Source organism: Monodon monoceros, unplaced genomic scaffold, assembly GCF_005190385.1.
Source record: "Monodon monoceros isolate NGI ecotype Baffin Bay Population unplaced genomic scaffold, NGI_Narwhal_1 Super_Scaffold_20, whole genome shotgun sequence".
In the NCBI taxonomy this organism is placed as follows: domain Eukaryota; kingdom Metazoa; phylum Chordata; class Mammalia; order Artiodactyla; family Monodontidae; genus Monodon; species Monodon monoceros.
The window spans coordinates 74780637-74852725 of NW_021703777.1; the positions used below are offsets into that span (position 1 = coordinate 74780637).

Consider the following 72089-nt stretch of genomic DNA (forward strand, 5'->3'; position numbering starts at 1 on the left):
TTCATTGCTTGGCAAGTATCCAGGTCATTTTGTATAAAGTCACAAGTACTCGTTCTAAGCCCTTGCCAGCTTGTGCCAATTTTCATCCATCCAAGGCAAAATGAATATGAATAACAATGTATAATTTCATAAGACTAAACTGGGCTATCCTGTATTCTGAGATCACATTCTTCCTGCTTTGTAGCTATTAACAAAAGAAAGTCTTTCTTTTATGAAATGATGGTGAGTATCAATGTGTAGAAGCTTCTGTTCACTTGTTTTAGTTTTGTTTTTTAGTGTCTTTACCTGGCAAAAGAACATGATGGCATGTTTTGTCAGTTCCCAGTTTGGGGGGAAATTTTACTGGCTTGTAAAATCCAAAGTCTTGGGAGCACTGGTTTTCTACCTTACTCCTAGCTTCATTCAACTTCACCTACATTCTCTTCCTTTAGTCCTATTTTCTTATTTATTTATTGTTAAATTTTTTGTTGCCTTGCACGCGTTTAAGCCCCCTTCAATCATTTCTGGGATCTAGCAGACGTGAATGAATGTATGAGTGAACGAATGAACGAAAGGCCAGGCAAAGGACATATCAACTTGCTTGGTACAGCCTCCAGCTGTACAGCCTCCAGCTCCACGCTGTACCAGATGCTCTCATTCAACATCCCCTGCCATGGTATCTGCAAGTGTGCAGTGTGTAGTGCTATGTAATTGACATCTCACGTTACTTAACCTTCTTGGAGGCCCTCAAAGGTAAGTGTTATTTTCCCCCTTTCCCTCATTACATACATGAAGAGATTTAGGCTTAGAGCATTTGAATTCTCCTAAGGCAGAAAACTTGTGGGGGAGAAATTGGAATTTTAACCTAGATATTCTGCCTCCAAGCCTAATTCTTTTCCTCTATAACATATTCCTGGCTTTTAAAATAACCATTTTTGAGGGTGGTAGTGTAGAGAGTTGTTGTTGTTTTAAGAAGACATAAAGAGAATCTGGTTATTTCCCTGGCTTGCAGAATAACCTTCCTGTTGCAAGGTGTTCTATGGGAGCTTCTGCTGGGCTCCTCTGACCTCCCCCGCTTTAGCTTGGGGGAATGTCCAGTGAACTGAAACCAGGTTCCCCTTATCAGTGCATACTGAAGAAATGCGCTGCAGGGTAGTTTCCTTTTGATCACTTTTTCTATTGCCTAGTACTTCCTATTGTGCAACAACATTATAGTGGGAGCTTGCTTCACTACTTTAGTAGTTTCCTTTAATAGTAAATCCAAGCTAGAGACATTCGGCCCTCTTCTCATTTTCCTGTTGCTAAGTATAAAATGTAAGATGAAGTTCTCCTACTATTCAAAGGAAAGGAAATTGAGTCCTTAAATTTGAAGCTTAGAGAAAAAATTAAGATGGAGTTAGAATTTACCAAGATTCCCAGATTGGCAGGGATGTACCACAAAAGGCTTAGAAGAGTCAACCAGCAGAGAGATTTGTTGATTAGTGATTCTTTGTATGGACTTGGATGAGACACTGAAGTGATGTAAAGAAATGTGAGACATCGTCCCTGTCTTCAAGACTTTAAGCTTTTCTAACTCAGGGTCAACAAACTTTTCTTAAAGGCCTATTTAGTAAGGCTTTTAGCCTTTGCAGGCCATTCCGTCTCTGTTCCAACTTTCAGCTTTGTCATTATAGTGCAAAAGTAGCCATAACAAGTAAGCAAATGAATATTGTTGTGTCCTAGTGAATATGGATACTACCATTGGAATTTCATGAATTTTTGCATATCAGGAACTATTATTCTTAAAAAAAATGTTTTTCAATCATTTAAAAATGTAAGAATTACTACATCAAACTAAAAATTTCCTGCACAACAAAGGAAGCCATCAACAAATCGAAAAGGCAACCTATGGAATGGGGCAAACATTTGCAAACCACGTATCAGATAAGGGGTCAATATGTGCTTCATTGTCAACATATTAAATAACAAAATCTGGCCACGGGTCTAATAGGGTCTAATAACTACCATGATTTATGGTGATGAGGATATATGGCAGTCTGAGATACCTGTGTCAGCTGAAATGTGACACGAACATAGATGATTTCTATTGATGACAAAGTTGCAGGGCCTGATGATACTTCTGTGGTTTGTTGCCTGTATTCATAATTGAAGGAATTTCTAAATTTTGGTTAGAACTGCTAGAAGTAACTTAAAAAGTGTTTTTATTTTCCATTCGAGTTCACTGACTCTTTGCATTCTATGCACAGAATCGTTGGAGAAACTTTGATCTCAGGTTAGGAGCTCCTGGGAAGTCAAGGAGAATGTGGGGAAATTGGGCAGTTAGAAGGTCCTCGTCTTTGAGAGCAACAATTTTAATAGAGCTGAGAAGACAGCGGAATTGAAGGGCATTGATTCGGCAATGTTGGTTTGCAAAATGGCTCCCAAACGCAAGGGCAAGAAGAGACTGAAGAAAGAGGCAGGATGGGCTTGTTAAATGGCTGTTGCCTTAAGTCACTCATTTTTGGAGTGTTTTCTTATGCAGCAAAAGCTAACTAATACAGGTGGGTAATATACTTTCCAAATCTATGTTTCCTGGCAATTTTCCCATATTCCATGAGTTCTCCAAGATTAACACACTGTGTGTCAGGATAACATCTACAACTATTCTTAGTACCCAGAGAGATTCTTTCGAGTTGTATTTTCTAAGTGTCAGGTTACCCATCCTGGGCTTCAAAAATCCAGTTACATGTGGCATGCTACAAGATCACACTTGGATATCAACGTCACCTACCAATTATCACAAGTCATTTCTTCCTATAACCAGTGACAAGACTCCACAAATCTGTGTTAAAAATTTCCCTTTGACGTTCCATAACCACAGAAGCTCCTTAGGTTTGAATGCTCTTTTGAAGAAAGACCCCATTCCTGTCACACTGACCAGCCTCAGGTGGCCATGGATCACTGCCTAGGCTTTGTAAACTTAGGCAAATTACTTACCTGATTTCTGTTGGTTCTCAGTGTCTCCAACCATGAGATGGGGATAAAAGTAACCGTAATTACCTTACAATGTTGTCAATAGAATTAATGAGTTAGTAAAGGTAAAATCTGGCATGTAGTAGAGATGCCGTTATTGCTATATTTCAGTGTTGCAATTTGTCTCCTTTTCCTTCTTCTCTGGATCTTAACAGCTTTCTCCCCTATTCCATCTCTTTGAAGGGAGAACAGGAAACTAACCTAATAGGTTATTTCAAATAACTCCCATCTTTTTGGAAACTAAGACTCCAGGAATTCAGCATTTATGCTGCTTCAGAAGCAGTGTAATGATTGCTGAAAAGAAAAATTCTGAGACATTTTTCTCTTTTAAATGGTCAAGGCTTTTCCAGCAAGGACAGGAAAGCTTCTTCAAAGCCAGTAACATTTTTCAAGTTAAAATTTAACAACTTGGAAGTCTTTCAAAATTCCTTCAAGCCCTGTTCTTCCAAAATGAGATTTTTCTGGGAACTAGTGGGGTGTGCAGGAAAGCAGTCAGTGCTGGGACAGTTCTGGAAGCATGTAGACTGTGCAGGTGTGAAGGAGGCTTACAATTCATATGCACATTAGTGCTAGGTAAAACAGAACAAAATGTTTTAAAATTGACAGTTGAACTCCAAAGAAAAGAAAATTTCCTAAGTGTTAAAAAAATTTTTTCCTCGGTAAATTGAGAAGAGCAGAGAGCAGCTGCTGGAACCCCCATGGCCTCAGGAAGGTATGAGACCAAGTGTGGGTCTCAAGGACTGGGGTTTAACATCTCTCTCTCTCTCTCTCTCTCTCTCTCTCTCTCTCTCTCACACACACACACACACACACACACACACACACCATGCGTGGGCACCTGGAAATATGGCCCCAGGCTGACAGGAGGCAGGGAGTTGGAACTGACTCACTTGTCTTTGTTTTTTTATTTTTTCTCCCCTACAATTTCTATTGGATTCTTTTTTCAAGTCTCTTGTTCTTATTTATGGTGTCCTATCTTAATTCCTTAGTGTCCAAGACACCTGAAAAGGACTGTGCCTCTGTGAGAAGGGAACTAGAAACAAATGTACTTGCTGGTCCAGGATCTGGGAAGCTTGTAGTTTGTTTGAGACACTGGATGGGGATAGGGGATGGGCTGGGGGTCAGAGGTGGGGAGAGTGAGTTCGTGATCAGAAATCAGAACTCCAAACCTGTGTCACATGAGTGTATGAAGTGTGGATTTATGCTTACAAGTTGGTGTAGGATTCAAAGCTAATAAAAGTAACATAAAAATTCATCACCAGAACTTCCCTAGTGGTCCAGTGGCTAAGACTCCACACTCCCAATGCAGGAGAGCCAGGTTAGATCCCTGGTCAGGGAGCTAGATCCCATATGCTGCAGCTAAGAATTTGTATGCTGCAACTAAAGATCCCACATGCTGCAGTGAAGATTGAAGATCCTGCCTGCATGCTACAACTAAGACCCGACACAGGCAAAACAAAAAACAAAACAAGAAAACTCATTACCAACTTTGTTAGAAGAGTTACAAATATCTTCTCCCAGATTGTGGGTTGTCTTTTAATTCTATTTATAATGGCTTTTATTATACAAATGTGGTCAACTCTTTTGCTTTATGGTTTGGGCTTTTGGTGTCTCTTTTAAGAAATCGTTCTCTACCATGATATCATAGAGAAAGCCTCCTACAATTAATTTCTTCTAAAATTCTTAAGTCTGCAACAGAAAGGTTTTTTTTTTCTTTTTTTTTTTTTTAACATAAAGTTTTTAAAAGTTGTTTTTTTTTTTGTGGTATGCAGGCCTCTCACTGTTGTGGCCTCTCCCGTTGTGGAGCACAGGCTCCGGAAATGCAGGCTCAGCGGCCATGGCTCATGGGCCCAGCCGCTCTGTGGCATGCGGGATCTTCCCGGACCGGGGCACAAACCCGTGTCCCCTGCATTGGCAGGTGGACTCTCAACCACTTGCGCCACCAGGGAAGCCCAGTATTTTTTAAATTGAAGTATAGTTGATTTACAATGCTGTGAATTTCTTCTAAAAATTCCAAAGTGCTGTTCACATTTAGATCTTGAATCCAACTGCAGTTTACTTTTCCGTATGGTTTTGGATATGGTTTGAGGTAGGGATCTAATTTTAGTTTTTCCATCTAGACAGCTAATTGTTCCAGAATTTTTTACTCAGTAGTTCCTTACAGACGTATGATGCCATGTTGGCCATATACCAATCTCTTCTATATACATTTGCTTATTTGTTATTTCCTTCCACTGGTTTATTTGTTCATCTCTCTGCCAAATTTATTTACAGTATCTTTATAATGAATCCTAATAAATCCTAATAAGAGCATAATTTCCCTCTTCTTATTGTTATAAACTGTGAAGAGTCTGAGAATTTATCTATTTGCAAGCTAAGAAGTTAGCCTGTCACTGATTCATGGATACAAGTAGAAGACATGAGAGGCTGGTGAGTCAGAGGCAAAGGACTTTATTGCTCACAGCACAGCTGGCGGCATAAGCTTTACGTTCACCTCAGTTGCCCTTGTCGCCAAGTTCCACGTGTGACATGGAAGAGCTGAGATGAAGGCTGCACATGTCACCATGAGGAACCTGAGCTTAGGAAATCCCAAACTTTAAAGACAGATGCTAGCAAACCTGCCTGTCCTTTTCCCCAGAGGGAGACACTTCTTAAATATCCTGGACATCAAACAAATCTTCCCCCTGCCCTGGAGGGAGACGCCATCTCTGTCTTCCAAAGCTGTTTGCTGTATAAACATCTTTGAAAAGATAGTCCAGAAAAAAATGTCAGTGTGTCTGCTCAGGAGACGTGCAGAAATGCAAGAGACCAATAGCGAGTTGTCTCCCAACATTACTTCTTCGGTATTATTTTGTTTACTGTGGCTCTTTGTAATAGGGAAGAAAAAGATCTGACTTCATATAAGGTCTGTTTCTTTTACTTTAACCTTTGTACTCTACTGCTTTTGCAACAGGTTAAGAATGTTGTCTATAGCCTGAAATATACAGAATAGCCCATTCTCAAGGCTCTGACCTTTAAAAGTATAACACTTTTCCATTCATATAGAGATAAGAAGTTGCAGAACAGAGAATAACTTTTGTCTTGTTGGAGGTTTACAGGAACATCCTGACCTGACCTATCCATGTGGACAGCTGCAAGAACAAAGGATCCCAACACTGAAAAGCTGTGCAACAATCAACCACAGCCTTTTAGTAAAAGAAGCCTGAATTCTAACTTGGGTAAGATGGTTCTTTGGGACACTTAGTCCACCATTTCCTTGGTCTGCTGTCTTTCCGAATAAAGTAGCCATTCCTTGCCCCAACAACTCATCTCTTGTTGCCTGTTGTGTGGTGAGCAGTACCAGCTTGTACTCGGTAATACCTTTACTCTTCCATATGAATTTTAAAATTAATTTGTATAGTTGTTTTGGGTAGCACTATGTTACTAGATATAAATTTATACAAATCTTTTTGAAATGCATTCTTTACAACCATGTATAAATAGTATAATTAATAACTGTAATTATAGGCATGCAAAGCAATGAACAGTTTAAAGAAAGATTACAAAACAAACAAAAAATAGTTTAAAAAACCCAATGACAGCAACAGAACAGTGAAACCCCTGGGACCTTGCAGAAGTAAATATAAAACTGCCTTGCAATAACATTTTTACAACATAGGGCACAAGGAACTCTCTCAAATTAAAAGAAACAAAAACAGAGGAAAAAAATAAAAAAAAACCTCTGCTGAAAATAAAACAAGCAAATTCACAAACACTAGGAAACAATCCATTGTGTGGGACAGTCAATACATACAACAAACCGAAGAAACAGCATCTTAAGAACTTTATAGAGCAAGGTGAGAGACTAAAGCAAGCATATTAAAAATTATTCATAAACAAAAACGGGAACCAAGAAGATGGAATGGGACATTAATAATAAAGAGAAGGAAGATTTGAAAAAGGATCAAATAGAACTTTTAGACTTTTTTTTAAAAGCCACAACATTGAAATTCCAAAGAAGGATTGAATAGCAGATTAGGAAAAGCTAATGAGACATCAGTGAACTGGAAGACAGTTCCAGATGAGAAGGCAACGCAGAGATAAAGGAGTAGAAAACAATGAATATAGTAACCTAATATAATAATGAAATGGAAAAATATCAAAGAGCAAGAAAAAAAGTCTTAAAAGCATTCAAGTATTGAGCAAAAGATACAACTGTACTTACAAGAAGCTCAGGAACGGGAAAAATGAATCCATGGTATTAGCTGTTAAATAGTGGTTATCTCTGGGGGTTGAGGGAAGGGTTCCAACTGAAAAGGGCATGAGGGTATCCTTTGATACCCTTTGAGATAACGGACATGTTTTATATCTTTACATCCATGGTTTCGTGGATATTTAAAATCTAAAAAGTCACTGAGCTGTACATTTAAGATTTTGTGCACTTTATTGTATGTATTTTACACCTTAATAAAAACATGACTTAAAAAAGCAATCAGAAAGAAGAAGAAGAAAAAAAAAAGCTATCTACAAAGGGATGACAGCTAGAGTAATAGCACACTTTCGGTCAGAAACAAAAAAGACCAGAATATAATTCAACAGTGACTTCAAAGTGCCAGGGGAAATAAACATCAAATTAGAGCCCTTTACCTGGTAGAACCATTACCAATGATTGAGGGTGACTAATGAGATTTTCATGCCAAGACTAAAACAACCTCTAAAATACGCACTTCAGCGAGAAGGGTTCGGATGGTTGAATCAAAATAGCAAAGCGCTGGGTGAATCTACATAAGCATTAACTTTCACAAATAATGATTTTGATGAGATGATGGATGTTCACTAAACTTGTAATCATTTCATGATGTATGTAAATCAAACCACCATGCTGTACACCTTAAACCTATACAGTACTGTATGTCAATTATATTTCAATAAAATGGGAAAAATTATTTAAAATAATTCTTAAGGGTTTTATTTTAATTTTTTGGCTGTGCTGTGTGGCATGCAGGATCTTAGTTCCCCGACCAGGGATTGAACCCATGCCCCCTGCAGTGGAAGCACAGAGTCTTAACCACTGGACCGCCAGGGAATGAAGGGTTTTAAAAATTAGGTAGATTATCTTGCAGACACACGCTCATGTGAAATGATCTGTGACAAGGTTATTCACTGCTGCATTGTTTGAAACAGTATTAATTAGAAACAACCTCAATATCCATTAATAGGGGAACTAATTAAATAGATTGCATTACATCCGTACATTGGACTGTACATTCAGCCATTGAATTATATTTCTGACTGTGATATAGAGTAAATGTATTTCTATATGAGTCAGCTTTCTCTTCATTAACAACTACAACACGTCAGTGGGTTATAACAATGAACATGAATTTCTCATACGCTCCATCTAAGGAGAAGAAGACAGTGAATAATTGCAAACATTAAAACACTCTTTCACAATTGGTAAGTGAAAAAAGCAGAGTGCAGAACAGTGTGTGCAGTGTCCTACCATTTGGATAAAATAAATCAAAACAAATGAATCCATTACATAATTGTTTTATATACAAGTTCTCTGGAAGAATGCACTTGAAATTGGCAAAGATGACGCATACGAACTGAGTGGCAGTGAATAGTGGTAGACTAGAGAGACATTTCACTCTTTATATACCTTTGGTACATTTTGAAATTTCCACCATTTGAATGTACTGTCTAAGCAAAAATTAAGTTTTCTGTATTGTTTGGGTGGAGGCTAGAGATATTAACTTTAGACCTGATTAAAAAATACACCTGCAGGACTTCCCTGGTGGTGCAGTGGTTGAAAATCCACCTGCCAATGCAGGAGACACGGGTTCGATCCCTGGTTTGGGAAGATCCCACACACTGCAGAGGAACTAAGCCCGTGTGCCACAACTACTGAGGCTGCGTTCCACAACTACTGAAGCCCGTGCACCTAGAGCTGGTGTTCCACAGCAAGAGAAGCCACCGCAATAATGAGAAGCCCGCGCACCGCAACGAAGAGTATCCCCTGCTTGTCACAAGTAGAGAAAGCCCACCCACAGCAACGAAGACCCAATGTAGCCAAAAATAAATGAATAAATTAAAGAAAAAAGAAAATACACATGCTAAGATTACTATAAATATAACCACACACACAAAAAAAGAAATTTAATGTACAACTAAAATAGCACAGGAAGAGGGGTAAAAAAATTATCTTGAGCACTTTAAAAAAACATACTTAAGAACCATTTGTGTTTCCTTTTCTGTGAACTATCTTTCCATATCATTTGTTCTATTTCTATTGTGTTGTTGATCTTTTTTTGTTATTGATATCTAGGGGCTCTTTATTAGGAAGATAAGCCCTTTGTGTTACAAGTTGCAAATATTTTTGCCCAGTTTGTGACAGAAGATTTTACTAAATGTAGGCAAATTTTCAATCCTTTCTTTGTAACTTGAGTCGTAGTTAGAAAGATTACATTCCAAGGTTACAAAATAATTAATCTATATTTTCTTCAATAGTTCCCATAGGTCCTATGTGAGTCTCATTTCCCCAAACTTTTATCTCCTTATAGGCGGGAACAATAATGGATATATCTGCATGTCATCCATGGGGCCTAATCCCCCATGTGCATTTTCTCCAACAGGTAATACTTTTCTGCTGATGACGTTAAATTTCTCTCTAATCACCGATTAGTGTCCTCTATGGTCTAAGACAATTGAAATGTCGTTAGCGATTATTTTGCAACAAGTGATTGGATTTCAACCACATTACAAATAAGGAAATTGAGGTTTAGAGATTTTAAGAAACTTGTCCAGCATCACATAGTTAAAAAGTAATGAAGTTGGAATTGAAACTCAGATAGCTTGGCTATAGAGCCTATAACTGTAACCCAAATGGGTTGTAGTGGGTACAACCTAGAAATGATATAGATTTTTTTTTTCTTTTTTAAAATCACTGGTACCATGTGGGAAATGAAGGCAGCAAAATGATACTGGTTTTCTAACACAGAGCTGCAAACACTGAATGGGTGATATGAAAACATAGTTTATAAATCTAATTTGTTCATTTATCCAAGGATAGTAATACTCAAACGACAATTTATGAAGTGTTGTCATCTACATAATCTCATGATGTTCTTTCAACAAGGAGATATTTTAGTTGTTAAAATATTATCTTATACTAGCATGAGAGGGAAAATTATATATACATATATACACACACACAGTGTTGTTTATAGCTATGTTATATTAGCAAAGAATTGGAAACGACTTAAATGTCCTTCTAACTAGGGGATGAAAAACAGATGTAGAACCAAGTATATAATGTGCAACCATTTGTGAGCAAATATAGACTATTTCAACTTCTTCATCGTTTTGAGTTTTCTAAATTCAGAAAATGGCCTACTCAATGTTTCTTTCATCATTGCGATAGTCAAGATTCTCCCAAATAAAACATATACCTTGGCCACAAACTCGGGGTCTGTTTCATCCACAAGGTCAGTCCATTCAGCTGTGACTACATGTTCTCTATTAGTTTAGGTTTCCACTCATCAGCCAGCTTCTGGCTCGTGCTGCTAACCGGTGATTCTCAAAGCAGCAGAACCCTCAAATCTTCTTTTTGTTATTGATGATCGAGATGATATTGATGACAGAGAATAAATGACAGAGAACAACATTGACTGAACTCTGGGTGACTTCCCAGGCTTCTTTCAGAATCTTTTTCTTTGTCTCACTTTGTGAAATTGGTTTTTGTTGCTTGCCACAGAAATGCATACTCCAGGGCAAATGTCATGGCATCACACAATTCAAGTTTCTTGTCCAGCCAAATGTATACTCTCTGAACAAACAGAGGATGTAGATCTCAAATGAGCCCATCTTTCTCAAGCAGCAGCACAAACTCAACCTTATTTAAATCTCTTGAGATCTTATCAGCAAAGATCTTGGTGGGGGAATTCCCTGGCGGTCCAGAGGTTAGGACTCTGCACTTTCCTGCCGAGGCCCCAGGTTTGATCCCTGGTCGGGGAACTAAGATCTCACAAGTCACATGGCATGGCCAAAAAAATTAAAAAATAATTATATTCTTTAACACAAAACAAACAAAGATCTTGGTTCCCATTCTGGGGTTGCACATGCCTTCTAAAGGAAGATGGTCTTATTTCCTCTGCCTTGTGGTTACATCCACCACGCAGCTGGTTCACTCAAGCAAATCCTTCAACAGCTCTCTCCGTGGATTCTTGTACTTTGCTCATATTTCTCCCTTTGTTTGTTCATCTTCATAACTCAACACAAAAATGCAATTTTGTTCCAGAACAGGCACATAATTAAAAGGAATCACTGACTTTGTCCCTTCGACATATATACACTACCAAATGTAAAATAGATAGCAAGTGGGAAGCAGCCACATAGCACAGGGAGATCAGCTCGGTGCTTTGCGACCACCTAGAGGGGTGGGATAAGGAGGGTGGGAGGGAGATGCAAGAGGGAGGGGATATGGGGATATATGTATACGTATAGCTGATTCACTTTGTTATAAAGCAGAAACTAGCACAACATTGTAAAGCAATTATACTCCAATAAAGATGTTAAAAAAAAAAAAAGGAATCACTGAGAACCTAAAGGTGTGACAAATCACTTTCTTTGAACTACTGGAGCCCAAGAGCGCTCTCTGAGAGCAAGAAGTACGCTTTCATCAAGGCTGACACATGAGCTATGTGTTCTGTCTGAAATAGCTCATCAGGTCCTCTTGCCTCCCTTCTGGGGGAGGCCTGCGCAACAATGGATACATCCATTCATGTCTCTTTTTAATGGAACCCCATTGCCTTTACCTGATTCCCCTTTTATTGTACAGGGCAAAGCAGGAGTGGGCAAACTGACTGGTGATAACCAGCACATGGCACTTGGAAAACAACTAGACGCTCTGGGAGTGCCGCCCCTCCCCCACTCCTATCAAGTATCGCCAAAAAATCAAACCCGAATGAGATCATGCTTCTCCATCTTCCATGTCACTTTACAGGAAACGTAAGGCACAGAAAAACATGTTAAATACATCATGAGGAGGCAATCAACAAGATTCAAAATGTGGGAAACGCTACAGGGCAAATGATTTGGTCGTTTGGAATAAATTAAAAAAGGAAGAAGAAAAGAGAAGAGATGAAGACTTTATAGATTAAAAGAGATTTTAAGAGACCTATCAACCAAATGCAGTAAGTGGATACTATTTGAATCCTGATTCAAGCAAAGGCTAAACAACATGTAGGAGACAAATGGGGAGATTTGCACACTGACTAGATAATTGATGATGTTAAGGAATTGTAAACATTTAAAAATGTGTGACAATAGTAGTGTGGTTGTGTGTGTGTGTGTGAGAGGGAGAGAGACAGAGAGAGAGAGAGAGAGAGAGAGAGAGAGAGAAAGAGAATATGTCCTTATCTTTTACAGATACATACTGAAATATTTACAGATACAATGACAGGTCTGGGATTTGCTTCAGAATTGTCCTGTAGAAGGATGGGGATTGTGGAAGATTTCGATGTAACGGGATTGGACATGAATGGGGGATTTGCTATATCTGGGTGATGGGTACTTCGAGGCCCATTGTACAATTCTTTGTATAAGTTTGAAATTTTCCATAAGTTTAAAAAGGAAAAGGTGCAAGTCAAATATCGAAATCACTGAAGGTTCTGAGCAGGTGTTTTCAAGCGGTGGTGTAGAATGAATTGGAGGAAAGGCAGCTGGGGAACTAACTGAATAAAAAAACTGATTTGGGGCTGGGTTACGCTGAACGCAATTTGAGGACATCTGAGTAGGAAAGTCCAAGGAGTCAGGTGGTAATATAGGGTCGGAACTTGGGAGAGAAGTCTGTAGTCCTACACTTAGGACAATTACAGCCTTGAGCATAAAGACACTTTCAGAGGGTAGAGAATCGATGATTCCACCTTGGGGAATGAAACGACTTAGGGTTCAGAAGGAAAATATAAGGAAGCCTGCTGAACCAGCAAAGGAGATAATTAGCTCAAGCCTCCACCTAAAATTTATTTATTTTTAACATCTTTATTGGGGTATAATTGCTTTACAATGGTGTGTTAGTTTCTGCTTTATAACAAAGTGAATCAGTTATACATATGTTCCCGTATCTCTTCCCTATTGCGTCTCCCACCCTCCCACCCTCCCTATCCCACCCCTCTAGGTGGTCACAAAGCACCGAGCCAATATCCCTGTGCCATGCGGCTGCTTCCCACTAGCTATCTACCTTACGTTTGTTAGTGTGTATATGTCCATGACTCTCTCTCGCCCTGTCACAGCTCACCCTTCCCCCTCCCCATATCCTCAAGTCCGTTCTCCAGTAGGTCTGTGTCTTTATTCCTGTCTTACCCCTAGGTTCTTCATGACATTTTTTCTTAAATTCCATATATATGTGTTAGCATACGGTATTTGTCTTTTTCTTTCTGACTTACTTCACTCTGTATGACAGACTCTAGGTCCATCCACCTCATTACAAATAGCTCAATTTCGTTTCTTTTTATGGCTGAGTAATATTCCATTGTATATATGTGCCACATCTTCTTTATCCATTCATCCGATGATGGGCATAAAATTTACTTTGATTTAGGAACCTTTATCAGATGTGGAGCTACATTTCACTGTTGCCACCTAGAGATTTGTAAAAAAAAATAGTTAAGGTGAAATAGTTCAGAACAATGTATTTTAAGAACACAATTAGGCCTCATCATCTCTGTAAACTGCAACCCTAACTTCCCTTTGGAAGTTGCACAATGCTATTTTGAAATGGTTTCAAATGCTTATTTGACCTGGAGCTGGCTCTTTGGTCTGTGTGCCCAGCTCCATTCTGGACTAGGTTTGCACCAAACACCAAAGTGGCTTTCACTGGACGCGAACGGGAAGTGGCCACTAGCTGTTCCAAAAATTTTAAATTCAGGGACCTACACAAGGAAGCCAAGGCAACAGAAACCAGATTCCCCAAGAGTGCTCTCCACCCTGCTCACCCTGCGCTTATGTCCGAGGACCTCATCTCTCCAGGCAGCTGTCTTTCTCCTCCAGTGAGTCGAAGTTACCGCACTGTGCTTACATGGAGAAGTCTATCAAAGTGGCGTTATTTTTAACTTTGCTTCCCGTCTGCCCAAGAGTGTGACATCTTGCTTTCAATAGTTGGGTTACTCTACACAAAGTATGTCGGTAGCAAGAACAGGACAGAGGGATGATGCAGGAAAATGGCATTCAAACAGCCTCCCAGAGTCAAACTGTTTTGAACAAAAATGGTAGGAGTTTGAACTTGGTGTTCTTGAAAAAGACAAGTCCAAAAGGGGACATTACAGAGTGGTTTGCCCATATTTCAAATGCTTTACTATTGCAATGCAGCAATCTTATGTGTACATGTGATTTCCTCTGCTAGGCGAAGTTTGAGATCACAAATCCTGTTTATTATCCGTATCCAGAAAAGTGCCTGACTCATAGCAAAATTCAAGCGTGACTCAGTCAGTGGACATATGAACGAATGCACAAATAAGTCTCAGGATGTAGTCTTTTAGGAAGTAGAAATTATAAATATGATTTAGATGCCATTCTTTCAAAAATCCCTTACAAGGAGGGCATATTCACGTTTTCCGTCACTTAAAGCATTTATTTTTCAAACCATGTTTCCAGGGACTTCCCTGGTGGTGCAGTGGTTAAGAATCCGCCTGCCAATGCAGGGGACATGGCTTTGAACCCTGGTCCGAGAAGATCCCACATGCCAAGGAGCAAATGCGCCCGTATGCCACAACTACTGAGCCGGCGCTCTAGAGCCCGCAAGCCACAACTACTGAGCCCACGTGCCACAACGACTGAAGCCCGCGTGCCTAGAGCCCATGCTCCACAACAAGAGAAGCCACCGCAATGAGAAGCCCGCAACGAAGAGTAGCCCCCGCTCGCCACAGCTAAGAGAAAGCCCGCGTGCAGCAATGAAGACCCAACGCGGCCAAAAATAAACAAATTAATTAAAAAAATTTAAAACCATGTTTCTAATGTCAAGAAATAACAATACCGTCCCTTAATAGCATGATGATTGAGTTAAACCGATGAGCTAAGTTAATGACAGCTACTGCCAATGTTTCTTAGAGGAAAGAATAAAGGTGTTTATTCCATAGACACACCATGAGGAAAAATAAATAAAACAGTTGTCTTGCATTTCCTCCTGCAAGTCAGTCTCTCAGACTTAATTTGGAATTTGTTCTTTCTAGGCACCAAGAGAAAATGGGCTGCCACCTCTACACTCAAACTGGACGGTCTTCCCCAAGCAGTTTAGCTATGAGAAGGCAGAGGGGGCTGCTACACGGCGCTCTGTCCCCACCACTGCCTTCCGCCCCTGCAGAACATTTCCTGGCGTCTGCACATCACGTGGTTCTGTCTTCCTCGTCCCCAATTTCAGCACCCCTCCCTTCAGGCTGCAAGGTAAGGCAGGATAGGAACACACGGCTGCCTGTCTCTTCGGTAAAAAGCGTTTTTCCCCCATCTCAGATGTTAGGTCTTGTAAGAGGGCTAGTTAAGCATTCTGCCAAAGAGAACTGCCAATGATTTATGATTGCTGATGGTGCCCTTAATGGATTTTTATATAATTTAAAGACCTGCAGCATGATATGACCTCAGAGACCATTTAGTAAAGTCTATTTTAAAAATGACAAAATTATCACCCAAAGTCCACAGTTTACATTAGTATTCACTCTTGGTGTTGTATATTCTATGGATTAGGACAAATGTATAATGACATGTATTCACTATTACAGTATCACACAGAAAATTTTTTTTACTGCCATAAAATTCCTCTGTGCTCTGCCTATTCACCTCTCCTTCCCCCTTGACCCCTGGCAATTCATTGACCTTTTTCTTATTCCCACAGTTTGGATGATAATGATGTATTAACTATAGGTCCATCAATAGTAACAAATGCACCACTCTGGTGGGGTGTCGATAATGGGGAGGCTGTGCATGGGGTGGGGGCAGGGTGGGTACGGGATATCTTTGTACCTTCCTTCAATTTTGCTGTGAACCTAGCACTGCCCTAAAAAAACCCAAAGTCTTAAAAAATAATAAAATGGAGACTTTGACAGGCTAAGTGACCTGACTAAGGTCACAGAGCTGGCTCCCCGTGGACCAAGACTAGAATGCAGGGTCCTCATGGTACAAGCTTTATGCACCACACGTTGCTACCCTGCATCCCGCAATAACAAGAACAAGTCAAGAAGTACTTACTGGAGGATCTCCTCTAGGTCCAACTGAATCACCCACTCACATGAGGGAAGTGGGGCAGGTCCTGAAGTTTACATCTGGGTTCTGTTTTCACCATCTCCCCACCTCCGTCCAGGACTGCACACACACCCCCCAGTGCCTCCAGGCTTTTGCTAATGCTGTGCTCTGTGCCTGGAAGACTTCCTCCTCCATCCCCAGCTGCTACTTGCCCCTGAAGGTGAAGCTTCCTCTGGGCAGAATGAATCCCTCTCTCACAATCCTCAACTCTGAGTACTTTGCAGATAATTCAATTATAGAACGTGTTAAGTACTGTAGTTACTTATCAGCCGTCCAATTAGACCCTGAGCTCCATCAAGCAGGACTGGATCTTAATTACATTTGCATTCCAGAAACAAACTCTGTGATGGGGTACAATTTATGTGCTCACAAAAATGTAGAGAGGACACAAATCTAAAGTTTCTCTTTCCCAGAGTACACTTTAAGGCTAGAAAACAAAAATAAATATAGCTTTTACAATGAAGCAGCTGATAGAATATATTGAATATTGTACATTTAAGAGATCTGGTAGGGGACAAACTATGTATCACTAGGATATACAAATATTCTTTCCTTTACATTAGAAACATGATTGTCAATGGTACTGTAATTTTTCATTGTTCTGAAACTGTTAATAACCATTTAAGTTAATAAGAGTATAGGCAATCATTTGCTTTAAAAATAAAAAATCACACAAATATATAAAGTATATAAAGAACAGTTTGGTCCTCAGTCATGGGTACTCAATGCGAGTCATTTTGGAAGGTTTTAAGGCCATCAATTATGAGGAGGCGCAGATTAAATAACGAACCTGGAAAAGCCTAGTTTCAGATTGTGATCACGTTATGAACAAGGCAAAAAAAATCAAGGTCAGGTAGTCACTGTTTAGAGTCCTTGCTGCTTTAGGACCAAAACTACACTGAATTGTGTTAAAGCAAAAAACTACAATAATCTACTTTGCAAGTTTCAAATAACCAATTGTTTCATTCAAGATTTAAAGAGATAAAGTGAATGTTAACACAGTGAACAAAGATGGTTAAGCTGTTTTTTCCTAGCACATACACAATGTATAATGGTGCATTATTAGAATTAAAGTTTTAGATCAAAAAACTATCTTTTTAAAGTATCTTTTGCTCTACTTTATAGGTTCCTGTGAATTGTATTTTCCCTAAACACAACATTTGATCTGTTCATCTATTTTACTTTATAAGCAATTGACAGAAATGTAAATATACATATATGTAGAAGTGGCTATCTTTTACATAGGACAGCCCAGAATTTAGTAACACGTATAGGCTTTCTGGCTGTTTTACTTACACATAAAATGAATTTTAGAGAAGAAACATATTTGGTATTTATTCTAATGAAAGCATATTAATTACAGTATATTTTTGAAGGTTAGTTTTTAAAATCTTCATTTTTTATGGTTTTACTTTTTTTGCGGTACACGGGCCTCTCGCTGTTGTGGCCTCTCCCATTGCGGAGCACAGGCTCCAGACGCGCAGGCTCAGCGGCCACGGCTCACGGGCCCAGCCGCTCTGTGGCATGTGGGATCCTCCCGGACCAGGGCACGAACCCATGTCCCCTGCATCGGCAGGCGGACTCTCAACCACTGCGCCACCAGGGAAGCCCCAAAATCTTCATTCTTTAAATTCAGATGATGCTCAACCTTTTAACTGGAATGTTGGTTTGTTAGATTTGACCATCTTTCTTTATTACCCTTAAAGTTCAAACATAAAACAAGGAGGAGTGTAGGTCTATTAAAAAAATATGAATACTTGTAGCAATAGTTTAAATTATTTAGCCCACAAAAACATTGCTTAAGAAATCAAGTTCAGCTTAATTGTAGGGAAATGTAATTATGCCCAAGGCTGGGATAGTTTACTCTCCTTTTGGCTGCAGGTTATACTTTTGTGGCTGGAAAAAATGTTCTTCAATAGCACTGACTAGTTCATTTAGTTCTTTCTTCAGCTGGTCGGGATCACTGCAAAATAAAGGGGAAAAAAAATTCCAGGTCAGTGGATTATTCCAAAGCATATTTTAAAGATCCCTCACATAGATCAATTAACATTGATATTTACCCTTAAGTGGAGGGCTAAATCAGACAAAACAGAACTCCAGTTACTTAAGCACGGTAACACATCTGTGATGTAGACAAAAAACTCATGTGACAATATTCATATTTTCCGCAAAGGCCTTCCTGAGGTCTCTACTATAAACAAAAGCACCCCTTTGCACTTCTCATAAGAATTTTTAAGAAACACCATTTGTAGCCTAGCATCCCTAAAAGTTCTGTCTGTACCTAACAGTGCAGAGAAAACTTTCATGACTTCAGCTGTCATTAAATCCTGCTGAACTTTTACAAATGACATGGCTGGCAAGTCTTTGGTCTCCCAGGATATGAATGTTCTTGATCCTGTTTGTCTTCAAGCTATTGGGAGCTCGGCTACAGCCTCCTGTGTCAGGCCTTCCCAGGATGGAAGAGATGGGGAGCCTCCTAGTGGGCCTGCTGGTCACTCACCCGGAACTCAGACCCCGAGACCCCCTGTTTATTATTATTTTTTTAACATCTTTATTGGAGTATAATTGCTTTACAATGGTGTATTAGTTTCTGCTGTATAACAAAGTGAATCAGCTATACACATACATATATCCCCATATCTCCTCCCTCTGGCGTCTCCCTCCCACCCTCCCTACCCCACCCCTCTAGGTGGACACAAAGCACCGAGCTGATCTCCCTGTGCTATGCGGCTGCTTTTTATTCTACTTTGGGAACAAAAGGGTCAAAGCTGAAGTATAAACAAAAATCCTGGGAACTAGATCCCTTTAAGGAAACCAAGTTTTCAAGCATGTGGAAAACACTCATTTATGTGCAAACAACTGGAAGGTTGATAACAGATAAAACAGACTTGTAATTAGACAGGTGTCTAATTTATGTGGCAGCCTTACATATCAGGTTACTAGCATGAGGTGAGTTACTATAAGTACTTAAAACCAAAAAGCTCAATAGAAAAACAAAAATCCTTCAATTCAAACTTTTAATACTTCATACTTGAGCACCTTTAATATATGCAAACTTAACTTTAACGGAAAGGGCAATCTTCGTAATTAGTTAATATCATTTTTGCATTGTAATAGTTAACCAGTACAACTAAAACAATCCATTTTATTACAGACATTAATTCTGGCTGTACTACTTACTAGCTGTGTGCCCTTGGGCAAGTGAGTCAACCTTTCAAAGGCCCAGATTCCTCATCTGTAAAATTGAGATAAAGACTATTTTCTCAAGAGAGTTGTCGTATAGATTGAGATAAATTATAGAAAGCAATTAGCACAGAACCTGGCCCAAAAACCTCAATAAATGTAGCTATCATTATAATTACTTTTACCCCCCCATTGGTAACATATATAGTAATTATGCTTCATAAATATATATGAATTACACAAGTCTTTTCTTTTCCTTCTCCATAAATATGCTTTGAAGAAAATAAGAGTTCTCAGGAAGGCACACTGACTAATAATTACTGTTGTTTTTTTTAATATAAATTTCTTTCTTTCTTTTTGGCTGAGTTGGGTCTTTGTTGCTGCATGCGGGCTTTCTCTAGTTGTGGCGAGAGGAGGCTACTCTTCATTGCGATGCACGGGCCTTTCATTGCGGTGGCTTCTCTTGTTGCGGAGCACGGGCTCTAGGCGTGCGGGCTTCAGTAGTTGTGGCTCGTGGGCTCTAGAGCGCAGGCTCAGTAGTTGTGGCACATGGGCTTAGTTGCTCTGCAGCATGTGGGATCTTCCTGGACCAGGGCTCGAACCCATGTCCCCTGCATTGGCAGGCAGATTCTTAACCACTATGCCACCAGGGAAGCCCTTATTGGTTTTCTTAAAACAATATACATAAAACAAAACTCATCAATGAATTTACTATATATCCCCTGCTGGTTTTGTTTCTCTGTTAGAACCCTGCTTGAGACTATTACCTAAATCTTGAGATAGTAAGAGAGTGTCCTTGTTCTTAGGAGTTGAGTATTGAAGTCTGCGACTTATTTTCAAATGGCTGAGAAAGCAAATAAACCAACCCAAATATATAATATTGATATGTATGGTGAGTGAGAGCAAATATTGCAAAATGTTAGCAATTGCTGAAACTAGGTTAGGGTAGGCAAACTATGGCTTGCAGCCTGTTTGTGTAAATAAAGTTTTGTTGGAGCACAGCCACACCTATTCTTTTAAGTCTGTGGCAGCTTTCCAGCTACAACAGCAGAGCTGAGTGGTTATAACAAGGGCTGTATGGTCTGTAATCCCTAAAATCGTTACTATTTGGCTCTTTACAGAAAAAGTTTGTCAACCCCTAGTCTATGTGAGGAGTATGTGGGTATTCACTACATTATTTCTACATTTCTGTAGGTTTGAAAATTTTCACAAAAAGTTGAACAAAACTAAAGACATCAAGGGAATTCCCTGGCAGTCCAGTGGTTAGGACTCTGTGCTTTCACGGCCGAGGGCGCAAGTTTGATCCCTGGTTAGGGAACTAAGATCCCACAAGCTGTGCGACACAGCCAAAAAAAACCCCCAAAACAAAAAACACACAAAAAACAACAACTACAGACATCAACCCCAACAAAAATATTTTTTAAAAGCAGGACTTATATTTGAAAAAGATTTTCTATTCAAAAGGGTTAGTGGATTACAGAATTCCATGAATGAATGAAATTCATGATATAAAATATATTAATAATATTTAACGTTAACAGAAAGTAAGGAAACCTTAGCCATGGCTTTATTGCTGTTGTGTGTTAGCTGTGCTCATGCCTTGCTTGAGCCCTGACAGCATATCTATGGGCTGACCTAGTGCCTAATGTTTCATTTAATAAATGGGAGCAACATTTCAATGACTATAATAAAAGGACAAATTTTCAAAGTATTTTCAGCAATTTAGAAACTAATATTTGAATTTAAGTCCACTCAATAAGGCATGTGAAAAATGTAAATACCACAGATCCTTAAACAGTAAGTTGTATTGTTATTATAAAAGAAAGTTTTCTAAAATATTACACATATTGGGTTTCCCTGGTGGCACAGTGGTTGAGAGTCCGCCTGCCGATGCAGGGGACACGGGTTCGTGCCCCGGTCCGGGAAGATCCCACATGCCACGGAGCGGCTGGGCCTGTGAGCCATGGCCGTTGAACCTGCGTGTCCGGAACCTGTGCTCTGCAACGGGAGAGGCCACAACAGTGAGAGGCCCGCGTATTGCAAAAAAAAAAAAAAATTACACATATTTTCACAGGGTAATGAAAAGGAAAAACATATAGAGAGAAAATAGATCTTTAAATCGGATTTATGTCCATTTGTTTTCAAAAGAATGAGATACAGAAATATGAAAACACTAAGTGAGAATGAGAATTATTCAGAAGAAGATTCAGGGCTGATTTGGGTGTGGCTTGCTATTTCCTTTATGATAAAGTCCCCAGTAGGTGACTATTCTGAGTTCTTGTATCCATGTTTTATAGTTTTGTTTTGTTTTAATATTTCTTGCATTGCTATCAGCCCTCACTTCTTCATGCCTAAGGGAAGTCCAACTGTAACAAATCTTCCCTGCCCCTCTAATCTGCTGTTAGCTCACTGATTTAAGATGCTCAGAAAATTTCCTCTGCTCTTATTTCATAATGTAAATTTGGTTGTAAATTTGGTTCACAAGCCAGAAAAACGCTATGGACAAAGCTTTGGAGCGTATGTGCCATTACTACCTAGGCCTGTGTCGTCTACTACAGTAGCCACTAGCCGCACGTGGCTACGGTGCAACTGAAATGCGGTTAGTTTAACAGAGGAACTGAATTTTTCATTTAAGTTAATTAATTGAAATTCAAATTTGAAAACTAGCACTTGATTCAGTTATTGGAAAACTTAAGTATGTTTCCAACAACTTGGGTGTCAAAATCTACTTTTTCAACTGTAAATTTTAGGAACTCTAAATATAGATTAAGAGGACCTCCCTGGTGGTCCAGTGGCTAAGACTCCGTGCTCCCAATGCAAGGGGCCTGGGTTTGATCCCTGGTTGGGGAACTAGAACCCACATGCCGCAACAAAAGATCCTGCATGCCGCAATGAAGATCTTGCAAGCCGCAACTAAGACTCGGCACAGCCAAATAAATAAATAAATAAATATTTTAAAAAAAAACAAAACATTTTAAGTATTTCCAAAAAAATATAGCATTTCAATTTGAGATGTGTGGTAAGTGTAAAATATTGTATGGATTTTGAAGACTTAGTGTGAAAAAAATTTTAAATATCTCATTAATAAGTTTTATAGTGATTACATGTTGCAACGTTAATACTTAAAATACTTAAATAAATATATTATCTGTTTCTTTTCACTATTTAAAATTGTGTCTAGGAGAAAATTTCAAGTTGCATATGTGGCTCACATTTTATTCCTGTTGGACAGCACTGACTTAATTCACTTTTTAAAAAAATTTCCTGATTTTTAAAAAATTATTTTTATTTTTTGGCTGCGCTGGGTCTTCGTTGCTGCCCACGGGCTTTCTCTAGTTGTGGCAAGTGGGGGCTACTCTTCGTTGCGGTACGCGGGCTTCTCATTGAGGTGGCTTCTCTTGTTGTGGAGCATGGGCTCTAGGCACGCGGGCTTCAGTAGTTGTGGCACGTGGGCTAGTAGTTGTGGCTTGCGGGCTCTAGAGTGCAGGCTCAGTAGTTGTGGCGCACGGGCTTAGTTGCTCCGCACGGGCTTAGTTGCTCCGCAGCATGTGGGATCCTTCCTGACCAGGGCTCGAACTCCTGTCCCCTGCATTGGCAGGAGGACTGTTAACCACTGTGCCACCAGGGAAGTCCCAAATTTCCTGATTTTGAACTGTATTCGGAATAGAGAAATGATAGCTAAGTGACTGTTAAATAGGTGTGTAATATGACATTTACACGTGCTAGCTACATGTACCACGGCTGATAAAGTTCAAAATGTTACAGGTGTTGGAAAGTGACCAACTCAAACCCTTTACCAAGGTCACAAAGCATGACCCTGAAGCTACCAGACCATCGGCTCTTTGGTGGTAAGGACTCTTTCTGCTGTGGCTCTTCATCTGCCCCAAGACCCAGCGTGACTTACACACAATAGGTGCTCAAAGATATTTGTTGAATGGACGTGTAATGCATTTTAATTTATTGTATCAGAGACACGGAGAAAAAGAGAAAAAGTCATTGGTGTCAGCCTCAAATATAAAGTACTAGAAAAAGGAAATTTAATTATTATTACTGAAATTAGGAATGAAATTTTCCCATACAGGGAAATTTGGGGTAGAAGGAAATAACCAAGTAGGAAGTAAGCACTCTTGTCCCTAGACGCTTCAAGGGGCTGTTAATGTCACAATAGTGCTGCAGGTTCTGAAACAACATTCCTAATTAAACTACATGTTGGAAAGATAAAATATTTTACTTAGCGTCTGAATAGAATTTAGGAAGTTTAGGGAATAAAAATCACAGCAGCTGCCATCCATAGCATACCTATTTCCAGGGGGGGCGCACAGTTCCGAATAGTACTTGATTTTGGGCTCTGTCCCACTGGTCCGAATGGTGGCCACACCTCCATTAGCAAAGGTAAAGGTGATCATTTGACTGCTTTTACTAGTAGGGAGAACCTAGGAATTAATTTACACGTTATAAATTTAAGTAGTAACATCAGCTGTTCTTACCTAACTAACATTTTCCCCTGAATAAGCAAGAAAGTAAATGCAAAACAAAGAAGAAAAGAACATTTTTGAGGAAATCAGAAAATGTACTCTGTATAAATGAAATAAATAATAATAATAAGGCAATTTGTGAAAATTAACTTTGTATATTACTTTTTACCTCCATGGTTCTATTAAAGCTACTGAAGTTTTACTAAAATTGAAACACATCATTTTCACAAGAAATTGCTTTAAACCGATTAATAATGCATTACCAAAACCCCACAAAACACTAGGCTTATTTCACTTTCAAGGGCTTCTGATAGATGCATTCTTAGCTGATTGCTCTCCAAACTCCACTAAAATGACTGAAGCATTAAAATCAAAAAACACACAAGGGCAAAGAGGCAGCAGCAGTTGAGGGGGTTGCCAACTAATCGTGGCAGTCAGAAACCAGGTGGAGGGGCAGAGGTGACCTGATGGAACACAGAAGAATGTCCTCGGAGCCCCTGTAGCAGGCAGATAAGAACCGAGTCAGCATGTTCTGCAGGGCCCTGGTAAAGCTCACTACCTAGGGCACCTGGTACAGCAAAGGGCAGGCGTGAGACAAAGAAGCTATTAGATCCTCCCAAATCCCCACCTTCTGCCCACGTGGTCAACCAACCACCTCATCAGGAGATGGTTTAAATCTCTGGTGTAATTGAACCAGAAGGGCTCAGAAGCTGGGGACGCTGGGCACCATGGAGGGCAGGGCATGGAGAAAACTTAGAGTAAGTCAGAGTCTGCACACTGAATGCTCAAACCCCTCCTCCCAGGTCCGCAGCACCTTTCCACCACTTCTGGGGCCTCAGCATCCCAGTTTATTACCCTCAGGCAGGAGACTAGGGTGAGAGTGAGGCGTCCCCAGGAGACCTTGAGGGAAATAAAGACAATACAGAGGAAACAAGATCTACATTTTAAAAAAGCTATAATTAATATCCTTAAGAGAGGTAAGATATAATACACATGAAACAAGAATAAGATGTTACTTTCAATAAATTAGAGAAAAAGAGCTGAAATGTTCAAAGAAGCATTGAAAGTTAATGTTGAGGTAATCTCCCCAAAAGTAGGAAAGAAGGATATAGATGGACAGTGGGAAAAAAGAAACACGGAAAGTAGAACATCACTCCAGGAGAGTCAGCATCTAAGAACCTGTCAAGAAGGACTTGTCAAGAAGGTGAGAACAGAAAATGCAAGGGAAGAGGTTACTTGAAAAACAACCATCCAGCGTCCTTCTTTGACAAAAATCAAGAGAATTTCTCAGAACTGAAAGAAATGACTCCGTAGATCAACAAAGACCAACCAAGTATCCAGAAAAATGAATGAAAAGAGACCCATACTAAAAGCATATCACTGAAATTTTAGAACCCCAAGTTTAGCGGAAAGTTCCTAACGTCTTCCCATGGAGAAAAAAACAAATGGCACGGAAAGGACTGAATGAGTATGGTGTTCTCATCCCTGAATGCAGCACACAGCAGGTCCCAACTATTTCCTGAGTGAATGAATGATGGATGCTCAACGGCTTTACAAATACAGAGCAATGCTTTCCAAACTGTGAGTCAATAAAGCATGAGGGTAGAGTAAGACATTTTCAGACCTAAACACCTCCAAAAATTTACCTGTCATTCATTTCTTCTTAGGAAGCTACTAGAGGATGTGATTTAGGAAGATAAATATAAAAAGAGGAAATCATGGGGTCCAGGAGCAAGGGACCCACCCCCAGAGAGTGGTGAAAGGGCATTCCCAGGATGACAGCTGGGCGTTCAACCCAGAGAGCAGAAGGCTCTCCCCAGAGGAAGGGACCAGGAGGGAGGCCATTGGAAACAAGATGGAACCAACAGTCCAGGTCAAAAGCCCTACTGAGAGGTATTTGAAGGATGTGGGAAGAACTGGTGAGGGTTACATAGAAATCCATGCAAATGAAAGAACAAAGCAGCTATCAATTAAAGGAAAAGTAATTCTTTATACAAATTAAGGGGAACCTAATCATAGTACACTCCTTAACTAAGCAAAAAACAATAGTTACCAGTCATAATAATACAAGCATGGAATCTGATGTCACCAAGAGTTGTGGTATAAATGTACCGTAAGGACAGGGGAGAAGAGTCGTGAATGCTGGAAGTGTAAGAACTAAATCCCTATCTCCCTAATAGAAAATTAATAAAGTCTAACACTGATAAGTCATAGTGTCACCACATGAGCACACTGTTTAGAAATCTGGTGGTAAATACCAGGAGAAACAACTAAGAGGGAAGGTGGTTGTCTTGGCACATGGAAATGAGATGGCAGGAGTTGGAACTGCCATGTTTAATCATAACCCTTTTAATACTATTTGCCTTTAAAAACATATTGTGTGCAGATGTAAATTAAAAAATATAACAAGGTGAATATCAAAGCAAATGTCCATGTGATGAATTAGGAGACTGGGATTGAAATATATACACTAATATGTATAAAAGGTATAACTAATAAGAACCTGCTGTATAAAAAAATAAATAAAATTCAAAAAAAAAAAAAAAAAAAGGCAAATGTCCAGTATCTCATAAGGATATTCTTACTGTCCTTCCTCTACCCCCCTGCCATAGTTAGCAATACTCTTCTGCCACATTTGAGCCTTCTTTTGACTCCAGTGGGGGAATCTACATGGTAGCAAGAATGCAAACTCATGCTTTACAGCTAACAACTCCTATATATTCAGAGAACAGGGTAAAACTAAGGAGGAAGCAAGCAGTGGTTCTCAAAGTTGGACCAGTAGCATTAGCATCAGCAGGGAACTTATGAGAAAGGCAAATAAGGGGTGGGCTGCAGGACTCAGTGTTTTAACCTGGCCACCAGGTGATTCTGATGCTTTTTCAAGTTCAACTGCTGAAAGAGAGGAAAAGCTGCGTTTGGAATCAGAAGGCCCAGATTCTACCCCTAGCATCACCAATTAGCTGTGTGACCACAGGCAGGTGTTACACTTCTGAGTACAGCCGTCCCTCGGTACCCGTGGAGGTTTGGTTCCATGAGCCAAAATTTGGTATCCACAGATACCAAAATTCATGGACGCTCAAGTCCGTTAAATAGTGTAGTACAATCGACCCTCGGTATCCGCGGGTGTGAAACCCTCAGATGATGAGGGACGACTGTATCGATTTCCTGCTGTATTAAATGACAGCATTGGCTTAGATGACTAGCGAGAACCCCTTCAGTTTCAGCTCATGATTTTTAACTATCTGTATATTTTGATAGCTTATTTATAATAATGCCTAAAATCAGCTTCAATTAATTATATGATTAAGTTGAGCTATTCAAAGTATAGTCAAAAAGTAAATAGAAACGAGCTTAATTGATAAAAGACATTACTTACAGCTTTTTTATCAGGTTGGCTATCATCATAGCCAGTTGTAAGGTCCCTAATACCAGAAATTTCAAATTTGCCACAAGTTTTTGGATAATTATTCTTCCCATTGTAGTTTCTAAGGTTTTCAAATAATTTTTTAATAGTGCCTTGATCGTGGCAGATAAAATACGAAGCTTTGGTGATATGGTAGCCATACCTATCAATACAAACACAATTACATGCAAAATGAGGAACAAATAATTCTGCACAGTGTACACTGAACATGTATCAACCAGTATATTCTAAAACAACCGCGACTAATTTCAAAGGAATAATTCAGCATTAAAAAAGAGGTTCAGGGCTTCCCTGGTGGCGCAGTGGTTGAGAGTCCGCCTGCCGATGCAGGGGACACAGGTTCGTGCCCCGGTCTGGGAGGATCCCACATGCCGCTGAGCGGCTGGGCCCGTGAGCCATGGCCACTGAGCCTGCGCGTCTGGAGCCTGTGCTCTGCAACGGGAGAGGCCACAACAGTGAGAGGTCCACGTACCCCCCGCCAAAAAAAAAAAGAGGTCCATTTTATAAAAGAGGTCCAACAATCTACCCCAGGGATCGCTGAACTGCTCTGTGGCCCTCAGCCTGTATTTCTAAGTAAAAGTTTCTCTATTGGAATGTAGCCATGCCATGCCCATTACCTTATGTATTGTGTCTGCCTGCTTTTGCACTACAAAGACACTGGTGAATAATTGCTTTAAAGACTAAACATGTTTTGTGAACACATGTGTCTTTTTTGACATTGGACACTTAAAAATCACATTCTTCCCTTAGCCATTTCTGCAACTAATGTTCTCATTTGTTAAGAATCAATGTCATCATGAATGGTAATTACTATTAAGTAGTTAAATATCAAAAGGAAAAGGTGATCCCTTATTTAGTTTTTATAGGCAATAGAATTCATAGCCAAAGGACATCAGAAAGAATATTAGTATCTCATGCATAAGAACGGAGTAAAACATTAAAAAATATTACTACATGTGGGGATAACATGTAAACTGTATTTGTTGCGATCATTTCACAATATAGATATACATTGAATCATTGTGTTGCACAACTGAAATGAAAAAAACATTACTTCAATTTAAAAGTCAATAGAAACTTACTCAACATAGATGGCCTTTAGCTGCTGAGACAAAGACAAATTCTTGGTTGCGAGAAAGCTGGCCAACTCTGCACTTATGACGGCGGCACTGACTCCATCTTTGTCCAGAACGAAAGGGCAGCACATATATCCTGCAGAAACACGTGTTATACACACACCCTGAGGAGTAGGTCCCTTTACACACTGTGCGTGCACACATCTATATGCTCCCGGTCTACTGCATAAGAGGCTGTCAGTACGTAAATGCTTCTCATTCATCACCATTACATTTAAGAAACTAGGCCAGCGCCTAGCACATAGCAGGCCTTCAAGAAGTATTTGCTGAGGTACAAACTACTATATATAAAATAACCAAGATACAAGGATGTATTGGACAACGCAGGGAGTGTAGCCAATACTTTATAATAACTATAACTGGAGTATAATCTATAGAAACATTGAATCACTGTGTTGTACACATGAAATTAATATAATATTGTAATTCAACTATGCTTTAATTTCAAAAAAAGAAAAGAAAAAAAGAGAAAGTATTTGTTGAATAACCTGTAAGGAGAGTCTCCCTCCTAGACAAATTGTACTCATTTTCCAGGTGTAGACCAAATCCCTCTAGCTCACACAAAACTGCTTCCAATTGTTCTAGTCAATGCTTATTCTGTCTTCTCCGAATCCCCAGTTATATGATTCATCTTGACACCTAGCCTATACTCTTTTGTGTGGTTTCTAACTAGATCTATATAAACTGCTGTAGGCTAAGGTCAGTGTCATCCATTTCTTTCAGAGTCACTGTGCAACTGATATGCAATAAATATTTGATAAACAAATATAAGAAAATATATATTTTTTAAATAAAAAGCTATAGTCAGGCCAGGATTGCAGTTCTGAGAGCATAAGAGCAAAAGCTGAGCTCTTACACTTCATTCAATGAATTAGTTCAATGATGAGCCTGTGTCTATGTTGCAGGGAATGTATGAACTAGAAGAGTATGTATTATATAATAAGCATGATGTACAATAACTTTTATTAAACAAAGAGCTAAAACATCCCCAGCCCAAACATTTGCATTTCACGTTTCTATTGCTAGCTCTCCTTTTTTGCTCATTGATAGTGATCATTTAAGACAAGTGTTTTTCCATCATCCTGGCTGGTTTTTTCAGGTGACAGTCACTCTGATGAAAGTCCCACAACCATGCCTTCTCCTTTCTTCTGGACAGATCTCTGCAGAGCACTCTATGAGGGGGAGTGAACTATATTTGGCCTGGATATCAATACCATAGTGAGGAAGTATCGTAACTCCCCAAATAGGAGGATTCTGAAGCTACTACAGCCGCGTGCAGAACATCACTGTTCACAATTATCTGGGCAAAGGATTCACTTCCTGACATGAATGGCTTGGTTATTTGTGAGATATTCTTTTCAGCTAAAAAAATCTGCGATGCCAACTTTGGGGTAGGACAGTTCAGCATTTGCCGAGCATCACAGAAGAAAAACAAACTGTGTGTTCCTGTTTCACAGTTAATCTTTTGAACCCAAATCCAAATCCACATCTTTGCCCATTTATTTGCATTCTATAAATTAACTGATCCCAGGATCATCATGATCAACTCTTACCAATTGCTTCTTCAAAAGCAAATAAGACATTTTTCCCCTGGTCTATTAGCTGTTTGGCTCGGTTTCCCATCCACTTAAAGCCAGTTAATGTTTCCTAAAAGGATAATCCAAGAGAGAAAGAAATGCCTTAGACCTTCTACAGAGCAAAAGAAAGGGAAAAGAGCAAGTCTCACAAACACCTTACCTCGAAGTGAAAGCCCTCCTTTAAGGCAATGGCCTGCAGGATTTTGGAGGAGACGGTGCTGGACAACATATATGTGTCTTTGAGGGCGCTGTGATCTTGGTTCTTTTCTTTCCAAGAAGTAAAGAGCCACCAGCCCAAGAGGGCCCCCAACTCGTTGCCTGAAAACACTTTCCATTCACCACTGTAAGAAAAAACAACCTATGTACAGCAGTGATCTCAAGAGAGATCACTTAATTGTAAGTAACAATTAAGGACAGAACAATTAAGCCAAACAAGGTTCAAAGTAGCCTCTGCAGGACTGTTCTTATTATTCTTGTTTAAATAATAGGCCAGAAGCGTGACTGCCACTCCACAAACATACGAGCAGCTACCGTGTCTCAGCCTGTTCGCCTAGACAAACATCCTGTCTTTGAAGAGCGTACAAAATAAGTACATCAGCGATGACACACAAATGCTTTTATCTCAGTCTTCGGCAAAGGCTTTGGTTTTAAACATAACAGAAACATGCTGGCAAGATGCTCCCTAAGGACTTCCCTGGTGTTGCAGTGGTTAAGAATCCACCTGCCAATGCAGGGGACATGGGTTCAAGCCCTGGTCTGGGAAGATTCCACATGCCGCGGAGCAACTAAGCCTGTGCACCACAACTACTGAGCCTGCGCTCCACAACAAGAGAAGCCACTGCAATGAGAAGACCACGCACTGCAACAAAGAGTAGCCCCCGCTCTCAGCAACTAGAGAAAGGCCCGTGCACAGCAACGAAGACCCAATGCAGCCATAAAAAAAAATATTAAAAAAAAAAAAAAAAAAAGACCCCCCCCCCCCAAGTATAATAGTTTGCATATCTCAATTTTCCGCTCAGCTTTGCTGATTCTGAGAGAGAGACTGCTTAGCATTCCTTAAGATCCAGCGCAGTATTCACACAGTCAGGACACCAGAGAACAGGCTTGCAGCTTATGTTCCTGTCTGTAGGTGGCTACAAGTACACCTCACATTTCAGCATGTAGCACCTTAGCTTAAATTTCTAAAACCTGATATAGAATTGAATCTGTTTTGTTATAATCGAAAATCCTAACCCTTTGACAGTACCCCATCGTCTCCCAACCATCACATAGGCTGTTTGACACCCAAAACTGCTTTCACTTTCCCCCCTTACCTACCACTGCTCTATACAAACTCTACAGTCGCACTTGTCTTAAGCGTCGTCAGCGCCCCACAGGCATCTTCCCTGGTCTGTTCAACCTGAATTCAACATTGCTTTGAAGGTCCAGCTCCTCATCAAACCTTTTACCAAACGCTGAACTGTAAAGCCAGCGACAAAGTACTTTGCCCTCATTAGGCACTGAGTCATTAATTATAATAAAAGCAATGATAAAATGGGGGAAGATAACAAATAGTAATTTCAATTCCAAATACATACTGAGCTGGTTTACCCTGCAATGTGCTTGCTGACCGTGTGGCCCCCGGATCAGTACTTGCTCCATGCTAAAGGACCTGACTGAGGTTAAGTGAGATGATCCTTTGCAAAATAAATGGGAAATATTTCCAAATAGGTCTGGTCTCTCCAGAAACATTTTACTGCCAAAGATGTCACCTTTTATATTTTCCATTATGTAGGTAATCACAATTAATTGTACCTGTCTTGCTTTTCTGCCACAGCAAGTCTGTCAGCATCTGGGTCGTTTGCTAAAACAATTTTGGCCGTGCTTTTGTCAGCCAAAGCAAAAGACAATGTCTGAAAGAGAATAAGAGAAAAGATCATTCCAATCAAGAATTGAGCACAGGGCTTCTCTGGTGGTGCAGTGGTTAAGAATCCGCCTGCCAATGCAAGGGACACGGGTTCAAGCCCTGGTCCGGGAAGATCCCACATGCCGCGGAGCAACTAAGCCTGTGCGCCACAACTACTGAGCCTGTGCTCTAGAGCCCGCGAGCCACAACTCCTGAGCCTGCGTGCCACAACTACTGAGCCCTTGTGCCACAACTACTGAAGCCCACGTGCCTAGAGCCTGTGCTCTGCAACAAGAGAAGCCACCGCAATGAGAAGCCCACGTACCGCAACCAAGAGTAGCCCCTGCTCACCACAACTAGAGAAAGCCCACGTGCAGCAACGAAGACCCAATGCAGCCAAATAGATAAATTAAATAAATTTTTAAAAAATGCTTAAAGAAAAAAAAGAATTGAGCACATTTCAGTCTTTAAAAATGTTCAGTTCTTTAAGAACTAAAAGAGGTCTTTTCCCAAACCGAGGCTGAATTTTATTTCTGGAGCTGATCTTGGCTGGTCACATATTACTTTTTGAGTCAAAGGTCAGATAATGAGAGCATCAACACATGACCCACATGTGCCCATGGGATTTGCCCCACATCTGATAGTGTATGTGGCTGGACTGGTACTTCCTGTGGTCAACCTAACAGACAAACCAAAATAAACCGACTCTCAGGATATCATTGTTACCCGAACCTTTAAAAAGACTAAAAGGAACCATAATTTAAATGGTACTTCTTCATATCAGAAAAATATCAATTGAGGAATAAAAATCATGTGATAAATTTCCATTTTATTACTGTTTCTTTTTGGCATTAAGAAGAACAGTAAATTAACTTAAAATTAAATCGGTTAAATTGAATGTAAAGTATTGTTTTAAGTTTGTGACCAATTTCAGCTCTCACATCCTGATGCTAAGACATCTGATTTGAGAGTTCCTTTAAGAAATGGATGACTGGGCTTCCCTGGTGGCGCAGTGGTTAAGAATCCACCTGCCAATGCAGGGGACACGGGTTCAAGCCCTGATCTGGGAAGATCCCACATGCCGTGGAGCAACTAAGCCCGTGCGCCACAACTACTGAGCCTGTGCTCTAGAGCCCATGAGCCACAACTACTGAGCCCATGTGCCTAGAGCCTGTGCTCCGCAACACGAGAAGCCACCGCAACGAGAAGCCCGTGCACCGCAATGAAGAGTAGCCCTCGCTCGCCGCAACTAGAGAAAGCCCTCCCCCTCGCGCAGCAATGAAAACCCACTGCAGCCAAAAATAAATTAAAAAAAAAAAAAGAATTTAAGAAATGGATGACTAATAAATATAAATATTTCCAATGATGAAATTACTTTTTTGTTCAGCACAATGAAAATGCATAAAAACATTTTACTCAAGAGTAATAGTTTTGAATTATATTCAAGGTAAATTTTATAATTAAAAAAAAAATCAGGTTACCAAGACACCTTTACCCTCTTCAGGATTTGGGTATCTCACTGTTGGGAACTCAGGATCGGGATCCTTCTGTTCGGGAACAGCCTCGGGAGGAACAAAGTCAAAAGCCTTGAAAGCCGACTGCACGAAGCTGTGACCCACGCCATGGACGGAGGTGTGCACAAACTTCACCTTGGTCTCCCTGTTCACAGCCCTTGAATCAGACACATGGAGAATGATAAAATATGCAAATATGGCTCTCAAAACTGGAAGGACTGCAAAATATCAAGGAACCAGATTCCTAAGAATGTAAGGTATCAAAGTAATAAGAATGTATAAGACAACTGAGTATCTTTCTAATTCCATTAAAAAAAGAAAACTTATTCACTTTCTTTCAGACATACACGCTCCCCCAACACATTCAAGTTTTAAATTTTACTCTGTAGTTATTTTCCACAAATCTGCTTACTTTTGGATTTTATTTCATGCTACAGCTTTCACAGCTGGCCCAGTGGCAGTACCCACCCATGGCAGTGCCAGTAAATACTCTTTACTAGCTTCACACGTTTCAAAGTGTCCCTTTTAACACAATGTGATGGAACATCCCATACATGGATGCATAAAAAATAAAAGTTTCTTTGTCAAGCAACAATCCTGTTTGGCAGAGTACCCTGATCTAGGGACTGTAGAATAAAAATGTACATCAAAATTCACAGCAGATTTCTCTCCGGACCCCAAGCTTGGGGAGAATCTTCAAGAAAGCATCTCTTGTGATCCAGGCTGCGTGGAAGTGAACATCCACCACCTTGGGAGGGACACAAAACTCCACCTAGATGTTTCTCCCCCATCACCCCTAAAGGACAAAAGCCTTAATCTGTAGGGGAAAGGGCAGCAACACCATAGCCATAGGAGGTGTTGGACAAGGATGCATGATTTATAACCAATCTGAAGATGAATAAAATATTAACATACCTTAAAAAAAAAGAAAAAAAATTAACAGCAGAAGTTATAGAAAGGTAAGCACAAGATGTTAACAAATTCCAATGATCTGATTGCTAGATTCTTAGGTTACTGTCCACTTCTTTTGGCAATGAATAAATGAACAAGGTCTTCCTTAAGACAGTAGTAGTTTAAAACAAACATACCCTTGAAAATAAAATGCATCTAGAAAAATAAATATGCAAGATCAGTGAGAACAAATCTGGAAAAACTCTCTTAGATATTAAAGTGAATTATAAAGCTATCACGATTAGAACAGTTTAGGCCTACATATATAAAGGCAGAATAAAGGAACAGAATAGAGTCCAGAAGTTGATCCAATTTGAAACGGGAAATATATATGAGAAGCAGTAAGGCTTAGTGGTTAACATGATTTAGAGACAGACTCTAAATTTAAATCTTGGAGCTCTGCCACTTATAAGCTGTGTGACTATTGGTTATTTTCTTAACCTCTCTGTGTCACAGTTTTCTCATCTATAAGATGGCAATACACCAGAACCTACCCTCAGCATTACCGTGATGATTAAAATGAGGTTAAATTAATTAGTACAAGTGAAGGGACTGTAGCAGTTATCTGATACATAATAAGCACTCATATATCATGTTAGAAATTGTTAGATTAAAGGTGATATTTCCAATCAGTCAAAGAAAAAGAGATTCTTAGTTTAATATGTTGTTACAATTGCAACTTTTTAGAAAGAACCTAATCTGCTTTCCTACTTTATGCTTCATACAAAATTAAAAATCACCAGCAACTCAAAAGATTTAAACATTGCAAAATGTAAACACGAAAGCCAAAGCAAAACAAGAGTTGTGCTTTTTTTAAAAAAATAATCTTGGTATAGTGAAATCTATCTATAGTGACACAAAACCCAGGAATCAGAAATTGAAAGTTTCAATGAAAAAGTCCAAAGGTAACAACAGAAGGGAAAACAATATTTGAAATAAGTGAAGTCTAGTTTTCTGTACAAGCAAAGAGGTTTTACAAATGCAAAAGAGGAACAAATACATAGAAAAATATAGGTTAAATAAATATTAAAAATATTCATAATTAAAGAATGCAAATAAAGTTAGGTATTACTTTCATGCAGCAAATTGGGAAAGAGGAGAAATTTAATACTTAGTATAGGTAAGAATGTGTGGATTATATACTATTATCATATACTGTTGGTGGGAATCTCAGCTAGTGTAACATTTCTGGAGAGCAATCTGTTAACCGTTATCAACTTTGTAAATGCATATATAATTCTGATGCCTGCAATGTATCTTATGAATACACTTGTGCACACACACACAAATATATGCATATATATGTATATACACATATACATATACATGAACCTACAACAGAGGTTAGCAGCCGTGGCCTGTGGGCCAGCCACCTACTTTTGTAAATAACATTTTTTGGAACACAGCTATGTTTGCATGCGTTCATTTCTGTATGATCTATGGCTGCTTTCCTGCAACAGCAGAGTTGGGTAGTTGTAACACAGTGGCTCACAAAGCACAAAATATTCGCTATCTGTCTTTCTAAGAAAAGCTGCCAGCCCCTCATCTATAGCCTCTGAAGTCAGATGCAGCTACAGTAATATGTACCAACTAAGGAGAAAATTTAATGAAAACAGAATTTGGCTAAATCCATTTACCTGTGAAAACAGTACTTTTTAAGGTCTTCAAAGTAGTCCTTATTGATGGAAGCACTTGGGTCATGAAAGAGTGGACTGCCATTGATTACAGAATCGTCCCAAGCTTGAGGCCATGGCTCTAGATTTTCTTCAATAGCCTGGGAAATCCCTTTATCATGAGGAGAGATGATCTGAGCCCCGTTATCCCAGTAGACCTGGAGAATGCAGGAACATATCCAGATGGTTTACAGTTCATCCATTCCTCATGCTCCCAAACCATAAAGGCATAGGATTCATATAGAAGGACATAAGTGTGGAGAGAAAAATAAAAATACCTTGTAACCATTATCCTGCTTTGGATTGTGAGAGGCAGTTATCATGATTCCAGCACAAAGTTTCAAATGTGATACTGTGTAGGGCTGTAATACAGTAGGAAAGGAGAACAGTTTTAAATAAAAAATTAGATATACTTAAAAGGTCTATCATATATTGTACCGTGTTCCCTTTTAATAAACACCATATATAAACATCATATTGTGTCATACAATATTTTTGTGCCACATCCAAGCAGTACACTCTGACTACCTTTAGAACTAACTCACTGCTCAAAATTCAAATAAGAAAGGTGAGTATTTTCCTAGGTGTCTTCTTATTCTGTCTTCTCCTTGGTAGAGCTAGAAAACTCTCCAAACAATATGATGGTCTGATTCTCCACTGCACATTCTTGTAAGCCTTCTGCTTGGGACAGCAGCTTATGGATTCAGTTTATTCCCTCCAACTGCTTCCTCTGCTCTTCTTCCCCTGATTTGCTTTTAAGGAAAAGGTTGAGGAAAATGTGGGAGAAATGGAGAGAGCTCTCACAGCTTGTCATTTATCTCCCACTCCAGGTCTGATTATCCCTCTCTTGCATCTCTACTTAGCTCCCATCTTTACAAGACTACTTCCCCAAATGGGGAGAGGGTAGGCTTATGCGCCCCGTGGCTGCACATGAGATTTTCTCTACACAGGCATCCTGAGATTCTACCTGCCTGTCCGCTTCCACCCTCCCACCAAGAATCACTGCGGTCACTTGTCCCCCCTAGGAGTTATCTCACATTCCCCAGGTTTCCTGGAGCAAAGAAAAAGGGAGAATCACTCCACTATGTGGGCAAATGACCATGAGACACTCATTTAATTCATGTCGGATATAAAAGTAATAGCTATCAACACTTACATAGTACAGAAGACCAATGATGCTTGAACACATTGCAATTTTTCCATCAAACAATAAAACTTGAACCACATCTGGATGTGACATTGAGTGCCTACTGGGATATTTACAATCTAGGAGGTGCTGCACCTACCTGTCAGTACACTAGAGACAGTAAACACAAAGCTAGTGGAGCTTACTTTTTTATTTACACACTCTCATTTCTACTTGATGGAACTAACTGCATTCAAACCATGTTTTTGGTTTAGTATCTAAAAACATTTATGCTTAGCATCTGGCTCCACTCTTAACAGTTCTATCTACTTAAAAGCAACAGCTGTCACAGTCCCTATTGTCCTTTTCTTTAGATTCTGCTACAATAAGAATTTGATAAAAATCTTACTAAAACATGCCAAGTATGCTTCTTATACTGGCCATGAATAAGATTTAGAATGAAACATTTATATAAAAAGTTGGTGCACCAACTTGTCAAAAATTTTCATGATAAGACATGGCTTGAGTTGAATTCAGATTTACACCCAAGAAGTTTCCTAATTGTGATAGCTGGGAAAAAAGAATACAAACCAAATTAAAAAGCAAACAGACAGACAAACAAACAAAAGACATTTTGCTAACTAGCTAAAATATCCTTCGAATGCAAGTAAAAGAAAAATTGCACTAAAAAAAAATCAATTTGGATGAATCAAAAGTTGAATACCAGAGAATATTACTAGGATGTGGGAGGAACATTCCTGGAGAGGAGGGAGAATTCCTGATAAAAGGCAAGGAGCCCTTTTATCTTTCAAACACCTGAATCCCAAGAGCACTGAAGACTGTAAAACTTGGCCATGTCCCATCTCTGATTCCATGACAGGAAATTACAAGAGGAAAGAGTTACTTACCACAAAGGGGGTTGGGGTTATATCAGAAAAGAGGTACACAGGAATCCCCTGGCTGATAAACGTAGTGGCAGCAAGTCGGGCGAATCTGGAAATGCAGAGTGATGGGGGAGAAAAGGAAAGTAGAGCCATCAGGACCGTGGGTGACAATAAAGAAGGAAATGAAGGTCCAGCCATTTCTTTAGGCTGAGAACGGCGGCCAGGTCGAAGAAAACGTTTATTTTACTTCTGCTGGCAGAGAACATTAAGGCTGGAGGAACATTAGGAGTCATCTCACTCCACCCCTTTGTTTTACAGAAATGGGACTAAAGCCAAGAAAGGACATATGACTTGTCCCATGTCCACGAGCCACTCAGCGGCTGACCCAGGCCTGTACCCGAGTCTCTCAGCTCTCTTCCCTCTCAGGGGGTCTCAGCGAGGCCGATGCTGCCCCCACGGGACATTTGAATCGTCTGGAGACATTTTTGGTTGTCATCAGGGTAGAGCGCTAGTGGACGGAGGCCAGGGATGCTGTAAATCATCCCACAATGCACAGGGCAGTGCCCACAACAAAGAGTTATCTGGCCCAGTACCAAGTCACTTGGCAAGAGAAACCTGAGTCTAAAGCTGTCACTATCCAGTATATGCCATGAAGACTCGTATTTGATTCGATGTTGTCCTCTACAAAACATACGGCACATTGGCATGTGTGTGTATGTGATAATATGTGTAACACATATATGCATCTGACATGTATATGACATATATACATCTTGGCTCCATTCAGCCCTTAGAAGAAGACTTAAATCTTTGACACTCTGACATATTTCTCAACTTCCACAGCACCTGACTTAGGGCAGGACATAGAACATGGCACTGGGTCTTTCTTCATGCATGGAGTAAAGTACTTCATCACAATAATTGAGCAATTTACTTCCAATGAACAGCACCACACTATTACAGGATTAAACAAACAAAATATTTGATCATTCTCCCAAATAGTTCTTGAGCACTAACTTCATGGAACACTATTTCGGGAGCTGGCTGGGGCAAAAAGAGATCTTCAACAACTCAAGCGTCAAAATTCCTAGGATCAATAGTAATACGAAAATGATTTTGACAATTAAAAAAAAACCTCTACACACGGGAAAGTCATAAAAATAACAAAATTTAGCAAAAACAACTTAACTAAAAATCTGAATTAAATCCACACTGTATTCACTAGAAGGTATTGAGTCACTTTTACCCTCATGAAATGTGTAGCATGTGTTCAGGCTGACTTTAAAGGCACTTTCTTAAATCTGGCAAAGGAGACACTCAACATACCTACGATATATACATGATATATATGAATTAAGTTACAAATGTGCACGAAAAAAGATTCAGTGTGTTCTTTGCATATACTTAACAGTCATTGCTTATGTTTCCCACCAGATATTTAAAACTGTAAGATTAAAGAACTAATCAACATTTCCTTAGGTAAAATTCTGAGACTGCAATAGTTTCCGACTCTTTAAGAAAACGTCGGGCTTCCCTGGTGGCGCAGTGGTTAAGAATCCGCCTGCCAATGCAGGGGACACGGGTTCGAGCCCTGGTCCAGGAAGACCCCACATGCCACGGAGCAACTAAGCCCGTGCACCACAACTACTGAGCCTGTGCTCTAGAGCCCGCGAGCCACAACTACTGAGCCTGTGCTCTAGAGTCCGTGAGCCACAACTACGGAAGCCCACGTGCCTAGAGCCCGTGCTCCGCAACAAGAGAAGCCACCGCCAATGAGAAGCCCGCACACCGCAACGAAGAGTAGCCCCCGCTCGCCACAACTAGAGAAAGTCTGTGCACAGCAACGAAGACCCACTGCAGCCAAAAATAAATAAGTAAATTAAAAAAAAAAAAGAAAATGTCCATTTCCTCATCATGAGTGTTTTACTATATACTGGTTAGTAATTGTTACAACCTCTAAATATCTTGCTTGCTGTAGGTGACAGACAGCGACCCTGAGCTCCATTCCATCCCATTCTATCAAACTCTGAGACTTGAACCATAAACAAATAGAATCAGTAACATCGGTCACTTTAAGGGACTGATGTGGCCCCAAGGCCAGAGCAAGAAACAGCTGCACCTTAATTGACAATGTTAACATATATGAAAGATGTGTCAACCTGAAGCAGGGTAGTCAGCCTAAGGAGAAGAAATCTGAGAAGCTAAACTGGCAGTTAGCCACATATACGCACTGTGCATGCTTTGACCGGAGGGTCTGACCTGCTGGTAAAGCATGTTTATGATGTAATTCTCACTGTAAATTCACTAACTGAAATTGACAAACTGATATTCTGAGGTTTATTCGACATTACTCTCTTGTGAATATAGTTCATAAGCATCAGTCCTTGAAAGATACAGCTTCTCTCTTGCTTTATTGACAAAAAAATCACATTTTTGAGCCTGCAGCTGAAGACCCAATATTTTATATCACCCTGAGTTCAACCTAGGAGCTGACGTCATCTGGTATTTTGCCCTGGCCGTGCTCCCTTCCTCACAGCCACACATTTGTTCCCATTAATGTTTCTCTCTTAGACTAGAAGCTACTGAGAAGCAAAGATTAGGACTCTATGAATTCACCCAGCACTGTAAAGTTATGAGACTTTTCATTAACATTAAACATTGGTATGTTCTTCCAATCTAAGAAACTACTAATACTTATATTCTGGAAATATTAAAAAAATTCAACATAATAGAGGAAGTGTTCAAGTAAAAAAGAGGGTCATATAATGTGATTAAGAGCAGTGATTGGCAAACTCCAGCCCATTTTGTAAATAAAGTTCTACTGGAACACTGCCATGCCCATTCAGTCATGAATTGTTCATGGCTGTTTTTATGCTACATGGTAGAGTTGAGTGGTTGTGACAGAGACTGTGCAGCCCACAGTGTATAAGATATTTACTATTTGCCCTTTAGAGAAACAGTTTGCTAACCCCTGGTGTCAGCCTCTTTATGCTTAAATTGTGTTGCCTTCTCTCACTTTATGATATTAGAGCAAAGAGATAAAAGTACATACTTTACAGGTTTGGTGGGGGCTAAATGAGTGAATACCTAGGTGCCTAACTCACATTCAGCACTCAAATGATTCTATCACCATCACCACCTCCTCCACCACCAGCACCACCATCACCATCACCACCAGCACCACCACCACTATCACCACCAGCTCTTCCACCACCACCACCATCCCCACCATCCCCATCATCATCTTTCTACAGCTACATAAGACAGTCTCATTGGTTCGGGAATGTTACAAGAATGCAGCCTGCAATGGGCATTTAAGAATGGGAAGGAGCTCATGAGGCTTATAAATAGTGGAAGAAAAAAAATTTACATAAAAGGAAGAAAGTGAGAAATAATATTGCCAGTTAAAAAAATTACCTTAGATAGGTAGTAAGTTCTACATTGTCTAAATAATTTTATCTTCTTAACCCAAACATAAAACCAGAATTCTTAAAAGTTGCAAAAGAATCTACCCATCAGTTTTATAGTTAAGCAATGTAGCTGACAAACATATTTAAAGTCAACATATTGAAATGGTGATTACACCTAAAACTACAAAATACACTACAAAAAAATAGTTTCTGAAATATCTTTACATACCTTCTGCTGCTGCCTCCACTTGCTGGATGGGCTCGAGCATCATAGCTGATCACAACACCTCTTTGCTTAAGGTCACTGAATTGTTTTTCCAGGTATCTACAAAATCCCTAAAAAATACCCCATGGATTCAAAGAGTACACTATATGTTTTAACACACACACTATATATATATATATTATATATATACTGAACAATAGGAAAATAACAGCTGTATTTATTTTCTATCTGTATGTATCAGGTAATGTGTTGGACATTTAGTATTTATTATCACTAATCTCAGATCAACTTGGCCAAGAAGCTTCATTTTACAGATGGAAAAGCTAGAACTCAGAAAGGCTCGGTGACTTGCCCAGTTTCAGACACACGAATAGCAGAGCCTAGATTTGTGCCTGGGTCTGGTTAGAGGTGGTTCAGTGCTGGGTTAAAAGCACACAGACTCTGTGGGCTTGTACTCTACCCCCATCTACAAGCAAATGACAAGTTCCTTAATCTCTCAGTGCCTCAGTTTCCTCTTCTGTAAAATGGGAATAACAATAGTACCTACTTCAAAGGGCTGTATGAGGGCTAAATGAGTTAAAACATGCCAAGTGCTGAGAATCCGACACCAAGGAAGCACTGCGTGTTTGCTGTTATGAGCATCATTTTTACTGTCATTTTTCTTCAAAGCCTGTATTCATTTTACACTAGCCTAAAATGTCTGAGGACAGGGAAGTGTTTCAGACATTTCCACCTGCCCTGTACATCAGTAGGTAAAAGAAATTCGACAGTTAAGATTTCTACAGTTAACTGATCTAAACTTGTTCTGCTTGTGATATTGTTTTCAAGCAGGTAGGTCTTAAGGAGGCTCTATCAGTCCACCATTATACAAATTAAAATTGTGCAGAGTTTGGGCTATTCCCACCTGCCTAGAAATGGTGGAACACACAATTCCTGCATCTTAGTGGGTGCAATAACATCACATCAGTCTGAAATATAGAAGATTAGAAAACAGTGAACTTTGAATTCAAGAGGTTTAGATTACTCGACAAAATAGGTTTTATTACAGAACAAAAAGAACTCTGGTTGATTGGGTTATAATGATGGTTCATACTACTTATTTCACTTTGATTGAAGGAAGTCTTATAAAAAGTAATTGTAACTCTTATTTTTGGTAGGGCAATACTTCACAGCTTTGTTGCCAGAGTGATGCCAATTTAGAAAGCCTTCAGTTTTTCTTGTGCAAAAATGTTGCATTGGGCATATCTTCTGAGGCTGAGGGATATGAGGTAATAAGAACACGTGTACTGGTTTCGTGGGGTCCCCTGAGGGTACGCAGATGCTCACACTCTCAAGGCTTACAACAGTGACAGTGCTCTCTCCCTGGCCCAGGTTGACCCCTGTGTGTGGCCCCAGTGTTCAAGGGGGGCAAAAAAACATCCAGCCTTAGTCTAAAATCCCTACCATCTCCAAATTGCTCTAAAAAACTCTGGGGCCTGCTGAGGCTGAGGACCTGAGAGCATGGCTAAGGGAAGGGGGCATGTTTTTTCCTGAGAAGAGACTCACTGAGGGATGGAAATATTATCATAGAGCGTAAGAAACAAACTTTATATACCTTCAAAAGGTCAAACTATGACCAATATGTAAAAGCTACAGAAAGATGGATTTGGTTCAAAATAAAGAAACCATTCTCTAATGAGAACGACCCAAAGACAGAGTGGCTAATTCAGAAGACAATGGGTTCTCTATCACCGATGTGTAATGGCTCAGTTAAGTAACCTAAACGGAAACTATAACCTCTGTCAATGAGGCAAACGATACAAAAATTTCCCTCTACTCTCTATCCTGTTTCCTAGTGGGTTGCTCTTGACTCACATGCATCTACTTCTTAAATACAACCAGGTGAATTTGGGGGCACCAACAGGACGAGAGTTCGCACCAGAGACCAGCAAGCACGGAGTTTTCAGATGACTCCAGGCTCCAAGCTGGCCCACGTGATGCCAAATGCAGCAGAGATGAGCTGTCCCCACTGAGCTCCACCCACATTACAGATCTGTGAGCAAAATACGTGTTGTTGTTGAAGACTACTATGTTTTGCGTGATCTGTTGTATGCCCTAGTGACCAGAGCAGAGGGCAACCTTATCCATCAACATGATCCCATGTTATCCATAAACCAGAACAGGATTCGCAGGCTCACTTTATTCTAAGCCTTCCCTCCAAAAAGATCTAGGGAGCCCTACTGCTTAACAGCAGTCTGTTCCCATGGCAACCCTGTACCCTTATGCAAGGGTTCCTTCTTAGGGTTTTGCCAGAACATGCCCAACTCTGCCTTTATGTTGGGAGGTACACGTAAAGTACACGTAATCACCAGTAGTCAATTTTCCCAACGTCTTCTTTCCTGGAATTAAAGTGACCTTCAATTTGAACAAGTCTAAGCAGTTGAAGAAACAGAACAATCTGTTCCACTTCATTTCCCTCATAAACAGAGCTCTCGACACTCGGCATCAGCTGTTTTATCAAAGGCTTCATCTTTATTCCTAGAAGTTGGGTCTGGACTCTCAGTGTCAAATTCACAAATGAAGGCAAGGGAACTCGGCAATAATTTCCACCTATGCTGTAAATTTAAACTAAATAGAACGAATAACTCATGGTTATTCTGGCAGTTAGAAAAGCTTTTCAATGCTTGCATCTGTACAACCATAACAAACATTACAAGAACACAGGAGTCGGTCAGCTTAGTTGGTGGATTGGCACTGGAATGAAAGCTGCATGTCTCTTTCAGTCATTATTATATCCCTGATGCCTGGCACCCAATAAAGCTCTGCTGAATGAATACATGAACGAATGAATGAACTGCTGCATGAGTTTGAAAAGGTACCGCTTCAGCTGACTGTGCAAGCCTAACTTTATGGAGTAAACGTGTGATTTCCCTGTGCCTAGGCAAACCCACAAGACTCATCCATGATTAAAACAAATTAGGTCTGTCAAATACAAAAGGAGCCTGGAGTCAAATTAATTAAACAAGGAGGCCATTGGACTGAGATGGCTTTAATGCCTTACTTTAATTGCCTACTAAGCAAGCCAAAACCTAACACTGTAAAAACCTCAAGGTTAAGAAATCGCAACTTAAGGACAGCCAATCACAAACAGCCAGCAAGGCTTTCCCAAATGCGGCACCCACTTGAGCTGTAGCCAATCTATTAATTTCCTTGCTTTGCTTCTGCCTCTTCTCTATAAGTCTTTCCCCTAGTTCTTGTTAGTGGAGCGCTCTGAGGGGGAGCAGAATATGTGACCCCAAAACATGTCACTCTGGCATGTGGATCATTTTGAAATGAGGCCAGTCAAGACCCAACAGATTGATGAAAAACTTTCACCTCTTCCTTAACTACCTAGAAGAATTTAGATATGGAGCCTGACCCAGAAAGGGAACTTTTTTTTTTTTAAGTTAATTTTTATTTTTGGCTGCGTTGGGTCTTCGTTGCTGCACATGGGCTTTCTCTAGTTGTGGCGAGCAGGGGCTACTCTTTGCTGCGGTGCGCGGGCTTCTCATTGTGGTGGCTCCTCTTGTTGCAGAGCACAGGCTCTAGGCACGTGGGCTTCAGTAGTTGCAGCATGCAGGCTCAGTAGTTGTGGCACACGGGCCCTAGAGCGCACAAGCTTCAGTAGTTGCAGCACAAGGGCTCAGTAGTTGAGGCGTGCAGGCTCTAGGGCATGCGGGCTTCAGTAGTTGTGGCATGAAGGCTCCATAGTTGTGGCTCACAGGCTCTAGAGTACAGGCTCAGTAGTTGTGGTGCATGGGCTTGGTTGCTCTGCAGCATGTGGGATCTTCCCGGGCCAGGGATTGAACCCACGTCCCCTGCATTGGCAGGCTGATTCTTAACCACTGCGCCACCAGGGAAGTCCGAAAGGTAACTATTATCAGAGATAACTTTTAATCTGAAAGAGCTATCTGTATGGCAGGTAAACATTAACTAGAAAACATCTGCTCTTCTACTGCCCTGTGAAAAATATAGCTATAAAAACATATATAGGGCTTCCCTGGTGGCGCGGTAGTTGAGAGTCCACCTGCCGATGCAGGGGACACGGGTTCGCGCCCCGGTCCAGGGGGATCCCACATGCCGCGGAGCGGCTAGGCCCGTGGGCCATGGCTGCTGAGCCTGCACGTCCGGAGCCTGTGCTCCACAACGGGAGAGGCCACAACAGTGAGAGGCCCGTGTACCGCAAAAAAAAGAAAAAAAACAAGAAAACAAAAAAATCCCATATATATACACTCACATATCTGCATATATGTCTGTATATATAAATATACATATATATTTGAAAAGTCCTTCTATTGTCATTCTCCACTTTGAAGCCTCAACTGCTAAATCTGCCCTTGTGTCTCATTGTCTTTATGAGGCTCCCATATGTATGTAATTAAATTTGTTTTCTCCTGTTAATCTGTCTTATGCCACTTTAATTAATACCAGCCAAAGAATCTGTAAGCGTAAAGGAAAAATTTTTTCTCCCCAGCAGCTCCTAACCAGTTTGGAATTGCCTGATTCAAATAGATTTTTGCTCAAATAAACTCTTAAACTTTTTCATACGCTTCAGTTTATCTTTTAGCACTGGGACTATGTTAAGAATAGCTAAGAAATATAAAAATGTGGCACCTGTGTAGACTGGATGATGGTCAAGTCATTCATACAAGAAATTCCTGCTCCCATAGCACCTCGGAGGCCAGCTGTCCCAAACTCCATTCGAGCCCCAAAACATTTTTGCAGTTCTTCTTTATTACCTTCTGCAATTAGTTGTTTCACTGACTCCAAAGTTAAGGGATTCTGCAAAACAGAAATGTACATACCAGGTGAATAACGTAATGAAAAATCAGAAATATAAGAAAAACCTCACGATAACTCTAACCTATAGGAGAAAAAAATATATATATATTATAATATATGTATATGTATGTATTTGAAAAGCATATATACATGCATACATATACACATATACACGTAGAGGCTTTTCAATTTTCTGATGCTTTTAAAATCTGAAATATGAAGTTGGTCCCTTAAAAATTATAATGCATGATATTGTGATATAATGTTTTTATTTAGTTTTTGTTCCTAGTTCCTGGCAAAGAGGTCATAAAACCCTTGAAATTTCCTGAATGATTAGGATGAAAGGAACATCTTTTGTTATTCATAACAAACCCGTTTCATCCATACCTGAGTTTATTCTACTGATGTGACTCTTGGGAACCAAACAAGTGATTAGATGGTTGGAACTTTCAGCCCCACCTCCTGACTTCCAAGAAGGGGAGGTGCTGGAGATTAAGTTCAATCACTGATCATTTAATCAATCATGCCTATGTAGGGGCACTGAAGCTCTGCACTCCTTCCCACCATACTTTGCCATATGAATCTCTTCCAACTGGCTGTTCTTGAGTTGTGTCCTTCATAATAAAATTGGTAATAGTAAGTAAAGTGCCTTCCTGAGTTCTGTGAGCTGTCCTCCAATTACCAAACCCAAGAAGGGGGTCACGAGACCCCTGGTTTATCACTGGTTGGTCAGAAGGAGAGGTGACAACCTGGGACTTTTGGAGGTATCTGAAGTGGGGACAATATTGTGGGACTAAGCACTGAAGCTGGAGGGTCTGTGCTAACTCTGTACTGAGTTAAATTGTTGGACACCCAGTTGGTGTCCACAGAGAAATGGAAACTAGCACGGTGTGAAAAACTCACACATTTGGTGTCAGAAGTATTGTGAGTAAAAGGAAATAGTTTTTCCTTTATAATGTAAGTATTATTTTCTTTCCTACAAAGGTAAGCACTTTTGGAGAAATGGAATGAACATACAGGTTTTGGGATCTAACACTCAGAATGGAATCCCGGCAACACCACCACTCACCAACTCTATACTGTTGGGCAGATTATTTAGCTTCTTGAATTCTCAGTTTCCTCATCTCTAAAATGGGAACAATCTATAACCTTCCTTACAAGGTGGTTTTGAAGTGGTTTACATTAAATTCATGTAAAACACCTTTTTCTATCTGGCACCTAGTAATAATCAAATGTTCATTTTCTTCCCTAATGTCTTCAAATTTTCCCAGAGTGATAGCGTATATAATTTAAATCAACACCTTACTTTGGTAGTGTTTTATAAGTTGTACAATACTTTCACATACCTGGTCAAATTTGAATCTTGCAATGACTCTAAGAGGCAGGCAAATAAGAAAAACCCCATTTTATAGATGGGGAAGCCTCAGAGATTAAGTGTCCTGCTTAAACTGTATGTGTAAGCATTAACTTAGTACCTTTCATATTACATTAACTGCTTCAAACAGACACTCACATGAATCATTTAAGTTCATTTTAAATTGCCCTTTTTTTGTGCAATAGTTGCATAAAATGTTAAGCATGCAGAAAAATGACAATTACATTAATTCCATATCAAACTTTTAAATTAAGGATTCAGGGTAACAGAGAGTAAGTACTTTATATTCTATCTTACAGTAATCACCTCAGTGGATGACCATGCAGGCAAAACAGGGCCACATAATTAAACTTTGAAATGCTACTGCAATAAAATGCTACCTTTTGGAATTAAGCCCACATTTTCAGATTGTTCCAGATTCAAAAGGAAACAAGTAAAAGCCCACCTTTTTGGTTAAAAGCAATAGCCACTGACCACAGAGCACAGTCTGACCTACCAGATTGTTAGGTGCCTGCAAGTTAGGGCTCAGATCTGCAATGTAAAAGAGGTTCAATAAATACTTTGCTGAGTGAATGAGAAAACAGACTTCAAGGTCACACCCAATATCCAGTGATTCTTTCATTCACAGTGTAGATTTGGAAAATCCTAACTGGCCTTTGATATCTATAAAAGACCTAATAGCTTGAGAGAAACCAAAGGAGGCAGAAAGATAAGAATAAAAAAATCAAGAGGTCAGCAGAGATCAGAGTCATACGTGGCAGTGACACATCTGTCAGCACCCAGAGGAACAGGGATGGAGGCACAGTGGAAATGCTCAGAGGGTACCTGCTGGTGCCCCACCACCCTTGGGGCAATCAGACTACAGGGCTGCAATGCTTTTAGCTGGCAGGAAGTTCCCTCTGGGTGCCTGTTTCAAGCCAAAGGAAAAACAGAGAGGAAAGAACAAGAGGAGTGGTAGCAAAAAGATGAAAAGGACAACACCCCCTCACCTCTATCCAGTGAGGTACTCTCTCTGTATACAAAGATACAACATTTTGTGGAAACTGGGTTTTTATTTCTTCAAAGGGAAAGTTTTATGAAACTAATTCATTACCAACTATGCCTTCAAAAGATTTCTACTCACTGCCAGGTAGTGAGTTATCAGAAATGGAGACCTTTCCCTCCGCTAAAAAATTCACAAGAATTACAAAGAAAAACCACCCAAGGAGTTGCCAGTAGCATCAGAAACAGGATGTGCTGGCATTTCATGTGAAGTGGGGGGCCCGAGGGTGAAGAGGAAGGCCTGGTCCCTGCAGAAAGGGCTTGTAATCTTCCTCACTGACTCAAATATTTCAGGTCTCTACTGTTTCAGTGCACAGTAATGCACTGTGCAGGACTATGGACCATGGAAGTTCGTGAATGAGTGCGCAGCACCGGCTATATGATTTGCTGGGGCCCAGTAACAAATAAACCCACAAGCAAATGTTTTTGTTTTTGGCCAATCGCTAAGAGCTATGAGGAAAAAGAACAGTCTGTTTAGGGAGAGTATTAGAGAGAAATAATTTACCCTTGGAAGCCAGGGAAGCCCTCTCTACATAAGCCACATTTAAGTTCAGACCTGAAACATAAGTAACGACATGAGAAACAAGTTCAGCAGAAGAGAGCTGAGACGAACTTTCCGGGAATACAAACAGCGTGCACGACGTAACAAGTAGGAAACGAGAGACTCAGGTTAGAAAGGAGACAGGGAGTGATGTCCGGAGCTCGGTCCCTGCTTCTCTGTTTGCTCCAACACCTAAGAGAGTGAAAAGCTAGGGTGCTGTGTCCAAGGGGTTCCCCCTTCTTCTTCTCAGCAAAGTCTGAGACCTGAGAAAAACGCCTGAAGCCAAGCGGGTCCAACCGAAACGATCCACGTTTGCAACCCAGCGCCTGGGAATGCTGCTCTGCCAAGTACCCGGGAGTTTGAGGAACAGGCGGGAACAAATAGGGGTCGGTGGCGGATGCACTGCGGACTGCAGCGGACGAGCCCGCGGTCTGAGTGGCAGGAACGCGCGCTCGCCTCAATTAGACGAGACCCCTGAGCCCCGCCGCATTCAGACCAACCCCGCTCGCTGCCCCGCTCCCGAACTTGCAGTCCCCGCCCGCCGGATGGCTGATTTTGTCCCGGGACAACCTTTCCTGGACAAACTTCAAATGTGCCACAAACCAGCCACACCGACGGGGCCTTGCCGCCGCCGCGTCCCCCTCCTCGGTCTTCCGGCGGGACCAGCGCGGCCCCGCGGGGCGGAAGGGAGGGAAGGAAGGAAGCGCCTGCACCGGCACTCGCCGCAGGAAAGGCGGCGCGGCGCCCGGGGAGCGGGCAGGGGGTCCTGCACCTCCTCCGGGCGCTCCCAGCCCCCCGGCGCCCTTCACCTTGTCCCATCGCAGCCACCGGGCCGTCTCCTGGTCCAGCCGGGCGTCCATGCCGGGGCCGCCGCCTCCCGGAGCCCCCGTGCCCGCCGCCATCCCTGCGCTGCCACCACCAAGTTCAAGAGGTGGCGAGATCGTCCTTCCGGCGGGGCGGGGGCGGGGCGGGGCGGGGGCGGGGCGGGGCGGGGCGGGGCGGGGCGGGGCGGGGCGGGGCGGGGAGAACCGGCTCGGGATCCACCCGTGTCGGGAGGAAAATGACGTGCTCTGCCGGGGAGCAGCCTCCTTGCAGTGTACAGTTGCGCCTCTGGGGGCAGCGGAATAGAAGCGTGAGGTGGAAGTGGGCGTGCTGAAATATCCCGAGGTCACCCCCATTCATACAACAGCTATTCATTCAGTTCCTACTGTGCGCCAGGCACCGGGTCAGGAGCTGGGATCCAAGCACGGGTAAGCCCAGAAAGGAGCCTAAAAGTTATGTAGAAATTCTGAGAGTCAAGAATAACCGAGAAAAATCTTGAAAAAGAAGAAAAAGTGGGAGGATTAAGACAAATAGATGATAAAACAGAATGGAGAGTCCAGAAACAAATTTACACGTGTATGGACAGTTCATTTATTTCAGAGGTGGCGCCGCAGAGCGAGTGGTAAGGACTTACTTTCAATTAATGGTGCTAGGTCAACTGGATATCTGTGTAAGAGGAAGAAAAAAGAAACTTGAGCCCCTACCTCACATCACACCTCATATAAATATGCATTCCAGGCTAATTGTAGATAAGTGTGAAAGGTGCAATGAAACTTCTAGAAACTAAGGAGTTCACCTTCATGACCTTAGGACCACTAAGCCATAAAGGAGATGCATGCAGTGAGCATGAAAAGGTATGCGTAAGAATGTCTCTAGCAGCATTATTTGTAATAGCCCCAAACTGGAAACAACCCAAATGTACGTCAACAATACAGTGGATAAATACATTATATTATATTCATACAATGATGTAGAAAAATTGTGGTGTATTCATACAGCTGTGAAAATGAACTATTGTACACATGATAGATGAGCCTCACAAACATTATGTTGAATGAGCGACATATTGGCTCATTCCATATGTATGAAATTCTAGAATAGGTAAAAATATAGGGAAAGAAAGCAGATCAATGGTTTCTAAGAACTGTGGGTGGGGACAAGGGTTGCCTACAAAGGGCACAAGGGAATTTGGGGAATGATGGAACTGTTCTGTGTCTTGGCTGAGGTTATGATAAACACAATACACATTTATCAAGCCTCATAGAACCATACATGCTAAAGGGTAAATTTAAAATTATTTTTGAAGTCTTAAGAGTTAAAACTTTTAAAGGAGGCAAAACTAATCTATGGGCATCAGGAGAATGGTTACTTTGGGCAGGAAGAGGGTGCCTTCTGGGATGCTGTGCCCATCCTTTTTCTTGACCTGGGCAGTAGTTGCTCAGGTGTGTTCACTTTGTAATAATTCACTGGGCTGCACCTATGAATTGTGCATTTTCTTTGTATTCTATTTCTTTTTCATATTCATTTATTTATTCTCTTTCAGTTTTAAAAAGAAACCAATATGTATCCAGGATCTATGAGAGCTAAGTCTAATGAGAGGCATATCATACAATATGATCATATAATCACATGAGTTAATATGTAATTAGAAACTGATAAGAATGCTGGAAGGAAAGCAAGGAGATTCCATGAGGGTGCATGTTAGTGGGCTGTCCTGGTGGGGGAAGCTTCCCTCAGCACTTGAAGCTTGTGAGGAGACAGGATGGAAGGATGCAGTTAATGTTGGGGGAGGCAGCCTGGAAAATGCTTTCCAGATAGAGACCCTCTAAATGTGGTGCTTCCCCCAAATGAAAGCTACAAGAAACCAGAGCACAGGGAAGTAGAAGAGAAGAAGGATAGGCAGCCTCAGTCTCCCCATCTCTCAGCTTGTTGTAGGTCTGCCACACTTGGGCTGTCTCCTTTCTCTGCACCAGACCAACCTTCTTTTCAACATCCTAGGACAGAAATTGTGGACACAAAGAGTCTGAGACCAGACAGGTGTCGACTGAAGAAAAACGCACAACCTAAAGTTGTGAGTTAAGTTTTATTCAGGGACCTTACTGAGGACTGTAGCCCGGAGACAGACTCTGAGAGAGCTCTGAGGAACTGCTCCGACTAGACGATGGCGGGGAACCAGGATATGTAGGAGTTTGCTGGAAAAAAAACATGTAGTTGAACGTCAAAAGATTACTGCTAATCACAAAAAACAGACATCTCAAGGTAATGATTTTAACGCTTGTGTGGGATGATGCAAAAGTCTGAGCTCATTGAAATTATCCCTTAGATACGCATCTTAACTATCTAGGGCCAGTATTCAAAGCACAGAGGGTTTCCAGGTTTTCTCCATTCTGCATGCCCCTCAGGGTGCACTTTCGGGTGGATTGGGGGGAGACAACGGCTAACGGCTTGATGGTGGGCAACATTTGTTGTTTACTGGAATGGCAGGCAACATTCCCTTTCCACACAGGTCTCACTTGCACTTGCTTCCCTCCCAAATACCAGAGCTCTCCCAGGTGGGGCTGTGCAGCTTCCAGCCTTCTGCCATGGTAGGGCGGGGTGGGGGAGGGAGGGAGGGGGGTCCTCGGCCTCAGAGCTCCAATCACGCCCTCCACCATGGGGGTGGTTGCAGCTGAGTCTCTGCTGCAGTTCCAAAGGTGTGGGGAATGGGGAGGCAAGAGGATCTTCTGACACTTTTCATTACATTCCTCAGCACAGAGATTATGGGCCCATGGAGACATCCTGTCAGAACTATTTAACTTCCTTTTGGGACACCAAGGGGCAGGTTTCTCAGTGCTCAATATTCAAGGAAAGAAAGCAGGTAGGATTTTTTTTTGGCTGCATTGGGTCTTCATTGCTGCACGCGGGCTTTCTCTAGTTGCGGCGAGCGGGGGCTACTCTTCATTGTGGTGCGCAGGCGTCTCATTGCGGTGGCTTCTCTTGTTGCAGAGCACGGGCTCTAGGCTCATGGCTGCAGTAGTTGTGGCACACGGGCTTAGTTGCTCCGTGGCATGTGGGATCTTCCTGGACCAGGGCTTGAACCCTTGTCCCCTGCATTGGCAGGCGGATTCTTAACCACTGCGCCACCAGGGAAGCCCAGCAGGTAGGATTTTTCAAGCCTAGAAGAACTTTTCACAAGGAAGTTGAGAAGTTGTAAGTAAATCCTCCTCCCTTAACTTATGAAGGTCGCCAAGAGCTCAGGTACTGTGCTAAAAACAATGCACAATGGCCTTACTCTGTTACTCCCTTCAGCTTCCCATGGGAAGCAGAAAAAGTCCTCTGAGGTTGTGTCACGGGGTCTCTATGTCCAGGAGACTTTTCCAGGGTCTCCTGTAACTAAGATGCCTGAACTGGAGGTCTTTTCGGTTCTGACAATGAAGCTACAGTGACCTGAATCAGTTGATTCTCACACATGATCCCCAAATTAACATTTCATGTCTGAAGAAGCCCATGTAGAATAATAGAATGTTGGAGCAGAAAGAGTTCTTGGGGAACAATTTGGACCTCGTTTTATAGATGAGGGAACAGAGACAGAAAATTTCCAAGCCCCTCTTCGAGATACACAGCTGGTCACGGGCAAAGCCAGGATTCTTGTGCCTGCTCTCCTGATTTTCTAATCCAGTGTTCAACCTCCAGCTCCACTCAGTCCATTTCTACACATTTCTATAGAAGGAAGTTCCATGAACTCTGGGAACCTGTTTCCATTTGATAGCGGCTGGGTCTTGATGAAAAACAAATATTAACCATTTCTGGCATTGATAACATTAGGTGATGCTTAAAATAATTTAATTTGTTTGTGCATGCTCTCCTGCTGCCTGAGAACTGTTTCACACATGGATGCCCCATTTTTCCTTGGAAACCTTCCCAACTTCCCCAGACACCTTGTCAGCAATTCTACCAGTTCTCTGTCCCATAGGGTTTCCCAACAGTCTGGATTTTGCCGATTGTGTTTCTGTGGTGTCTGTTAACATGTTCCTCTGTCTCTTGTATTGCTTGTAAATTCATCACATTATAATTTTCTCTTCATAGTCTCTCCCTCACTAGTCTCCTTGAGGACAGGAATGGTGTTTTGTTTCTCTTTGCCTACCCAGAGTCTAGCACTGTAAGTGCCCAGTAAATGCATGAAGAAATGACTGAAGTCAGGAGGCTGTTTATTCCTCCCTCATGAAGGAAAAGGGGAGGCTCTAGAGTCAGGACTGGATCTTGGCTCTACCCTTTGTTCTCTGGGGGCCCTGGGCAAGTCACTTAACCTCTCTTGGCCTCAGTTTCCTTATTTCTAAAATGGAAGCAATCATAGTGTCCAGCTCATAGGGGTGATGTGGGGCTTACATGAGGAACTACATATAAAATGCTTAGCCTAGTGTCTGGCATGAAGTAAGCACTCAATAAACGTTAGCTGTTATCATGAAAATTTTACTAGCTTGACAAGCTACATTAGTCAGGATAGCCTAGGCTAAACAGAAGTAATAAATTAATCCCTAAATCTCAGGACTTAGTGAAACAAAGCTTTTTGTTTCTTGGTCATGCTCATGTTCGGGGTGAGTCAGGGGACGCTATACCCCACATAGTCACTCAGGGATCAGAATGATGGCTCCTCCATCCCAAGATGTGGCCTCCACAGTCACCATGGAATAGTGTGGGAATCACTCGTGGCTCTGAAATGCTTCTGCCTGGGAGTGGTACGTATCACTCCTACTCATACTTTATTAGCTAGAACTCATCATATGTACCCACCGAAGTGCCAGAGTACTGGGAAGTGTAGACTATCTACGTGCCCAGAAAGGAGGAGAAAGTTGGATAGGGAGGAACGCTCATGGGCACTACCACACGCTCAGTGTTACCTGTGATTAAATGTTAGGATGGTTGCAAATATCAATGATTCTGATGTATTTCTAACGAGCAAGGAATGATTCTTAGCTATTACTCAGTTGAAATTTAGAACCACCACCTGCTAAAACAGTCTGTTCTCCTCCATACAGTAGAGTGAGTTTTCTTTGTAATAGTAATCAGATGACATCCCTCTCCTGTTTTCAATCCTCCCATAGCTTCATAATGTACTTAGAATTAAAACTGTATCTTTTACCAGGGGCTTCCAAGTTCTACGTAATCTATCCCCCTGCCTTGATCTCCTGCCACTTTTCTCACTCACTTCAATCAGCCATGCTGTTCTCTGTGCTGATCTTGAAAACGTGTCAAACAAGAGCTGACCTGGAGCCTATGCCTGCACTGCTTTCCCCCAGATTCCCCAATGACAAATATCCCCATTTCATTCAGGTTTCTGCTCAATTATCACCTCATTAGAAACTCTCTTCTGTAAAGTGCTGGTAAATGTTTAAGAACTAGCTTTCCGGGATAAAAAGCCCTGGTTTGTAGTATTTGCCAATTTCTGTGGTGTAATTATGCTCACCATGGCCGTTTCCAAGCTACCAACATGATGTCACTGAACAAAGAGTTGAGAGGAGATGCGGAGTTGCACATCATTATGTAATGTTTCCAATGCACAGATGGAATAGGCGTAAATAACTTAAAGAGCACAGATAGTAGTAACAAGTAGTAAAATAAATAGAAAATGGTGAGTTTTGAGTATTTATTACGTTCTTTTAATTATAATGTATTTACCTGGAAGTGTATAAAATTTAAATTTTAACAATGGCTGTGTTTAACATCTGGCTAGGAAAATTCCTAAAAATTTGCTAGTCAGCTCTCATGAACCAGTATAAGCTGTCAAAGACATATCTTTCTTCTCCTAAAATGGGATCTGCACCCCTCTCTCATCTTACTTTATTATTCTTCAAAGTGTTTATCACTACCTTCCATGATATTATAAATTTGATTTTTAACAGTGTCTGTCGACCGTGTTATAATGTAAATTCTTTTTTTCCGACTGAGTCCCCAGCACCTAGAACATCATAAGAGATGTTCAGTGTTTGTTGAAGAATAAATCACTGGGTCTCCCTACACTTATGAAGAAAAAGGAAAGATGGGTATAGTAATATTATAAGATACAGATATAGCACCTACACAAACTTTTTCTCTAAAACAAACTAACATTTCTGAGTTTAACCAAGAAAAGTGAACTGCTTGCCACTGTTCTCTAGCACCCCGATTTCAAGGCTGATGAGAAAAGCAGGCATGTGTCAATAGACTTTATCAGTATACTCATTACTGGCCATAAACCCAAAGTACACGAACAGCAAACATTTCTGCAGACCAGATGGAGTTTGTCTTTCTCAGTGAAAAAATGCAAATATCTCTTATTTATGCCTATTTTCATTAAATAAATTCCTCCCATAACTCTTTTTTTTTTTTTTTTTTCCTTTTTTGCGGTACGCGGGCCTCTCACTGTTGTGGCCTCTCCCGTTGCGGAGCACAGGCTCCGGATGCGCAGGCTCAGCGGCCATGGCTCACGGGCCCAGCCGCTCCGCGGCACGTGGGATCTTCCCGGACCGGGGCACGAACCCGTGTCCCCTGCATCGGCAGGCGGACTCTCAACCACTGTGCCACCAGGGAAGCCCCCATAACTCATTTTAATAATTCTTTGCACTTGAACTCCCACTAGGCCTCTGATCATTAAACATTTAACGCCAGGGCTGGTTAGTGTTCCCTAAGAGAGGAAGCCCAGCGTCCTCTTTCCACTTCTCTTTTTCCTCTTCATGGTGCCCAGTTGTCTAGCACATCTTGCACACCCCTGACTTGTCACAACCAGATCTCCGGGGACGAGTCATTATTTTCATTAGATGCTTGGTGACTAGTTCAACATCATTGTGTCCTTCTGCCTCAGGTGTTTGGATGTTTGACCAGGCACTAATGAGCTGGTGAACTTAGGAAAGCACCGTCATTGAAGTGCTATGTGCCTTGGTTTCTGCCTCAGTCAGAGAAAGAGACACCTGACCACATTATCAGAGTGTGTGAGGAGAAATCCTCCTAAGAGATTCTTGTTTGAAAACTTCATTGTCCTCTAAACTGTTAGTTTACTCATTCCACTTAGGACCAAGCCTTATACTAAAAACTGCATCTCTTGGAAGCGTTGAATTTAAGAGACTCAGGAGGAAGGAGAAGTTTATTTTTCTCCCTAGCATCCTGTAATTCCTGAGGTTTCTGAAACACCACTGCTTTGGCAACTGAATTATTCAGCCTTTTTAAGTCAGAACCCAGAGAATCCACAGTTTCTGTTTGGGTAGCCACTAGGTAAGTTACTGTGCTCCAAAGGAAGCTGCAGATACACTGCATTTTTCTTTTTCATCAAGATTATTTTTATCTACTGCCTTCTCACCTCAGTCATTTCTAATTCTCCCTGAATTAATATGGAATTTAGTTTGTACTTCTTGAAGCAAACAATATTAGAAAGGAGACCAAGAGTATATTGCTAAAAGAAGTACTTTTCTGGGGCTTCCCTGGTGGCGCAGTAGTTAAGAATCCGCCTGCCAATGCCGGGGACAGGGGTTCGAGCCCTGGTCTGGGAAGATCCCACATGCCGCGGAGCAACTAAGCCGGTGCACCACAACTCCTGAGCCTGCGCTCTAAAGCCCGTGCGCCACAGCTACAGAGCCCATGTGCCACAACTACTGCAGCCGTGAGCCTAGAGCCTGTGCTCTGCAACAAGAGAAGCCACCACAATGAGAAGCCTCCTCACCACAACGAAGAGTAGCCCTCGCTCACCTCTCTCTGCAACTAGAGAAAGCCCCTGCACAGCAACGAAGACCCAAAACAGCCAAAAATAAATAAAGTAAAATTAATTAATTAAAAAAAAAAGTACTTGCCCCCAGTAAAATTATATTGCAGAGATAACACACAAATCATAGTTTAAGGTGGGCAATCCAGCCTTAAATTCCTTAAAGTACCATTGTGTTTAACTCCAGAACAAAAAAGATTTTAAATTTGTAAACTTTCCCATTCTAATCACTGCTCAGTTTTGATCTAATCCCATTTTCTTTCTTCAATGATTTTAGCCCCCCTCCTTTTCTACTGTAGAGATTAGATTATCATTTTCGATGACTCATGCCTCCCCTTCCTTATAGGAAGATCATACATCCACCCTTTACTTTGCAACCTGCAGGGACTTCCTGTTCGAGGAGTAACTTCCCCTCCCCATCAATGTGGGGCGTGGCCGTGTGACCTGCTTTGTGAGGAGATGAGACATAGGTCGAATCTGAACAAAAATTTGAATAGGCACCGTATTTTTCAGACAGCTCTCTTTCCCTCTGCCACTGAACAGATGTCCCAAGTGGTGCTGCTCTGTTGGTTTGCATCTGGGGATGAGAAGCCACAAGCAGCTAGCTGCAGCACCTGTCCCATCACCTGACACGTGATGTGGTCAAGACAGAAATATTTGCAAACCACTGGGATTTGCGGGGTCATTTGCTACTGCAGAAAAGCTGACTAATCCACCCTGGAGTGGATTTACCTGCTTTGAGGATGGTTGGAATAAAAGAATGTTTGGATTTTAAAAGTTAGCCCTTCTAATTTTTCCCATACCATATGATGATAAAAGTATTCAGAGAAAGTTCCCTAATCAATTTGACATTTCCCCCAAGTCACCATCTTGATGAGGGACAGTCAGGGTTTTTAGCCTCCTCTTACTGGTAAACAAAACAAAACAAAACAAAACCACAATGTTTCTCAACAAACTCCAGGCACTATGTACCCTGAATAATTGAAACATTTTGACTATTAAATTTTTCATGTTTTGCTTTTCAAATGCCCTTAGACTAGCAGAAAGATAAAAATACTTCTGCAAAAAGTACAAAGGAAAAAATTTCCACAGTTCTTGAATACTGGTAATTATCACATTCTGAAAAACATTGTGTCATAGTCTGACTTGATGAAATCATTAAAATGTGGTTTGACAACTATAATTTGCTCTAGACAGGCTCCTTTTCAAATTAAAGGCTAGATAATTATATAGCTGGACATCTAAATAATTAAAGGTTTTCAGTGAATGTTATCATTTCTGTATATCAAATGTCCCATTGCTTGGTTTTATGTCTTAATGTTCATTTACATTTCTGTGTATGTATGTATGTATTTTACTTTAGTAATGGAGAAAAAAATTTTCACAAGAAGTGCTAAAGAAGTGAAAATTGATGAAATATGTCTAATACACGGAAGGCTAGATGCTGGGGATGTTATAATGAAAAAGAAAAATAAAATAAAAAAGGCTCAGAAAGGTAACTAAACAACTTCAGATCACAGACTCAATCTGACAGATAAACATTAAAACATTAGTTTTGTTAATGGTAAGACCTAGATCGAGGCTTTGCACCAAGAATAGCAGGTTGGCCACATACTTTTCTTTCACCCCTTCTGAAACCACAGTAAGGTAGAAATAAAGGGACACTTTAGGAGGATATAAATCTACCAGGACAAAGAGAATCAAGAGGGGTGGGAAACAGCAACACATGTTGGATGCTGGAAAGCAGGTAGAAGAATATGGCTGAAGTAGCAGCCTGGAGGGACAGGAGTCCTAAACTAGTGTAGAAAGCCAGGAATAATCCAGTTCATACGCAGAACCCTAAAGACTTGGGAATTGGTAGACCCAGACAATTCTATAGGTAAAAATAAACATGGGGCTAAAACCAGAGAAGACTGGCTGAAAATCTGTTTAAGAAGCAGTTAGATCTCTACACTTCTTGCCCTCCATGCCAATGACAGTTGCCCCTTTGCCACATATACTAGCAGAGGGCTGAAGGTTTATTTTCTGGTGTTTAAAGTCTCTTGACTGAGGAACCCAGATACGGGTTAAGATCAGGATACCAATGTGAAGGTAGGCCGAATAGTAAAAAGTTACTTACTGGACAGCCTCATGTAAATCAATGAAATTAGAACATTCCCTCATACCATATACAAAAATAAACTCAAAATGGTTTAAAGACATAAACATAAGACATGACACCATAAAACTCCTAGAAGAGAACATAGGCAAAACATCCTCTGACATAAATTGTAGCAATAGTTTCTTAGATCAGTCTCCCAAGGAAAAAGAAATAAAAGCAAAGCTAAACAAATGGAACCTAGTCAAACTTAAAAGCTTTTGCACAGCAAAGGAAACCAGCAACAAGATGAAAAGACAACCTACAGACTGGGAGAAAATATTTGCAAACAATGAGACCAACAAGGGGTTAATTTCCAAAATATACAAACAACTCATGTAACTCAGTGTCAAAAAACAAAAAACCCGATCAATAAATAGGCAGAAGACCTAAATAGACATTGCTCCAAAGGAGGCTTACAGATGGCCAACAGGCACATGACAAGATGCTCAACATTACTAATTATTAGAGAAATGCAAATCAAAACTACAATGAGGTATCACCTCACACTGGTCAGAATGGCCATCATCAAAAATTCTACAAATAATAAATGCTGGAGAGGGTGTGGAGAAAAGGGAACCCTCCTACACTGTTGGTGGGAATGTAAATTGGTGCAGCCACTATGCAAAACAGTATGGCGGTTCCTTAAACAACTAAAAATAGAGCTACCATATGACCCAGCAATCCCACTCCTGGCCATATATCTGGAAAAGACTAAAACTCTAATTCTGTTACCAAAAGTTGGGGTCTGGCTGCTCACCACGCTAAAGCCAATAAAGAGGCAAGGTTGGTGGAAAGGGAAGTTTGCTTTACTTCAGAGGCCGGCAATCGTGGGGGAGGGTGGACTCATGTCCAAAGGCCAGCTCCCAGCCACTGACAATCAGTGGGCAAGAGCTTTTATAGGCAGAGGGAGGGGGCTACATGCAGAAACAGCATAGTCAGCTCTGACAGTCATCTTGAGATTGGTCATGCAGTGGTCTGATCAGTACCGTCTTGGTTGTTTTAAGTACAGTTACAGTTATTCTTCAGTTCCGGAGCAGTTTGTTCCCATTTCTTTGAGGTGAGTTCTTGAAATTGTGGCAGCTTATGTTGTGGCTACAGTCTGGTCATCATGTAGTTAACTTCTTCCACCTGGTGGCGGTTTCAGTACCTACAAGACAGCTCACAGGATACGGCTCAGAATATTATCTATAGCCCTTGAGGAGGAACTAAAGGTCCTTGACTTTGCTTAATGACTAAACTATTATTATTTGGTCTTGTCTGACAGTTTTCCTTTGCTTCTGCATTTTCTCACCTCTCTGATTCCACTTACTTTGGTTAAAGTTTTTCCACAGACAAAAGGCAGGTGGAGGACCTGGGGGGAAGGACCTTAGGGTCCTGCTCCATCTCAATTCAAAAAGATATGTGCACCCCAATGTTCATAGCAGCACTGTTTGCACCCCAACATTCATAGCAGCACTATTTACAATAGCCAAGACATGGAAACAAACTAAGTGTCCATCAACAGATGAGTGGATAAAGAAGATGTGGTATACACACACACACACACAAACACACACAAAATGGAATATTACTCAGCCATAAAAAAGGATAAATTATTGCCATTTGCAGTAACATGGATGGACCTAGACAATATCATGCTAAATGAAGTCAGACAGAGAAAGACAGATATATATTAAATGATATCACCTATATGTGGAATCTAAAAAAATTATACAAATGAATTTATTTACAAAACAGAAATGGACTCACAGCCATAGAAAACAAACTTATGGTTACCAAAGTGGAAAGAGGAGGGGGAGGAATAAATTAGGAGTATGGGATTAACAGACGCACACTACTATATATAAAATAGATAAACAACAAGAATTTACTGTATAGCACAGGGAACTCTATTCAGTATCTTCAGTAATAACCTATACTGGAAAAGAATCTGAGAAAATATATACAACTGAATCACTTTGCTGCACATGTGAAAGTAACACACTGTTGTAAATCAACTATACCTCAACTTAAAAAATTATTTACTGAATATTGATATTGACCCAGGCATCTTGCCTATCTGTCTTTCCAGAATGGTGAGAGTCTTATTGGAGAATACAACCAGCCCAAGAAGAAAGAATAAGAGCTAGTGATATTGAGAGTTTCCCCCAATGAAATCGGTAGCTAAGTGGCATTATGATGAAGCTCATGCAGCACATAGAACGTCCAGTTAGTTATTCGTGCCCTACTCTTAAATATAAGAAGTCAGCCCAGAATCACCAGATTTTGAGCAATCCTCCAATATGAAAGACAGAGGCCAAAATAAACAAGAAAAAGTAAAAAACAAACCAAAAAGACTATACAAAACAGAGATTAATATCTTGATAAAAATAAGGAAAAATGCATTTATGAAGTAATAACAGGATTATTAAGAAAAAGAGATTTACAGACCAGAAAATATGGAAATTAAAAACACAATAGGAGAAAAAATATCCTAAAGTATGGTTGGAAGAAAAACTTAAGGAAATCTCCCAAAAAGTAGAAAAAAAACAAAGAGGAGGAAAAAACATTAAGTGAGAAATTAAAAAGTATTTTAGGGGTTCCAGGAAAGGAGAGAAAAGAAAATGGACGGAAAGAAATCATTGAAGAAATAATTTAAGAAAATTTTCCAGACATGAATTTCCAGATTGAAAGGGCCCACTGAGTTCCTAATAAAATACATCTAAAAAGACCCACATTTCACATCATAGTGAAATTTCAGCATGTTCTCTCCAAATGAGGGAGTGAATCCATTTAGAAGAAGACATGGGACCCAAGAAGCAGGTGACCCATGAGAGAAAGATGAAAGTTATCTCTAGGATGACACCGAGGGAGCCATCCGAATGCCCTCTGTGCAGCTGGCCCAGGTATTAATCCATCCAGACCAGAGCAGGTCGGAAGGCACCAGGAGAGACGGCTTCAAAAAGTTGAAAGTGATAAAATTCCTGATGTATTGTACCGAAAGGAGACTTACTCAACTGGAGGAAAAGTTGGGAATAAATTAGTGACAAATTCTTAGGAATGTAAGCAAATTTAAAGAAAGGTAATTATAAGCTCTAGGGAAATAAATTGTACAGGAAAAAAAATTAATACGACATAAATTGGCTGTCAACAGAGTTTACGTTCTACCTGGCCATAAATGGAAACTCCAAATACTGATCTCACCAAACTCACAACATATTGGGAGGGTGGGATATTGAGAGGAATGTGTATGTGTGTGTGTGTGTGTGTCTGTCTGTCTGTCTGCCTGTGGGTTAAAAAAATGTAAAACCATCATCTTCTATGGTGAGAAATCAATAACTTATGTTTAAAAATAAAAAAAAAATCAAGGTGTATCTATATAAGCATGTTATTTGGAACTATAGAGGGAAAGACAAAACCAGTTAAAAGAGTTAAATGAAGTTGCATTATTGTGAAACGGTGGTGGTTACAGAGGCTGCTGTTTTTCATAACGAGCTTTGTAGAATTATGTAACTCTTTAAACTATAAACATGTATAACTTTGATAGATATAAAATAACTTAAACAAAAAAAATCTGTATGGAAAAAGAGGTTTTGAGGTGAAGCCAAACAGCTGAGCATAAATTGGGCTGACCCGGTTTCTTTTCAAGGACTGAGCTCTGGGGCACCCCAATCTTCAGGGACACCTGAGAAGGCACAGCCAGAACTGTTGCAGGAGACCCAGGGCATGGGAGGTCCTGGAGGCCAGTGAGGCAAGTGTTTCAAGGAGGAATGGTCAGCTTCCTCAAATGCTGCTGAGAAGAAAACTCAGAAATGATCACTGGAATAAAGATTACACAAATGCCAGGTATTTGCTTGAGATTTCCAGCCTTTAGAAAGAAGCCATTAGCCTCCTAGTTTAGTGATTCCCAAATCAAAATTACCTGAAGCCCTTAAAACAAAGCTCTCTCATTCACATACATATACCTTCACACACATGCACACACACACACACCGGCTCAAAACTGAGCTAGAGTTAGATCATTGGGTTTTATGGGGCGGGACCTGGAATTTGCATCTCAAGACATTGCAGTTCTGATTCTGATGGTCAGCAAGAGTTGGGGAATGCTAGGCTGGCTAGACTTTATCCAAAACAGGAGCTGATAGCTGGGCATTGTCCACGTGTACGATTCCTGCCCCTTCTCAAACTTCACATATTTTGTCCTCAACAATAATTCGCATATTGAAGCTTGCATTCATATTGGCTTCATACCTAGCAAGGCTTTGAGCATTCTGTTTTAATATATTCATTTTGCCTTAAAGAAAGTAAATGGACTGTGCCTCGATTGTGATTTTTCTTCTAGAGTTTCATATTATTACAAGTAATGTCTATTCTTATGCGTTATCCCACTTGTCATTCAGACATTGAAGACTGTTTCTTCTTAATAACAGCATTAGATGGGTATTGAGACAAGCAAGCAAAACTTCTCTTTCAATGGCTTTTGAAAAGAACAACTTAGCAAACAGTAAAATTTCTGATTCAGTTATTAATCCTGCAGCCATCTTTTAATCCATAATGACTTCCTGAAACAGTAAAAATAAGTAATAATTTTTCTTGCATTAATGGTTATTTATTTCTATTAGGCAACCTGGTAATACTATTCTCTTCTCTGAAAGTAAAAATAACTATTTAAAAACAGCTTCTTTTAAAAAATATATACAACATTATTTGCCACCTTAATCATTTTCAAGTGCACAGTTCTGTGGCGTTAAGGACATTCACATTGTTGGGCTACCAGTACACCATCTCCAGAACTAAAACAGCTCTTTTTTAAATGTCTGAAGATAGTTTTACATGCTTAATATCTACTAAAAAATTAAGTGTTGGCCAAGCTAATAAAATTAATATAACTATTAAGAGAATGTTAATAAAATAACTTATGAGTATCTTGAAATATCACATTTTCTTCTTTTTTCTACTGTATTCGTTTTCTATTGCTGGATAACAAATTACCTGAGTTGAGCAGCTAAAAACAACACACATTTTACATTCTTTTTATCATAATAAGTCTTTGAAATCTGATGGGTCTAGTACACTGACATTACATCTCAATTCGGACTAGCCTCATTCCAAGTGCTCAGCGACCACCTGTTAACATCCTTGCTACATGAAGACACACCTCAGAAGCAGAAGGCTGCAGGATTAAACCCAGGAGCATGTGGCAGTTATGTCAATTGCATGCAGTTCACATTGTCCCATCCTGGCTTTGTGGGAGGCCCATGAATGGTCTTAACCAGATGAACTCCCTCTAGGTGGAGGAGCTGGGAACTCCAGGGCATGGTCTTGGTCATGGTCCTCCCACCATGGGAGGATGTGGTCTAGACTTATTTTAGAAAATATCAATGGTCCAAGGCCTTGTCTACTGACAAGCTTAAACCTGGGGAAGGTTATATAAGGTACAGACGAAATTAGTATTATTGGCTTATCACAATTGTAGCAAAAGTGTTGCAAATTACCACCACAACTCACATGTACTCACAAAGGTAGATTCTGCAGTTCTATAGCACGTCTATTTCTCTTGTCTCCACCATGAGGACTTTGAGAATGCTCACACACTGGTGATGGGAGTGTGTATGGGCAGAGCCACCTTGGAAAACAAGTGACATAGTAAATGTATACACTCTAAGCTTCAGCATTTCCCTCTCAGGTATATAAGATTGAGCTGGAGTCTGTAAAATTTTTCCGTAAAGGGCCAGATAGCGAATACTTGGGGTTTTGTGGGCCAGAAGATCTTTGGCACAGCTCCTCAGCTTTGCTGCTGTGCTTGGAAAGCAGCCATAGGCAACATGGAACTGAACGGGTGTGTTTATGTTCCAATAACACTTTATTTGTAGACACTGAAATTTGAATTTCATATAATATTCTCATGTGACAGATATTCTTTTTCTTTTCTTCAACCGTTTCAGATATACAAATCATTCCCAGTTAGTGGGCCATACAAAAACAAGCAGCAGATTGTCCTAGAGGAACTGTTGCATACCAGCAGCGTAACTCTTAATTGCAACAAAATAAAAAGTCTACTGCCAAAGCATAGACAGTAAGCAATAGTTTGTGATATACTCATAGGGTGGAACACTGCACAGCACAGAAAATGCATGAGCTACAGTTACATGTATCAGTGTGAATGGATTCCAAACACTTAATATTGATCAAAAAAGCAAGTCACAGAATTCATACAGCATGAATTCATAACAGTTATATTAAAGGTAAAAAAAAAAGCAAAATTAAACAGTACAGAGGTGATAAAACTATAAAGAAAGGCAAGGAAATTATAAACACATAATCCAAGAAAATGTTTCCCTTAGGAATGAGAAGAGATGCAGATACATTGGGAGAAGCATAACGGGGCTTCCAAGTTACTGGAATTTTCCCATTTCCTAAATTTCCATGCTGGGCATGTAGGAGTGCCTTTTCCTAAGGTGTATATACAAATAATATACACTTATAAATGTATATTTTACTAATTTTTAAAAAGGATCGCTACTGAAAATTTGAAGTTGGTATAGTGCTTTATTTCACAGATTTGTTTACATATTAGGGATTTAGCAAATGAATCTTAGTTTTATAGGAAAGGGCGCCCTCTTCAGGCAATATGTCCAAAGTTGTTTAAGATTTTAAATAGAAAATACGGGCTTAAAAAAAATTTACACCAGGGCTTCCCTGGTGGCGCAGTGGTTGAGAGTCTGCCTGCTGATGCAGGGGACACGAGTTCGTGCCCTGGTCTGGGAAGGTCCCACATGCCGCGGAGCGGTTAGGCCCGTGAGCCATGGCCGCTGAGCCTGCGTGTCCGGAGCCTGTGCTCTGTCCGCAACAGGAGAGGCCACAACAGTGAGAGGCCCGCATACCACAAAACAAAACAAAACAAAAAACACCTCATAGAGTCACAGGACCAAGAGGCACTTTGCAAGGTGTTTTATGTCTAACCTTAACCAGTACAAAGTATTTTATTTTTGGAAGTCTCCAGGGAAGCATTTTTGCTATTTTAATTGAATAATATGACTTACCTTAGTTAAAAAAAAAAAAATCCCTGTTTTTTTCCTAATTTCTATTTATTACCAATATATAAAATCCCTTTGACTCCTTCCTTGGAAGGTTTAAGGTACAATTACAGAAATGCTTATCGTGGGATGCCTCCCTGTGTTAACACCTATAGGTGGGAAAGGCTTAGTTTCTTGTTATTGGCAATAACTTACATATTCTTGCAAGTATTTCAGAATTCTACTTCTATTCAAAGAGAAAAACTCTATCCAGATCTAAGACCTTGTGGTTTACCCAAATATTCAACATAAGCCTTCATTTAATGTGTATATTAAGTACAGTCTATGAAAATGATTTATACAAAAATTACCATTTAGTCAGCAATTGGTAAAAATATAGTGGAATTAATAAATCTATTCTTTTGGCCCAGGCATTGCAATTTAGTTAAATATTGTTCCTTTGTTAACTCACTAAACAGGTACTTATTAAATATTATTATTATTGTAATATTAAACATAGTATTTATTCTCCCAGATCATCTTATACCATCATTGTATTAAAAATAAATTTTCAAAAGAATTCCTTTTTTTAGTTGTTAGTTTTTAAAACATTACAAAATATTTGTTAATTTATTATTTTCCTTTTCTTTCATGGTTATCAAAACTTAATTTCTATTAAAGGCTTTATTGGCCCTAAAACTGTTTTAGAGAAAAACATGTTAATTGAGTAAAAAATGGGTTGTACTTCTTTAAAAAAAATTGTATCATTTTAATTTGTATGGAAGAATGAAAAGTGGGCAGCAGAAATTAGAATTCTAGAATTTTAAAACTGGAAAAGATTTTAGAGATCATCTTGTCTGTTGCTGTCCACTGAGGGCTGAGTAAACTGAGTTCTAAAGTGGTCACTTGATTTTTCCCAAATCATACAATTTTAGTAATTGAAACAACTCTTTTAATCAGTTGCAAATGAACTTAAGTAAAAGGTTGTTTTTTTTTTTTAGTTTTTAAAATTTATTTTTATTGAAGTATAGTTGATTTACAATGTTGTGTTACTTTCTGCTGTACAGCAAAGTGATTCAGTTAGGCACATATATACATTCTTTTCTAAACTCTTTGCCATTATGGTTTATCCCAGGATATTGAATATAGTTCCCTGCGCTATACAGTAGGACCTTGTTGCTTAGTCATTCTATATGTAATCGTTTGCATCTACTAACCCCAAACTCCCAGTCCATCCCTCCCCGAACCCCGCTCCCCCTTGGCAACCACAAGTCTGGTCTCTATGCCTGTCTGTTTCTGTTTCATAGATAGGTTCATTTGTGCCATATTTTAGATTCCACATATAAGTGATATCATATGGTATTTGTCTTTCTCTTTCTGATTTACTTCACTTAGTATGATAATCTCTAGCTGCATCTGTGTTGCTGCAAATGGCATTATTTCATTCTTTTTTATGGCTGAGTAGTATTCCTTTGTATATATGTACCATACTTTCTTTTTCTTTTTTTTGGCTTAAACAACAGATATTTATTTTCAATTCTGGAAGCTCAACATCCAAGATCAAGGTGTCTGCAGAGTTGATTTCTTCTGAGGCCTCTCTCTTTGGTTTGTAGGTGACTGTTTTTTCTGTGTCTTTGTATGGTTCCTCTGTGTCTGTCTGTGTCCTAATCTCTTCTTTTTTTTCTTTTTATACATCTTTATTAGAGTATAACTGCTTTACAATGTTGTTAGTTTCTGCTGTACAACAAAGTGAATCAGCTATATGTATACATATATCCCCCATCTCCTCCCTCTTGAGCCTCCCTCCCACCCCAGTAAAAGGTTTTTATCTTAATGCAATAGTTTCTTTAGTGGTCATTTGATATGCCTAGTCTTCTCTCTTGGGTAGTTGGGAGGCAGTGTTGTGTAGGGGGAGAAAAGCTTTCAAGTCAGAGAGAGAGCTGGGAGCTGGCTCTCCCCACTTGGTGGCAGACTTTGGGGAAATTACTAGGTATCTAAATGGGAATAATAATACATACCCTATAGGGTTGTCATGGGGCTTAAAAGAGATGCACAGTGCTTGGAACACAACAGATCATCAATTAATAGTAGCTGTCATTATTATTAGTTGTATATTTTTATTAGCTGTATATTTATTATTTCCTTACCTGTGTATTTTTGTATATTATTAGCTGTATATTTGTATTAATGCTATTATTTAATGCTTATATGCATTTTCATCTGAAATTCATCTCTTAATTTCTAGTTACATGCCTTAATTTTCTACATTTTCCCACAGTCCTTAGCAGAGCCCCTTGTATCATATTTAACTCATTGGTGCCTCTGTTTCCTCATTTGTATTAGGAGGAAGGGGTTGGACAAAATAGTTTTAAAATTCCTCATAGCCCTAAGTTTCCATGTGCTCCTCAGGTGGTTTTTTGAAGCCAAAAATCCCAGCTTCTCAGAGGGGAGTTTTCAGGTCTGAATTATCTACACTAGCTTCTTAAAATAAGTCACTACTCTACACAATGAAAAATATTGGATTGAAAATCATTGTCAGGAGTTTAAAAAATGCTGATGGTGGAGGTGAGGTATAAATCAGCGTTTAATGAATATTATCAGGCAAACAGAATAATAGGGAGAAAAATTAGCTTGTATCTGTACTTCATATTATATATCACAGTAAACTTCAGATGGGTCAAAGAATTAAATATTAAAACCAATCCATTAAATTAAAAAAATCCTTGGAAAAATGAAATGCCAAATTTAATCCAGCTGTGGAGGAGAAACACATTTTTGAATCTTGAGTAGTGTAGGCTATGACCAGAGATGCAATGTGTATGATCAAATCTGTGAGGTCAAACTAAAATTTGTGTACACACAATGTATCAAAATGAATATTGAAAGAAACTTGTAGAATAGAGGAAACAAATGTAATGATGACATCTGGTAAAAGCTTTACTATTCAAATATAGCAAGCATATGACTATAATTAAAAGTCAACAGGTAGCATTCCTTTAGTAGCCATTAAAGATCATCCAGTACAAGAGATAGTGCATTGTCTCATGGAAAGAGTCTATGGGCCAACAGAAAGAAGGAATATAAAATAAGGTAGCAAAAATTATTAAAAATTATAATGACCAATGAGTCAGGGTTGCATGGTCATCATGGGAAAACAGAATGTGCTTTCTCACTGCAGAAGGGACATCTTTCTGGAGAATAATTTTCCAATATATAGCAAGCTCTTTAAAAACTTCATACCCTTGGGCTTCCCTGGTGGCGCAGTGGTTGAGAGTCCGCCTGCCGATGCAGGGGACGCGGGTTCGTGCCCCGGTCCGGGAGGATCCCACATGCCGCGGAGCGGCTGGGCCCGTGAGCCGTGGCCGCTGAGCCTGCGCGTCCGGAGCCTGTGCTCCGCGGCGGGAGAGGCCACAGCGGTGAGAGGCCCGCATACCGCAAAAAAAAAACAAACAAAAAACTTCATACCCTTTAACCCACTAATTCTATTTTGGAAGTATACCCTAAGGAAATAAGCGAAAAGGAACACAACATCAGTTGTAGAAGCACAAATATAGCTGCTTCATTTATACTACAAAATAAAAAAAATAGAAAGGGAAAGAGTTTATTCCAACAAAAAGAAAAAAATATTGATACATACACACATATACATACATGTGTGTATGTATATATGTGTATGTGTGTGTGTGTATATAAACACACATAATACACACACATTGACATATTCTCTGTGCAGAAAAAAGTTTATGTGGTCTGTGTAAATACTGGGAATTTTTTTGAAAATAATCTTAAGGTGAAAAAGAGAAGCACAAGATAGTAATTATGTACTGATTGCAGCTGTAACCATTTATGAAATGATTGTTTGTTCAGCTGAGTTTACATCTCATGGCCTCTCTTTCCTCTGTGCAGCAGATGACTGAATTGTTTGTTGAAAGTACTTGGGAATGAGGAGGGCAAGAGATGATGGAGGGCAAACTTGGGAAGAAACTCAAAGAACTGAAGTAGCTGCTTTGGGGAATGAGATCAGGAGCCAAGTATTCTTAGAAGGACTATGGCTGAGGTTACAGGACATGAATTTGTTCCAGTCTAAATAGTGATTTTTTTTTTTCTCCTGGCACTAATACAAAGTCAGAATGTAGGAGAAAAAAAAAAAAAAAGGGATTGAATCAGTAAACTAATGTTAGAATTTGTGGAGAGGTGAAAAGAATGACAAAGGAACAAATGAGTTGAAGTATGGTAAATATATCAGTCCTTTGGTTGAATGTAATGGAAATGAACAGTTAACTTCAGTAAATAATGAATAGCTCATAGACCAAAGGGAAGGTTAGAGAATCAAGTTTAAAACAACAGATGGGAACCACAGGAGATCAGACAGCCAACACAGAAATGAATGACCAGGATACCCTGCTAGAGTGGCTGCCACTGTTGCCAAGGGACCCCACTCCCAGTGGGGCTTCTCTCCCCTGCTTCTACACCTGCCATACATAGACTCTGCAGCCATGAAAACATACTAAACTATCCATTTGTCCCTAGTGGTCAAGAGTTGAGGTCTCAGGCAGGAGCATCTGATTGGCTAATCCTTGGTCATATGTCCAACCTCTACTTCCAGGAAGATGGGATAAGTATCTGGCTCCTTCTCCCAGCTTCCATACTGGGAATGAGTCTTTACCTCCCAGCAGGAATCTGTACCTTAGGGATTCCTCCCAATTGGAAATGGGGGTTTAGACACTGAATAGGAAAACAAACAACAACAAACCCTACTATTCACTGTAGTAAGAGAGAGTGGTTGAGTGTTGGACCATTGGTTCTGGGATTATAGAAGTTGTGGGAAAAGATTAGTTGAAAAATTTGGGGAGAAGAGAGGGATAATGGTACTGGAGGTTTTGATGCATCTTTAAATGTCAAGAATGAGAATGCTGGAAAGATAGGAGACTGTCTGAGAGGAG

The 72089-nt window shown here is 40.3% G+C and overlaps 1 protein-coding gene across 2 annotated transcripts; it reads right to left on the minus strand.

Annotated features, from left to right (window-relative positions):
• Positions 1 to 17958: 17958 nt before the first annotated feature.
• PGM2 (phosphoglucomutase 2) lies at positions 17959 to 50428 on the minus strand. Of its 2 annotated transcripts, none has more exons than XM_029235830.1 (14): positions 50291 to 50428; positions 46357 to 46524; positions 41728 to 41834; positions 38113 to 38197; positions 36357 to 36440; positions 36043 to 36236; positions 33422 to 33611; positions 31850 to 31947; positions 30216 to 30396; positions 30032 to 30125; positions 28425 to 28554; positions 27295 to 27484; positions 23743 to 23876; positions 17959 to 18223 (listed from the first exon to the last, which is right to left on the minus strand). In XM_029235830.1, the coding sequence occupies exons 1-14, from the start codon at positions 50381 to 50383 to the stop codon at positions 18121 to 18123; spliced, it is 1851 nt and encodes a 616-aa protein (XP_029091663.1). In that variant the 5' UTR covers positions 50384 to 50428; the 3' UTR covers positions 17959 to 18120. The 2 variants fall into 2 exon arrangements, with proteins under 2 accessions (XP_029091663.1, XP_029091664.1); XM_029235831.1 differs by lacking the exon at positions 50291 to 50428 and adding an exon at positions 48396 to 48415 and having other exon boundaries at positions 17986 to 18223.
• Between the last annotated feature and the right edge of the window lie 21661 nt (positions 50429 to 72089).

Excerpts from the sequence above, each read along its gene's own strand:
- PGM2 (XM_029235830.1), bottom strand. The coding sequence starts at position 50,383 with ATGGCGGCGGGCACGGGGGCTCCGGGAGGCGGCGGCCCCGGCATGGAC. Across the intron at positions 23,877-27,294 it reads GCCAACCTGATAAAAAAGCT|GTTCTCCCTACTAGTAAAAG; the intron begins GTAAGTAATGTC and ends ATTAATTCCTAG. Across the intron at positions 18,224-23,742 it reads TGCGCCCCCCCTGGAAATAG|TGATCCCGACCAGCTGAAGA; the intron begins GTATGCTATGGA and ends TTTATTTTGCAG.